At 40.2% G+C, this 60,948-nt stretch overlaps 1 protein-coding gene across 1 annotated transcript; it reads right to left on the bottom strand.

The window, feature by feature from the left end:
- Positions 1–5,900: 5,900 nt before the first annotated feature.
- Positions 5,901–23,720, bottom strand: LOC149120435 (nuclear receptor subfamily 2 group F member 6-like). Its single transcript, XM_089320793.1, has 3 exons — positions 23,660–23,720; positions 6,068–6,525; positions 5,901–5,990 (listed from the first exon to the last, which is right to left on the bottom strand). The coding sequence occupies exons 1-3, from the start codon at positions 23,718–23,720 to the stop codon at positions 5,901–5,903; spliced, it is 609 nt and encodes a 202-aa protein (XP_089176919.1).
- Between the last annotated feature and the right edge of the window lie 37,228 nt (positions 23,721–60,948).

The raw sequence follows: 60,948 nt of genomic DNA, 5'->3' as shown, positions 1-60,948 counted from the left end.
ACGACATTATAGCCCAAATGGATCTAACAGCTATATACAGAACTTTCAATCCTACAGCTAAAGATTTTACATTCTTCTCAGCAGTACATGGAACCTTCTCTAGGATTGACCACATACTAGGCCATAAGGCAAGTCTCAGCAAATTCAAAAGAATTAGAATCATACCATGCAGCTTCTCAGACCATAGGGGAATGAAGTTGGAAATTAGAAACTCAGGAATCCCTAGAGCATACGCAAACACATGGAGATTGAACAACAGGCTCCTGAATGAACAATGGGTCATAGAAGAAATTAAAAGAGAAATCAAAAATTTTCTGGAAGTCAATGAGGATAACAGCACAACATACCAAAACTTATGGGATGCAGCAAAAGCAGTGTTAAGAGGAAAGTTTATAGCAATAGGTGCCTACATCAAGAAATTGGAAAGGCACCAAATAGATGAGCTTTCAATTCACCTCAAGGATCTAGAAAACCTACAGCAAACCAGACACAAATTTAGTAGGAGAAGAGAAATAATTAAAATCAGAGACGAAAGCAACAGGATTGAATCCAAAAAATATTACAAAAATAAGCCAAATGAGGAGTTGGTTTTTTGAAAAAATAAACAAAATTGACACCACATTGGCCCAACTAATAAAAAAAGAAAAGACCCAAATCAATAAAATCAGAGATGAAAAAGGAAATGTAAAAACAGACACCACAGGAATAAAAAGAATCATCAGAAATTACTACAAGGACTTGTATGCCAGCAAACAGGGAAACCTATCAGAAATGGATAGATTCCTGGACACACGCAGCCTTCCTAAATTGAACCAGGAAGACATAGAAAACCTAAACAGACCCATAACTGACACAGAAATTGAAACAGTAATAAAGGCCCTCCCAACAAAGAAAAGCCCAGGACCAGATGGACTCCCTGCTGAATTCTACCAGACATTTAAAGAAGAACTAACTCCAATTCTTCTCAAACTATTCAGAACAATTGAAAAAAGAGGAAATCCTCTCAAATTCCTTCTATGAAGCCAGCATCACCTTAATTCCTAAGCCAAAAAAAGATGCAGCATTGAAAGAGAATTACAGACCAATATCCCTGATGAACATAGACGCAAAAATCCTCAAAAAAAATTCTGGCCAAGAGAATGCAACAACACATCAGAAAGATCATCCAACCAGGCCAAGTGGGATTTATCCCTGGTATGCAGGGATGGTTCAATGTTCACATTAACAGACTGAAGAAGAAAAACCATATGATTATCTCAATAGACGCCGAGAAAGCATTTGATAAAATACAACACCCTTTCATGATGAAAACTCTAAGCACACTGGGTTTGGAAGGAACATTCCTCAATACAATCAAAGCAATCTATGAAAAACCCACAGCCAACATCCTATTGAATGGGGAAAAGTTGGAAGCATTTCCACTGAGATCTGGTACCAGACAGGGATGCCCACTCTCACCACTGCTATTCAATATAGTTCTGGAAGTTCTAGCCAGAGCTATTAGGCAAGAAAAAGAAATTAAAGGAATACAAATTGGGAAGGAAGAACTCAAACTATCCCTCTTTGCAGATGCTATGATTCTTTATTTAGGGGACCAAAGAACTCTACTAAGAGACTTTTAGAACTCACAGAAGAGTTTGGCAAAATAGCAGGGTATAAAATCAATGCACAAAAATCAACAGCCTTTGTATACACAGACAATGCCATGGCTGAGAAAGAACAGCAAATATCAATCCCATTCACAATAGCTACAAAAACAATCAAATACCTTGGAATAAACTTAACCAAGGACGTAAAAGATCTCTACGATGAAAATTACAAAACCTTAAAGAAAGAAATAGAAGAGGATACCAAGAAATGGAAAAATCTTCCATGCTCATGGATTGGAAGAATCAATATCATCAAAATGTCCATTCTCCCAAAAGCAATTTATAGATTCAATGCAATACCAATCAAGATACCGAAGACCTTCTTCTCAGATCTAGAAAAAATAATGCTGAAATGCATATGGAGGCACAAGAGACCTCGAATAGCTAAAGCAGTCTTGTACAACAAAAACAAAGCCAGAGGCATCACAATACCAGATTTCAGGACATACTACAGGGCAGTTGTAATCAAAACAGCATGGTACTGGTACAGAAACAGATGGATAGACCAATGGAACAAAATTGAAACACCAGAAATCAACCCAAACATCTACAGCCAACTTATTTTTGATCAAGGATCCAAAACCAATTCCTGGAGCAAGGACAGTCTATTCAATAAATGGTGCTGGGAAAATTGGATTTCCACATGATGAATCATGAAGCAAGACCCCTACCTTACACCTTACACAAAAATCCACTCAACATGGATTAAAGACCTAAATCTATGACCTGACACCATCATGTTACTAGAGAACATTGGAGAAACCCTTCAAGATATTGGCACAGGCAAAGAATTTCTGGAAAAGACCCGGGAGGCACAGGCAGTCAAAGCCAAAATCTACTATTGGGATTGCATCAAATTCAGAAGTTTCTGTACTGCAAAAGAAACAGTCAGGAGAGTGAAGAGACAACTGACAGAATGGGAAAAATATTTGCAAAGTATGCAACAGATAAAGGGTTAATAACCAGAATCTACAAAGAGATCAAGAAACTCCACAAAAACAAAACAAACAACCCACTTAAGAGATGGGCCAAGGGCCTAAATGGACATTTTTCAAAAGAGGAAATCCAAATGGCCAACAGACACATGAAAAAATGTTCAAGATCACTAGCAGTCAGGGAAATGCAAATCAAAACCACAACGAGGTTTCACCTCACCCCGGTTAGAATGGCTCACATACAGAAATCTACCAACCATAGATGCTAGAGGGGATGTGGGGAAAAAGGGACACTAACCCACTGTTGGTGGGAATGCAAACTGGTCAAGCCACTATGGAAGTCAGTCTGGAGATTCCTCAGAAACCTGAATATGACCCTACCGTTCGACCCAGCCATCCCACTCCTTGGAATTTACCCAAAGGAATTTAAATTGGCAAACAAAAAAGAGGTCTGCACCCTAATGTTTATTGCAGCTCAATTCACAACAGCTAAGACCTGGAACCAACCTAAATGCCCATCAATAGTAGACTGGATAAAGAAATTATGGGATATGTACTCTTTAGAATACTATACCACAGTAAGAAACAACGAAATCCAGTCATTTGCAACAAAATGGAGGAATCTGGAACACATCATGCTGAGTGAAATAAGCCAGTCCCAAAGGGACAAATACCATATGTTCTCCCTGATTGGTGACAACTGACTGAACACCAAAAAGGAAACCTCCTGAAGTGAAATGGACACTATGGGAAACAGTGACTTGATCAGCATAGCCCTGACTGTTAATGAACAACTTAATACATTATCCCTCTTAGTAGTTTTTTTGTCTGTTCCACTTAATATGACTGGTTTAATTCTGTAATTATCACACAGTTATTCTTAAGTGTTGAAATTTAACTGAAATGTGATCCCTGTTAAACATAAGAGTAGGAATAAGAGAGGGAAGAGATGTACAATTTGGGACATGCTCAAGCTGACTTGCCCCAAATGGTAGAGTTAGAAACATACCAGGGGACTCCAATTTAATCCCATCAAGGTGGCATGTACCAATGCCATCTCACTAGTCCAAGTGATCAATTTCAGTTCACAATTGATCATAATGAAAGGACTAAGAGTCAAAGGGAGCACATAAACAAGTCTAGTACCTGCTAATACTAACTGATAGAATAAATAAAGGGGAGAGTGATCCAACACGGGAAGCGAGATACTCAGCAGACTCATAGAATGGTGGATGTCCCAAACAGCACTCTGGCCTCAGAATCAGCCCTAAAGGCATTCGGATCTGGCTGAAAAGCCCATGAGAGTATTTCATGCATGGAAAACCAAGACACTCTGGAAAAAAAAAATAAAAATAAAAAACCCTAAATGAAAGATCTCTGTGAGTGAGATGCCAGTGAAAGAACAGGTCTTCAAAGAAGGAGGTACCTTTCTCTGAAGGGAGGAGAGAACCTCCACTTTGAATATGACATTGTCTAAACAAGATAAGTGTCGGTGAACTCAAAAGGCTTCCATAGCCTTGGAAACTCATGACTGGTACATAGGGAGATTACTGATGCCATAAACAGGAGTGTCAATTTGTAAAGTCAACAACAGGAGTCACTGTGCACTTACTCCTCATGTAGGATCTCTGTTCTTAATGTGCTGTACATTGAGACTTAATGCTATAATGAGTACTCAAACAGTATATTTTGCTTTGTGTTTCTATGGGGGTGCAAACTGTTGAAATCTTTACTTAATGTATACTAAACTGATCTTCTGTAAAAAAAAATAAGAAGAAGAAATTATCAATTCCCAACTTGACTCTCACTGGGATTAAACATGACAATAGGTCTGATCTGATTTCATCATCATTTAAAAAATCATCTATTATTTTTCACTTTATGTTTGTGTGGAAGCAAACTGTTGAAATCTTTACTTAATGTATGCTAAACTGATCTTCTGTATATAAAGAGAATCAAAAATGAATCCTCATGTGAATGGAAGGGGAGAGGGAGTGGGAAAGGGGAGGGATGCGGGTGGGAGAGACAATATGGTGGGGAAGCCATTGTAATCCATAAGCCGTACTTTGGAAATTTATATTCATTAAATAAAAGTTAAAAAAAGCTAAAAAAAAAAGAATGTGAATTTGCAAAAGAAATCGGTGATGTGTACCAAAAGTCTTAGCATTACAGATTATATTTATTATATACTCTTGTCCCAAATAAGCACTTCCTAAAAAAATCTTTCTTTGGAAAAAATAGGTTTCAGAAGGGCCTATGGAAACTTTTTCTTAGGGAAACTTGAGGATAGAAAAGTAAATATCTAACAGTACAGTATTCATTAAATAGTATATGATAAATCCATATGAAGAAACATACTGTTTAGCAATAAAATATATTTACATTATTAAGCAAAAAAAAATCCTTGCAGAGCAGGATGTATGATATATATTTATATATCCACTATTTTTCAAAAACATGCTTATTTATTTTTTAAATATTGATTTATTTATTTGAAAAAGTTACACAGAGAGAGCAGAGGCAGAGAGAAAGGGGGAGAGAGAGACAGAGAGAGAGGTCTTCCACCCACTGGTTCACTCCCCCAATTGGCCGCAATGGCCGGAGCTGCGCCAATCCCAAGCCAGGAGCCAGGAGCTTCATCTGGGTCTCCCACACGGGTGCAGCACTTGGGCCATCTTCCACTGCTTTCCCAGGCCATAGCAGAGAGCTGGGTCGGAAGTGGAGCAGCCAGGTCTTGAACTGCTGGCCATATGGGATGCTAGCATTTCAGGCCAGAGCGTTAACCTGCTGCACCACAGCACCAGCCCCAAAAACATGTTTATACAGATATATTTCCTCAATCTTTGTGTTATGTGAGCGAAGCCATCTGTTTGACTCACATAAGCGTACCTTAAAAAGATTGTGGAAATGGAATTAAAAGTTAAATTTATTTTGGTTCAAAACATGTTGAAATTTATATATACATGGGTTATTTAAAAGTTCATGGAAAACATGTATTATGAGAAATACATATTTCAAATGTTATGCACCAACATAAACTTATCTTCTATTTCCCATGAAATTTTGAAATCCATCAGAAAAACATGGTGTTCCTGGGAAATATCTGGCCATTGTTTAATATACTGTAGAGATGCTAAATCTGTCTGAAGTTACTAAGAAAGAATGTGGTCGTGATTAGACACTTTTTCATTTAACCTCTCTGCGTTGTGACCGATCGTCACATTTAAAGAAACTATTTCCAGGTGTTGTGCAATCTCTGATACCGAAATCAGAGCAGAGAGCGTCTTCTTGACGCGGCGGCTCACCGGCCGGAGCCCTAGGGCCAGTTGAAGGGGCTGCCCGCCAGCAGCGAGTCCCGGGTGAGCGTCTGGGCGGGCGTCTTGCCCACCAGGCGCAGCAAGTGGAGCTGCGCAATGAGGGGCGCCTGGAGCTAGGGCAGGGCCAGGCGCGCTGCGGCTGGGACGGGTATTGGGTGCGCAATACTCCATGAGAGCCACCTGCGCCTGCTCCTGCAGCCTTCCCGCGCCCAGAAGCCGAGAGGGCCATGACCTTGAGGCAGTCGGACTCCACCCAGTTCCCCCGCAGGCGGCCCAGCTTGTCCACCTGCTCCTGGTCCAGGAAGGCCACGCACGCTCGGCCGGCGGTGGCGCCCTGTGCAGGCAGGGACAGCGCTAAGAGCAGCAGCGCCGCCAGCGCTCTCACCTGGTCCATGCGCAGCGCTGCTGCCGCCGCCCCCCGCACCTGCCACACCCGCAGCTGTGCCATCAGCTCCCACACCAGTTGCCCGGGAATGAGTCTCCGCCTCCGCACCTGCCGCGCCCGCAGCTGCACCGGGAACAAGCCTCTGTCCGCTGCCGCGCCAGCACCCAGCCAGGAGGGCTGCCAGAGGAGGTGGCCAGCGAGGCCGGGCAGCGACTGCGGGATGCGGCCGCGCTGCAGCGCTGCGGAGGGGCAGGAGGGAGAGAAAGAGAGAAGGGCAGGGAGAAGATGGCCAGGGCGAGGATCTCTCAGAGTCCCCCCCACCCCAGCTCCGGGAGAGCCCGGGTCGGGAGGGGGCCTGGGGTCTTCCCCAGGTGGGACTGGGAGCTGGGGCCTAGCCTGCAGCAAGCAGGTGAGGTGGGAGGAGGGAAACCGAGGCAGGGAGGGCTGGCTGCCAGGCAGGGCAAATTAAGGAGCCTTAATGAGCCCGCCCACCTGGCCTGATCGAATCCATGAGCTCCAGCCTTGGGCCAGCCTCATGCAGGGCGCATTACCAGCCCTGGAGGGGACTTGGGGCTGGAGGTGGGGCTGAGTTCTGGGGGGTGGGGGTTAGCTGTGCAGTAGGAGTGGCCAAATGGGGCCCAAAAGTGCTGCCCTGGTTATAAGCCCCGCCTGCACCACTCCTCCCCCCATCCTACCCCCAGGGCCTTTGCACCTGCTCACCCCCCCTTCTTCAAACCCCCACCCCCAACTCTTCCTCCTCCAGCCCAGGCTGGGGCGTGGGGTTCAAATCCCACCCACAACTCCCTCTTTAACACCAACCCCCGAATTAACAAATCTGCTTTAGAGCAGTATTGGCCATGGAGGAAGGGCTACCCTGGTGGCAACTGAAGCCATGGGCTATTTACTGAGGGCCAACTGTATGCAGGGACCCTGGGGCACAACAGTGCACAAGACAAAGAGAGTCCCTGGAGAATTCATTTGGTTCCAAAGCAAAGTAAGGGGTTGTGAGCTGTGATGGTGGGAGGCCGCGCATGGGGTGGGGGGTGCAGCATGTGGCTGTAGGCGCGCCCACCTGAGGGCCGGGCCAGCGGGATTTCAGATCAGCCACGTGAGAAGAGGGGGCACAGGTGAACCCCCCCAAACTGAAGGGAGTGGCTTTTCCAAGGGGCTCTGAGCCAACTTTATCAGCTTCCCTCACAGACGCAGTGAGGGGAGAGGACTTCTAAAGCGCAAGAGACTGGAGTCAGACCCTGGGAAGAACCGGCAGACAGAAAGCAGGTATGGGGTGCGCATTTATCCTGAGGCTGAAACGCCCTCTCCACCACTACCCCGAGACCACCGCCGCCCCCCCACCCCCGTGTGGAGCCTGGAGAAACTGCAGGGCATCAGGGCATCAGCGTTTAGGGCTGTGCTGCTTGGACTGTGTCTGCCCTGGGCCAGGCCGGGGCTTCTGGGGGAGGGAACAAGAGTGGGGTCCCCATGGGCTCAGGCTGCCTAGCTCCTGCCTTAAGCAAACAGAGGCAGGGGTGGGGGCAACGGAAACCAAATAAATGTGTGTATGTGCGTGTGTGTCCATGTATGTGTGTGTCCATGTATGTGTGTGTCTGTGTATGTGTGTGTGTATTTCTTCAGGACACAGTGGCCTGGCCTGGGCAGGGGGACCGGGCCCTGGCCACAGCTGTAATTGGATTCCTGCACCAGTACAGGGTACAATGGCCCTGGTCTTGTGGTTAGCAGGTGCCAAGCCTGGGCCCCACCGGCGAACTGCAGGGAGGATGGGGGCCGCTCACCCTCCTTCCGCAGGCAGCGGGGCTGGGGTGCCATTCACCCACCTACCGCACGCCCCCCCCAGGCTGCAGCGTGGCTGGGGGCCACTCACCCTCCTTCTGCACAACCCCCCCGGAAGCACTTCTTGAGCCGGCAGGACTGGCACTGGTCACGCTGATGTTGGTCCATCTGACAGTCCCAATTGGACCTGCAGGTGTAGCAGTGTTAGGAGCCGATTGTCTAATGAATATACAGGTGTGTGTTTTTAAAGCCTGATAATTTTAGACATAACTTTCTCCATGTTTTATATTTCTATATTTTAGTTTTCGTGTATCCATTTGAAAGGCAGAGAGTAATTCTGTGTGTGTGTGGCAGGAACCCTATTCCTTGAGCCTTCCTGTGCTGCCTCCCAGCATCTGCATTAACAGGAAGTTGAAGACAGAAATGGAATCAACACTCAGTCGCCCCCATTCCATTGTAGCAAGGTTGTCTCAAGGGGATTCTTAACCACTTGGCCAAATGCTCCCTCCTGCTTACTACTTTTTAAACACCACTCTCTTACATTACATAGGCCCAGGATCACAAAAATTACCAATTCCAATGTTGGCAAAGCCAATGAAAATGGAGCTCTTACAAAGTAAATGAAAGCCTAACGAATTATTTAATTAGAAGTATTAGCTTGAATAAAATAATACCTTGAGTTTCATGTTTCATCAGGTTAGATAAGTGATGGATTTTCAATATCAATATACACTGAACATAAAAAAGATGTACAAATATTTTCAACCATCAGTATTACACATTTGCAAAAGCAGTGGATGCTTGAATAGTTCTACAAAAATGTGTTCCAAAATCATGTGATTAGTCTTTAAATAAAGGAAATGAATGTTTATCTCAATGAACCATTTCCAAAAGGGCAGAAATACAAAATAAAGACCCTATTCATTAAATAAAACTTAATAAAAAGCAATTGGTATGTGATAAATGATTCTGGTATTATAGATGAGCATTGTGCTGTCATAATCAATTGTGATATCATAGTCCTACCATTGTGCCATCATAACCCATCATCATACTGTCATAAAACACACTATGATATCATAATAAATTTTCAAATGATGAACCACCATTCTGATAACATAAGAATTCCCTTTTGCCAATATAATCCATTCTGATGTAAAAGCCTGCTGTTGCTGTAATAAAGTACCATGATGCAATCAGCCAGAGCATTATGACATCAGAATTAATTTTGATGCTGTTAATCACAATTGTTATCATAAGAAATTTTCATGTTATAATCAATTGCTATGTGGTAAACCTTGATTCTGATATAAAATACCTGTGGGGAGCAACTGGGACTAGACTAAGTTACTGGAATTAAGACTTATTCTATGCATCTGCTCTCCCACAATATGGCGCTGAGAAGGGAGTAAACAACTTTTACACAGCTGCCTCCAGTTTGACCAGTAACCTGCAGGAGCTGATCCTGCTCCTGATTGGAGGAGAGCAGCGTACTCGGCGTGTGGGTAGCAGAGTTGGGATTGGTGGAAGAGGACTATAAAGGAGAGACAACATGCACCAGGAACATCTAAGGGGAACATCCGGATAACATCTGAGCAGCCCCCGAGAGAGCCAGCCGGCAGTGTGCTGCTCCCCCGCAGAAGAGGGGAAAGTGGCAGGGGGCACCGCCCTTCCATGGAGGTGGAAGGACCGCAGCCAACCTGGGAAGAACCAGCAGCAAACCCGGGAAGGGCCGAGCAGACAAAAGAACAACGCAGGGTCTAGTGTCGTTCCTCCATGAAGAGGGGGAGCGACAATACCATTGTGATGTCAATTGCTATGTCATTAACCTACCATTGTGCCATCATAAAAATTGTGATGTTATAAACCAATCATCTTGCTACATTTACCAATTTTGATGTCATAAACCACTGTTGTATTTTCATTTAACACATTGGAAGATTATAATGTTTGTTATGTTAAACCTCATTTCTGTTATCATGATCCTGTCATTGATGTCATAATCAATTGTGTTATAATGAAAACAATATGCCATCATAAGAAATTGCGATGTCATAGATCAACATTATATTTTCATAATAACATTGTAGTATAATCAAATGGTCTGAGTAAACAACCATTCTGATATCATAAACCTACATTTGTGATATCATCAAAAGTGATATAATCTTTTCTGCCTTCATACCAATTTTGATGTCATGTACCACCTTTATTGTCATAAAACATCATGATATAATCTATTGGTTTGTGATAAGCTATCATTCTGATACCATAATTTTACATTTGTGATTGTGATGTCAACAAATCTGTTGTCATATCTCATATATTGTGATGTCATAATTAATGAATTCATAAACCTACTGTGATATGATTCTGATATGGTTATGATATCATAATAAATTTTGATATTATAAACTTACCATTTTGGTGTCCTAAATGATTGTGATTTGATAATCCACATTGTGAAATCATAGTTAATTTTGATGTTATAATTGATTGGTTTCTGATAAACATTCATTCTGATATCATAAACCTTCTATTGTGAAGTCTTAATAATTTGTGATGTCATAATCCAAATTTTAGGACATCATAATGAGTTTTGAAATCATAAATTGCCATTGTATTATCAAAAAACATTATTTTGTCATAACCAGTTGATACATGATCAATTATAGTTCTGATAGTATAAACATACCAATGTGCTATTTTAACAAATTGTGATATCATAAATCTACCATTGTTCTTTCATAAACTTTGGTGTCATCATGATATTGTCATAAGACACATTGTGAAATTGTTATCAATTTTTATGTTATAATCTACCATTCTGATATCAACCTAACATTCTATCATAATCAATTCTGATATTTAAAATGTTTCTGATGCCATAATTAGTTGTGATGTCATAAACATTATACCATATAATCAATTTATATGTAATAAACCACTTTATATTGCCACAATAATATAGTATCATACATTCTGATATCAGAAACATACCCTTAATATGTCATTGTCATAACATCGTTTTGTCATAATCAATTTTGATGTAATAAAGCTACCATTTTTCTTTAATAAATGTTTTGTTAAATCATCACACATTGTGTCATAATAAAATTTGATGTCACAAATAACCTTGCTTTGCCAAAAAAATGTAATGTTGAAATAAAATGTTAAGTGATAAAACACCATTCTGGGGGCCGGCGCTATGACACAGTATGTTAATCATCTTCCTGTGGTGCCGGCATCCCATATGGGTGCCCATTGGAATCCTGGCTGCTCCTCTTCCAATCCAGCTCTCTGCTATGGCTTGCGAAGGCAGTGGAAGATGGCTCAAGTCCTTGGGCCCCTGCACCCACATGGGAGACTGGAAGAAGCTCCTGGCTTCTGGCTTCAGATCGGCTGGAGCTGCAGTCATTTGGGGAGTGAGCCAGTGATGGAAGACCTTTCTCTCTGTCTCTCCCTCTCACTATCTGTAACTCTACCTCTCAAATAATTAAAATCTTTAAAAAAAAACCACCATTCTTCTATCGTAAAACTGTCTTTGTGAATCAGTTGTGATTTTATAAACAGTGTTCCATAATAACTAATTTTGATGGCATATACTTTTTTTGCATTATCATAGAAAAAATTGTGGAGGCAGGCATTGTAGCATAATGGATTAAATTGCCATGTGGCAAGACAACGTTTCATATGGGCACTGGTTCAAATCCTGGCTGCCCCAGTTCCAATCTGTCTCCCTGCTAATGAGCTTGGGAAGGCAGCAGAGGACAGTCCAAGTCCTCGGTCCCTGTTCCCATGTGAGAGACCTGGATAAAGCTCCTGGCTCCTGTATTTGAACTGGTACAGCTTTGGTCATTTTAGCCACTTGGGGAAATGAATATCCTTCTCTACTTCTGCCTTTCAAAAAATTAAATAAATATTTTTTAAAATTGTGATATCAGTCTATTCGTTTGGATAAGCCACCCTTCTAATATCATAAACCTACCTTTTTGTTGCCATATTCAAATTGTGATGACATAAAGCTACCTCATTGTGGGGAGCAACTCAGACTAGACTAAGTTACTGGAATTAAGACTTATTCTATGCATCTGCTCTCCCACAATATGGCGCTGAGAAGGGAGTAACAACTTCTACGCAGCTGCCTCTCGCCAATTTGATTGACTGAGCTGCAGGAGCTGATCTTGCTCCTGATTGGAGGAGAGCAGCGTACTCGGCGTGTGGGTAGCAGAGTTGGGATTGGTGGAAGAGGACTATAAAGGAGGAGAGAGACAACATGCACCAGGAACATCTAAGAGGAACATCTATCTGAAGGAACACCTGTGCAGCCCCCAAGAGAGCCGGCCGGCGGTATGCTGCTCCCCCGTGGAAGTGGGGAAAGTGGCTAGGGGGAACCACCCTTCCACCGAGGTGGAAGGGATGGTAGCCAACCCGGGAAGAACCAGCAGCAAACCTGGGGAGGGCTGAGCAGATGAAAGAACAGCGCAGGGTCCTGTGTCGTTCCTCCACGAAGTGGGGAGCGACACCTCATGCCATCATAATCAATTTTGATGTCATAAATGACCATTATATTGTCATAAAACACTGTAATGTGATTCTTCCAACCTTACCCTCCCTCACACCCACATTCCCACACTTCTTCCTCCTCTCTCTCCTATTCTTATTCTTATTTTTTACAAAGATCTATTTTCAATTAACTTTGTTTTTAAAAAATTATATTTATTTGAGAGATAGAGTTACAAACAGTTTGTGGGAGAAACAGAGAGAAAGGTCTTCTGTCCACTGGTTCACTCCCCAAATGGCTGCAGTGATCAGAGCTGGACCAATCCGAAGCCCCAGGCCATAGCCATAGCAGAGACACTGGATTGGAAAAAGGAGCAGCTGGGACTAGAACTGGTGCCCACAGGGGATGCTTGTGCTGCAGGTGGAGGATTAGCATACTGCACCACAGCACCAGCCCCTCAACTTTATACTCATAAGATTAACCCTACAATATATAAGAGTTCTACAAATAGTATGAAAAAATTATCCCTTAACAATTGTGACAAGAGCTGTTTAAAACCATTGCATCTAAAAGTGGCAACTTCACTTCTATAGATTACCTTTCAGGTACTCTATTAGTTTCCACAGATCAGGGAGAAAATATGGTATTTGTCCTCTTGTGGCTGGCTTATTTCATTAAGTATAATGGTTTCCAGTTTCATCCATTTTGTTGCATTATTTTAAATCACTGTGTAGTATTCCATAGTGTATATAAAAAATAATTTATCTAGTCTTTAGTTGATGGACACCTGTGTTGATTCCATATCTTAGCTATTATGAACTGAGCTACAATGACCAAAAACTGCCATCACAATCAATGTGGTTGTCATAAACCATGATAGTCTGTGTAGCCATAATCAGTTGTTATGTGATAAAACAACATTATCATATCATAAATCATTGTGCCATCTTTGTCAATTGTGCTGCCATAAAAATAATATCATGCCCTATTGTGCCATCACAATATGTTGTGATGTCAAAAACCAAGGAACCATCGTGAAATCATCAATATTGATATCATTAAACACCATTGGATTATAATAAAAATTTTGATGTGAAAATCATTTTGTGATAAACCACCATTCTGATGACATAAAACTACCTCTATGATGTCATAATGTATTGTGTTGTTATAAAAACCATTTTGGCATCATAATCAATTTTGATACCATAACCATCATTGCAATACCAGTCAGTTGTGGTGCCATAATACCATTGTGATGTCCTATTCAATTGTGATGTCATAGTACATTGTTGTCATAAACTAATGTTGAGATGCCACAAATTATCATTGTCATAAACCAACCATTGTAATATCATAATCAAATTTGAAGTAAAAAATGTTGACATAATCAATTTTGATGTATTAACCATCATTGTGATATTTTAGCCAATTGTGATGATAGAAAACCATTGTGATACCATAATCAATGTGAAGTCATAAATTTTTGATGTCATACACTAATATTTAGATGCAATATGCAAAACTTTGTCATATAATAAACTGTTTATTGTGAACACACGAAAGAACTGACATCATAAACTTATCATTGACATAAACTGAGCACTGTGATGACCTAAACCTTAAACGACACTACACCCCAAATGGATCTAACAGATATCTACAGAGCTTTTCATCCTACACTTAAAGAATTTACATTCTTCTCAGCAGTACATGGAACCTTCTCTAGGATTGATCACATACTAGGCCATAGAGCAAGTCTCAGCAAATTCAAAAGAATTAGAATCATACCATGCAGCTTCTCAGACCATAGGGGAATGAAGTTGGAAATTAGCAACTCAGGAATCCCTAGGGCATATGCAAATATATGAAGATTTAACAACAGGCTCCTGAATGAACAATGGGTCATAGAAGAAATCAAAAGAGAAATCAAAAACTTTTTGGAAGTAAATGAGGATAACAGCACAACATACCAACTTATGGGATACAGCAAAAGCAGTGTTAAGAGGAAAGTTTATAGCAATAGGTGCCTACATCAAGAAATTGGAAAGGCACCAATTAGATGAGCTTTCAATGCATCTCAAGGATCTAGAAAAACTGCAGCAAACCAGACCCAAATCTAGTAGGAGAAGAGAAATAATTAAAATCAGAGAAGAAATCAACAGGATTGAATCCAAAAAATATTACAAAAATAAGCCAAATGAGGAGTTGGTTTTTTGAAAAAATAAACAAAATTGACACCACATTGGCCCAACTAATAAAAAAAGAAAAGACCCAAATCAATAAAATCAGAGATGAAAAAGGAAATGTAAAAACAGACACCACAGGAATAAAAAGAATCATCAGAAATTACTACAAGGACTTGTATGCCAGCAAACAGGGAAACCTATCAGAAATGGATAGATTCCTGGACACACGCAGCCTTCCTAAATTGAACCAGGAAGACATAGAAAACCTAAACAGACCCATAACTGACACAGAAATTGAAACAGTAATAAAGGCCCTCCCAACAAAGAAAAGCCCAGGACCAGATGGACTCCCTGCTAAATTCTACCAGACATTTAAAGAAGAACTAACTCCAATTCTTCTCAAACTATTCAGAACAATTGAAAAAAGAGGAAATCCTCTCAAATTCCTTCTATGAAGCCAGCATCACCTTAATTCCTAAGCCAAAAAAAGATGCAGCATTGAAAGAGAATTACAGACCAATATCCCTGATGAACATAGATGCAAAAATCCTCAATAAAATTCTGGCCAAGAGAATGCAAGAACACATCAGAAGGATCATCCAACCAGGCCAAGTGGGATTTATCCCTGGTATGCAGGGATGGTTCAATGTTCACATTAACAGACTGAAGAAGAAAAACCATATGATTATCTCAATAGATGCCGAGAAAGCATTCGATAAAATACAACACCCTTTCATGATGAAAACTCTAAGCAAACTGGGTTTGGAAGGAACATTCCTCAATACAATCAAAGCAATCTATGAAAAACCCACAGCCAACATCCTATTGAATGGGGAAAAGTTGGAAGCATTTCCACTGAGATCTGGTACCAGACAGGGATGCCCACTCTCACCACTGCTATTCAATATAGTTCTAGAAGTTTTAGCCAGAGCTATTAGGCAAGAAAAAGAAATTAAAGGAATACAAATTGGGAAGGAAGAACTCAAACTATCCCTCTTTGCAGATGCTATGATTCTTTATTTAGGGAATCCAAAGAACTCTACTAAGAGACTATTAGAACTCATAGAAGATTTTGGCAAAGTAGCAGGGTATAAAATCAATGCACAAAAATCAACAGCCTTTGTATACACAGACAATGCCATGGCTGAGAAAGAACAGCAAATATCAATCCCATTCACAATAGCTACAAAAACAATCAAATACCTTGGAATAAACTTAACAAGGATGTTAAAGATCTCTATGATGAAAATTATAAAACCTTAAAGAAAGAAATAGAAGAGTATACCAAGAAATGGAAAAACCTTCCATGCTCATGGATTGGAAGAATCAATATCATCAAAATGTCCATTCTCCTAAAAGCAATTTATAGATTCCATATGATACCAATCAAAATACCAAAGACATTCTTCTCAGATCTGGAAAAAATGATGCTGAAATTCATATGGAGTCACAGGAGACCTAGAATAGATAAAGCAATCTTGTACAACAAAAACAAAGCCAGAGGCATCACAATACCAGATTTCAGGACATACTACAGGGCAGTTGTAATCAAAACAGCATGGTACTGGTACAGAAACAGATGGATAGACCAATGGAACAGAATTGAAACACCAGAAATCAATCCAAACATCTACAGCCAACTTATTTTTGATCAAGGATCCAAAACCAATCCCTGGAGTAAGGACAGTCTATTCAATAAATGGTGCTGGAAAAATTGGATTTCCACGTGCAGAACCATGAAGCAAGACCCCTACCTTTCACCTTACACAAAAATCCACTCAACGTGGATTAAAGACCTAAATCTATGACCCGACACCATCAAATTATTAGAGAGCATTGGAGAAACTCTGCAAGATATAAGTACTGGCAAAGCCATCTTGGAAAAGACCCCAGAAGCACAGGCAAAGCCAAAATTAACATTTGGGATTGCATCAAATTGAGAAGTTTCTGTATTGCAAAAGAAACAGTCAGGAAACTGAAGAGGCAACCGACAGAATGGGGAAAATATTCACGAACTATGCAATAGATAAAGGGTTAATAACCAGAATCTACAAAGAAATCAAGAAACTCCACAACATCAAAACAAAAAACCCACTTAAGAGATGGGCCAAGGACCTCAATAGACATTTTTCAAAAGAGGAAATCCAAATGGCCAACAGACACATGAAAAAATTTTCAAGATCTCTAACAATCAGGGAAATGCAAATCAAAACCACAATGAGGTTTCACCTCACCCCGGTTAGAATGGCTCACATTCAGAAATCTACCAACCATAGATGCTAGAGGGGATGTGGGGAAAAAGGGACACTAACCCACTGTTGGTGGGAATGCAAACTGGTCAAGCCACTATGCAAGTCAGTCTGGAGATTCCTCATAAACCTGAATATAAGCCTACCATTCGACCCAGCCATCCCACTCCTTAGAATTTACCCAAAGGAATTTAAATTGGCAAACAAAAAAGAGGTCTGCACCCTAATGTTTATTGCAGCACAATTCACAATAGGCAAGACCTGGAACCAACCCAAATGCCCATCAAGAGTAGACTGGATAAAGAAATTATGGGACATGTACCCTATAGAATACTATACAGCAGTCAAAAACAATGAAACCCGGTCATTTGCAACAAGATGGAGGAATCTGGAAAACAATATGCTGAGTGAATTAAGCCAGTCCCAAAGGGACAAATATCATATGTTCTCTCTGATCGACGATAACTAAGTGAGCACCAAAGGGGAAACATGTTGAAGTGAAATGGACACTATGAGAAACAATGACTTTATCAGCTCTTGTACTGACTGTTGATGTACAATGTAATACTATATCCATTTTAGTATTTTCTCTTTGATTTGTTCTAGTACTATCGGTTGAACTCCATAATTAACACACAATTATTCTTAGGTGTTTAAATTTTAACTGAAAAGTGATCCCTGTTAAATGTAAGAGTGGAAATAAGAGAGGGAGGAGATGTACAATTTGGGACATGCTCAATCGGACTTGCCCCAAAGGGTGGAGTTAGAATCATGTCAGGGAATTCCAATATAATCCCATCAAGGTGGCATGTACCAATGACATCTCACTAGTCCAAGTGATCAATTTCAGTTCACTATTGATCACACTAATAGGTCTAAGAGTCAAAGGGATCATACAAACAAGTCTAGTGTTTGCTAATACTAGCTGATAGAATCAAAAAGGGAGAGAACGATCCATCATGGGAAGCAGGATACACAGTAGACTCATAGAATGGCAGGTGTCCTAAATAGCACTCTGGCCTCAGAATCAGCACTTAAGGCATTCAGATCTGGCTGAAGAGCCCATGAGAGTATTTTAGGCATGGAAAGTCAAGACAACCTGGAAAAAAAAAAAGAAGACCTAAATGGAAGATCTCTGCAAGTGAGATCTCAGTGGAAAGAGCAGGGCCATCAAAGAAGTAGGTACCTTTCTCTGAAGGGAGGAGAGAACTTCCACTTTGACTATGACCCTGTCAGAATAAGATTGAAGTCAGCGAACTCAAAAGGCTTCCATAGCCTTGGCAACTCATGACTAGAGCCTAGGGAGATTACTGACGCCAGAAACAAGAATGTCAAATTGTTAAGTCAACAACAGTAGTCACTGTGTACTTACTTTTCATGTGGGATCTGTCCTTAATGTGTTGTCCAATGTGAATTAATGCTATAACTAGTACTGAAACAGTATTTTACACTTTGTGTTTCTGTGTGGGTGCAAACTGATGAAATATTTCCTTAATATATACTGAATTGATCTTCTGTATATAAAGATAATTGAAAATGAATCTTGATGTGAATGGAATGGGAGAAGAAGTGGGAGATGGGAGGGGTGTGAGTGGGAGGGAAATTATTGGGGGAAGGCATTGTAGTCCATTAACTGTACTTTGAAAATTTATATTTACTAAATAAAAAAGAAAAAAAAATAACAAATATATATACTGAATTGATCTTCTGTATATAAAGATAATTGAAAATGAATCTTGATGGGAATGGAATGGGAGAGGGAGTGGGAGATGGGAGTGGTGTGAGTGGGAGGGAAATTATGGGGGGGAAGCCATTGTAATCCATTAACTGTACTTTGAAAATTTATATTTACTAAATAAAAAATAAAAAAGAGGGTAAAAAAGACTCCAGAAAACAGTTATGCTCCACTTCAAAAAATGAATAAGCGTTATTAAAAGAAGAAAGGGGTGTAAGTGTGTTCTTCTAAAGGAAACAGAATGGGCAAAAGCTCTGAGGTAGAAGAGTGCATGGCAAATCCATGGTATCATCCTATCAGATATTGCCAGCCAGGCTCTAGAGGTTGTTAGGATTCAAATTCTACCTCTACTGGCTGATGCTGTGGCTCAATTGGCTAATCCTCTGCCTGCGGTGCTGGCACCCCAGGTTCTAGTCCCAGTTGTGGTGCCAGATACTAGCCCCGGTTGCTCCTCTTCCAGTCCAGCTCTCTGCTATGGCCTGGGAGGGCATTGGAGGATGGCCCAAGTGCTTGGGTCCCTGCAACTGCATGGGAGACTGGGAGGAAGCACCCAGCTCCTGGCTTTGGATCAGCACAGGACCAGTCATAGTGGCCATTAGGGGAGTAAACCAACAGAAGGCAGACCTTTCTCTCTGTCTCTCTCTCTCACTGCCTAACACTGCCTGTCAAAAAAAATCAAATTGTACCTCTACCAACTACAATTTGTGTTACCTTAGGCAAAATATAAAACCATGATAAGTGCCCTTCTAATGTAAAATGAAGATGATTATTTTACTTCATAGGCAGGTTGGATCAAGCAAATTAACATATAGACAGCACATATCTAGTAGTAGTGTTAGGATTATTGTCAGATATTATTTATATATATTATATAATATGATTTGATATTTTATACTACTTGTCTAGATAGAATTAAAACACTGATTATTCTTTCTTCTGTTAAAGGTAAAAATACTGTGCATACATTTGTTTTAATTTTTAGATTGAAATTAAAATTTGTGTATATCACATACATAAAATAATCATACATTCTAACAATACTGTTCAATGACTTTTGGTAAATGTATACTGTCGCTCCCCCTCTTCGCGGAGGAACAACACAGGACCCTGCGCTGTTCTTTGGTCTGCTTGGCCCTCCCCGGGTTTGCTGCTAGTTCTTCCCGGGTTGGCTACCGTCCCTTCCACCTCTGTGGAAGGGCGGTTCCCCCTGCCACTTTCCCCACTTCCGCCGGGGAGCGGCACACCACCGGCCGGCTCTCTTGGGGGCTACTCAGGTGTTCCTCTTAGATGTTCCTGGTGCATGTTGTCTCTCTCCTCCTTTATAGTCCTCTTCCACCAATCCCAACTCTGCTACCCACATGCCGAGTACGCTGCTCTCCTCCAATCAGGAGCAGGTCCTGCTGTTTATTGGTTGAACTGGAGGCAGCTGTGTAGAAGCTATTTCCTCCTCTCCAAGCGCCATATTGTGGGAGAGCAGATACATAGAATAAGTCTTAATTCCAGTAACTTAGTCTAGTCTGAGTTGCTCCCCACAGTATACCGGTGGGAAACCATCACCACAATCCAGCTTTAGGGAAGTCCCATCACTCCAAAAGTTCTTTCAAGCATTTTTGAAGTCTTTCTCCAATTTTACCAATTTTACCCAGCAGACCCATGTAAGTCATAAACTGCTATCTCTCCATATATATTTGCCTCTTCTGTATAAATGGAATTATAGACTATGCAAAAAAAAGACTTTGGTAGAATGAGGTGTGTGGTTGAAGAAAGCTTGGAAGGGCAGTGGTTTTATGCTGTGCAGTGCTCCAGTGAAGAGCAAAATCAGTAGAATTTCAATTTATTCTTTCCTCCATTTTGGAATCTCCCAAACCCACAGTCAATAAAACCATGAGATTGCAACCATTCTATTATTTTCACAGCAACATGTTGTAAGCAATGACCAGAATCACAAAACCATCTTTGAGAATTGTGGTGTTTACTTTGAAATATGAAAGGAAAATATTCCATAATGCAGTTCCAAGGATACAAAATAACAGTTAATGTCAATTAACTGACATGAAAGATCTAGAACATATTTTAAGTACAAAGGCCATCATATATTTTAAATAGAAATCTATTATGCTCCTTGATTCATTCAATAATCCTATAAACTCCTAAAGTACAGGACTGAATTCATAGACTACACTTGTTACACTACAGGTATGGATAGACACACATATTTTCAATAAATTCTTTCTGAGTTTATGAGTGAACTTTACAAAGAAGCTAAGAAAACACAGTTTTCTGATTATATCAAGCATTGAGAAATCTGATTGGGATGATTTGCGTGATGCACCTGGCCTTACATGTCAGTATTACTCTTTCTTGAGAGGTATAGAAATTTTCCATAGCAGCTCTCTAATGAAAATTGCAAGTGAGGTGGAATCCAGTGTTAATTCTAAGAAACAGTAAAACAGCTTTGTAGGATCAACATTAGAATGGAGTCCTATTGCCACAACACGTGTGTCACATTATATTGTGATTACCAAGAAAAACATAGAGAGTATACTCATTCTAAAACTAGTTAGAAAATATGTAAATGAGCTATTTAGCCAGCAAACTTTCCAAAAATTCATTTTGCAAAAGTTTCTCCATTCCTTCTGGTTCCCCTCTGCCTCTGGGTTTCTGTTGCCCCATATTCAGTCCATCTCTATCTTGCTTTACATGTGAAAATAGAATGAGGATCTTTCTAATGTAATTGGACCTAGATATTTACATATTAAAATATATTATTCATTAAACACTTACTGTTTACCTAATTTAAAATAACCATTTGAGATGTGTAGGATAGATGAATAAAACTGATACAAATCAGTGGCTTTGTAAACCTTACATTGTATGAGAACCACAGTTTGTCAGACACTGAACTATTTTGTTTTTATTTATTTAAAAGGCAAAGTAAAAGATAAAGAAGGCGGTAAAGAGAGATGGGGAAGAGTGTGATGAGGGAGAATAGAGGGAGAAAGCATCCAACCACTGGATCAATCATCAAGTGCCCATCTTTAAGACTGAATCAGTCCAAAGTCAAGAGCCAGGAACTCCATCCAAACCTCCCAGAGGTGTGGCAGGACACAAGCCCTTGCACCATCCTCTACTGCTTTCCCAAGTACATCAATAGCTAGCTTAATGGTGGTTGCTAGCATTCAAAGCATCACCCCAATATGAGATGTGAGCATTCCAAGCTGTAGCTTAACATGCTGAGATGCAATGCCTACCACACACTGAATTATTTTACACAAGTTACACATCCCTCACAACAAGGAGGCAGATGCCTTTATTATCCACACTTTATAAGAAGTTGTAATAAATGTTTAAATGCAAGGCTACATGTCCAGTTTTACACACACAGGAATGATTCCAATCCATGCATCTAACTCCAAAGCATACAGACTTAATCATGACAAAACCCCACACTTTATGAAATGCTGGTAGCACACAAATATGTAGAAAGAGAGGCATACTATACAATTATTCCCTAGCATGCTAATTTGTAATTGTCCCAATTATGTTTACTTCCCACAAGAAAGGATGCTTTATGAGCCAAGCAGGCCTTAGAATACAGGAGTTAAGGGAACACCTTACTGTTTGTTGTCCAGCTACTTGGCCTTTTTTGGCCTCAGTTTCCTTATGGATAAAAAACCCACAATGTCCAACTCACAGAGTAACAGAGAGAATGAAAAACAAATGTGTGTAGAATGCTTGGCTCACAAGAAGCACAATAAATTGCTGCTGCTATCTGTATTCCTAGACACAGCACTGGCTCCCACAGCATGAAGCCAAAGCTGGGTATACAGTAAATCACTGAAAAAATATAGGTTTTTGGGTATTTCTCATATCTTCTAGGTTCCTTGGATATTTCTACCAATTCAACAAACATTTGAGCAGCTTCTATTCCATGTTAGGCTGTTCAAAGGGTTAAACCAAACAGAAAAGTTGTCTACTACTCACTACATAATGCTATGGTTGTCACCCCTAACTTGCCTTCCTTCCTAATACAAAATTATAAGGCAGGCACTCTCTCTAGACAAATTTACCAACATATTAAACATCTAACCCTAATTTCACTAGAATTATTTTACCATATTCTTGCAAATCAATGCAGTCTGAAAATGATTTATTTGTTTAACCTGTAAAAATAGGCTGGTTGGAATTATTATTGTGAGGCAGGATGTTAAGCTTCCACCTGCAATAAGTTACAAATACAAATTTCAAAACACATGCTTCCATTATGTGGTGATTAACTGAGGCAAATTCTACTATGGCCTTGCTTGAGTGTTGATGGTGCAAAGGTAATTGAGGAAATGCACAGGCTCTTCATCAGCATACCCCATCTGTACAAAGCATTAGGCATGGTGGAGAAGAGATATTCCAGACTGTCCATGCCAACCAAGGATGAGAAATGGTAAATGAGAAGTGGGGAGAAACAATACCAGCGTTCATGGTAAAAGGAAGAGTCCCGCCTTAATATGTTGACCATGCAGGTATACTAAGGACTTGTCCTCCTTTTCGTCAATGACCCAGCAGGCTGGTTCACCACACTGATGAAGTAATACCTGATTCAGTGCCCACAGGTCACAATTATCTAGGCTATGAGCCCAGTAAACAGATGAGTGTCTCCCACAGAGGTGCCGGTGGGGTGTATGAACTACTGTGCCAAGGGACCTACTATGGAGACTATCTGGGGGGATGAGCCACATCAGTGCTGAGGAGTGTCTGAGCAACACATGAAGTTTATCTGAAATGAGACAACTTGGGATCCCCCTTCAACACAGCATCTAATAGTGACCACTTTGATGTGGATGGCCAGATGTGGTATCAGCTTGTGGAAAGTGGATGAAGAGGTGTCAGGCAGAACAGCACCTGATGGCACACCTTTAGCTTCATAGTTCTGAGTGACAAGCACAGCAGGAAGCTGCTGCTGTGAACACTCCATTGCGTGGATGTACTTGGGTATTTTCTAGAGTGTTGAGGGTCTGCACAGCTTAAATTCAGGGGCTATGACCATCAGGGCAAGGAAAGTTGGTTTGGACTGTTGTAGGGCTCCTCTTAAAATAACAGAGGGGTGAGCATTGGGGAACAGCATGTAAGATGGCTCTTTCGAGACCCACATCCTATATTAGAGTAGGTTTGAGTCCCACTCCACTTCCAATCCAGCTTCCTACTAAAGTGCACCCTAGAAGGCAGCATATAATAGCTCAGGTACCTGGGTCTGTGCCACCCACACCGAGTTCTGGGATTTTCACTTCATAAAACCTGATGTTTTCACATCACAACCTGGCTGAATTCCAGCTATTGTGAATATCTGGAGAGAACAATGGATGAGAGATCACTGTGCCTTTAATGTGAATAAAATTAATTTTCAAAATTTAAATAAACCTCCTGCATCCATGTGGCCAGACTGGGACTATTCCAGTTGGGCCCCTTCCCTGTGGGGATGGCAATGGCATAGACTAATTGAAAAAATGCCTGAATACCTCAGTGGCCTCCTTTTCTCAGTTGTGCATCATTGTTTGACATACAAAGTTCATGATGGAGTGTTATTTTCCAGATCACCAACACACATTGCAGCAAAGGAACACCTTATGTTCATCCACTCTGCATGGAGGACCCCATCAGCTCTGCTTCCCAGATGATACGAGTCTCTCATGTGGGTTACAGGGACCCACATACTTCAGCCATCACTCCCTCCAAAAGTGCATATTAGCATAAAGCTGGAATTGAGAGTTGTGACTGTAACCTAGGCATGCCAATATAGGATGTGGACATACTAAGCAGGGTTGTAACACATGCCAAATGTCAATCCCTCAGGGAATTTTTGAAGTGCCTCTGTATATCCAAGGCTTTCAGAGAAAGGAGACAGAGCCTTCTGGGCCCTGCCCCTTTACTACATAGTTTCTGCTTCTCCCCAACATTGCACACTGCTTCATGTGTCTCTCTCTGTGCATGCTCACTTCTGAGGTCTCTTCAGGCAGACAGGGAAGAGCAGCAGAGCACAGAAGAGTGGGTCTGGGAGACAAGGCAGATTAGGGAAAAACTGGACTGTGACAGTTTCTGCCTGGATCCTGCCACTTAGTGTTTAGTGACCACATCTGAAGCAGAGGAAAATTGGACATCTACATGGCAAAAACTGAAATATAATATCTTTATATTACCCAGGCATGAAAGTCAAATCAAAATGAATTGAAGGCTTACATAAAAGGTCTGAGAATATAAAACCCCTTACAAATGGAAGCAAATTCATTGATATTCGTCTCAACAATGATTGTTTAGATATGACACTAAACGCATAGGTGACAAAAGCAAAGACTGAAAAAAATCTAAGAAATATTCTGCATGTGATAGGAAAAACAGAACAGATAAAGCAATAAATGAAGAAAACATTGGACAACCTGAGTTTGAACACAAACAACTCAAAAACAAATATTGTAATAAAAATTGCACAAAGGATTGATCAGTTTTCCATTGAATATATACAAGTAGCCAACAGGTAACTTAAAAGGGATTCAGAAACAGCTAATGAAGACTACAATGCTAATTAAGACCACAGTGATTATCATCTCATATATGTTAAAATAATTATCCAAAAGTAAAAAGATAACATTGGCCCAGGGTGGAAAAAAGGAATATAAAAATTGTTGCTGAGAAAGTAAATTGGTACATCCAATATAGAAAACATTATGTAGGTCTTCAATCAAAATTAAACATAGAACATATGACAAAGCAATCTCACAACTGCGTGTATATCCAAAGGAAACCAAATCAATATCTCAAATAGATACCTTTATCTCCACATTACTGGCAGCATTATCTACAAGAACAAAATATGGAGACAACCCCACTGTCAACATATGAATAAAGAAAATGTGATAAACACACATACACAGGAATCACAGACAACCTTAATAAGGAAATTCTTCCATTTTGTCAGGATGTGGATCCAAAAATATGAATGTGGACATTAGGCTATTTGAAATAAGGCACAGAAAGATAAATGCCACACAATATCACTCATATGTGTAAGCTAAGAAAGTCGCACTTAATCACAGAATAGAATGGTGGTTGTCATGGGCTGAGAGTGAAGGACATGGGAAAATGTTAGCTGAACACACATTTGCAGCTATGAGGTAAATCAACAAAATTAACACCTCAAGACCTTAATATTCAACACAGTAAACAGTTGGTTATGATATCACATACTCACAACTTGCTAATATCTTACATATTCTTTAATAACATAGGGATGTAATGTGATGGATATGTTAGATTGTCTTAATCATTTCACAATGTATATGTACAAGAGGACTCCAGAAAGTTTATGAAAAAATGTAATCAAAAGATAATGTGAATTGTCCATAACTTTTTAACGTCCCTCACATAGCAAAACATCAGTTTTTGATGATACACAAATTGTGTCAGTCATACTCTGAGAATCTTGAAAAAATTAAAACAAGCAAAACTAAACAGGCTCCTATATTAAAATATAAATCCAAAATAACTTAGTAAACTAGACATATCTACAGGATTTGGAAGACTTTCATGCAAGAGAAATCATTTTTAAAACACACATAAATTTGAGTGGTCAAAATTTCTATTTTGAAAGTGCAAATAGAGATGGCACCCTGTACAGAGAAAGTGTAAGTGCTAAGACGATGCCCAAATACCAAATTACAGGGTCTTTCTGCTTCTCTAAAACCTGGGTGAAGGACCCAAGCCAAATAAAACTTCTGTCTCTACCTTACTCAGTCTATGTTACTGTGATATTGGAAACATATGAAGGAGTGAGACATCCTAGAAACAGCTGTGTAAAGAGGTCAATGCCCTGGAAAATACCCTGCAGGCCACATATTGAGAAAACTCGGGGGAACCAGGTGCCTGTGGGGAGGGAAGGAGGAACCGACAGCGCCTGTCCCGCATGAACCGCATACACACAGCCCACATTCTCCCTAGAGACCACCCAGTCCCCACTGCACAATCGGGGGAGACGTGGAGCTACTGCCACACAGCTGGCCTGCTATGACTCTGGGCTGAGAAGTCTCACCCAAGCAGGGAAGGGGCAGGACCTCGGGGTTCCTGGGTGCCGGTAAAGCCCCCAACCCACGGGTCTGAGAGGACCGAGGGGAAGCCCTGTGCCAGCGCCAATATGGAGCCCACAGATGCCGGAGGCCTGTGTCCTCCTGGCCTTCGGCTCCGTTTTCCCCTCTCGGTACAACCAGGTCCACACACTCACCATGTCGCGGTTGTCAGCTTCCGAGGTGCCCAGCGTCCCCGGTGAGTGAAGGTGGAGAGCTGCAGAGGTCGACCTCGCTTGGGAGCCTCTGGCGGCGGAGCTGTCTCCCAGGAGTTCACTCTGCAGGTAAAACTCTGAGAAGATTGTGACGTCCAGGCCCCGCGTGCTGATGCACTGTGGACGTCACCTTGCCTGATTGGACAGTTTGCCAGCCTTGAGTGCACGGAACGTCACAAAGCACGGAGCCAATCAGCGTCCCCCATAGCAAGGACCCCTAACTTCAAGTTGTCCTTGATGGGAACTTTCGAGAGACAGACCTGGGTTCAGGTCTGAAATGGCCGCCCCTGGGCTCTGCCTCCCCGCGGCTGGAGGGCTCTCACCTCCGAGCTCCTGCTACCCACTGGCCTCGCCCTGGGTCCCCGTCCTCCCTGCGGATGCTGCCTGGAGCTGGCGGTAACCTGTTGCAGTGAGTTACAATTCTGTTTATCCGCTTCCGGCGCTTTCGTTTTCCTTGTATTTCTGCTCATTCTGTTGGGTCGTTTGCATTACTTATTGATTTGAATAACATTTAGATGTAACATAATTTACTCTTTTTTTTCTTTTCTTCTGTTTTCTACTCTGCCTATTGTTCTTTTATATTTTCTAGTTATTTCTTGCTGGCACTGGTAATCTAATGGATTTTTAAAACATTGATCTTTCCCACAACATTAAATTCATTTATCAGTTTATTTGTTTTCAGATTTTATGGATTCTCCCTAAATAAATATCTCCAATATATTGGCAATTTATTTTTAAGAAATTGATCTTTACATTTTATTTTATTTCTTTTTGCTCTCCCCCTCACCCCCAACTACTCCTCCAATAAGAAGTTGGCACTAGTGGAGACTTCCTGGTCTAGGTTTACTTCCAGGGTAAAAGCTGTCAATGATTCTGTATTAATCATGGTTTTTATTGTAGGATCCTTTTAAAAAATTTTGATCTGAATAAGAAAGCCATTGCTCTTTTTTACTATACTGCAAGCAGTTTTTAAAAATTACATGCTGATTTTTAAATGTTTTTGAACATTAAATTGTCATGTGATTTTCTCCTTGAATTTTTCACCTACCTGGAAAATTTACATGACTTGTTAAGAAATGTTAACCACCTCTTGTATTTTTTATTATATGTGATTTGTTATTCATTACATTTTCATATGCGATTTCATTTATTATACAAATACTAAGGATTTATACATCTGTATATGAAAGAGAGTTTATATTTAATTTATATTGAAAGTTCTGGTCAACTTTGCATCATTATCAATGTAATGCTGGCTTTCTAAAAGAAATCTGAAAATATGTTTTGCTTATTTATACTTTGATACATCTGAGAAATATAGGTTTTTTTATTTCTTAAATGTTTGAAATATTTTGTGTTTCTATAAATGAAGTTTTGTTTCTCTAACTGTTTTATTGGCTGATGGCCTTCAAACTGGGATTCAACTTCCTTGTTTTAATTTGGAGTTTTCCTATTTTATACTTCTTATATTGGATTTTAGGAATTTATATGTGTGTTTGTGTTTGGGAATTTGATTTTCAAAGTATAGTGGATTTTTATCTCTAGTCAAGTTTTTATCCCAAGAGTTTTTTTTTTTTTTTGACATGCAGAGTTAGATGGTGAGAGAGACAGAGAGAAAGGTCTTCCTTCCATTGGTTGACCCCCCAAATGGCCGCTATGGCCAGAGATACACCATTCCAAAGCCAGGAGCCAGGTGCTTCCTCTTGGTCTCCCATATGGGTGCAGGACCCAAGGACTTGGGCCATCCTCCCCTGCCTTCCTGGGCTACAGCAGAAAGCTGGACTGGAAGAGGAGCAACCAGGACAGAATCCGGTGCCCCAACCAGGGCTAGAACTCTGGGTACTGGTGCTGCAGGCAGAGGATTAGCCTAGTGGGCTGCAGCGCCGGCCTTACCCCTAAGAGTTTTACAATATTTTTTTCTGATCTTGACAAAGCTCTTTTCTCTGTAAACAATTGTTTTAATACATGAAAATGGACACTAGTGTTACTTTTCCCTGTGTTTCCTCAATTACTTTTATTCATAGTTTATTAATTTTGTTAAAATTAAAAAGTATATCCTGGGGCTGATGCTATGGCATAGTTGGTAAAGCCACCACCTGCAGTGCTGGCATCCCATATGGGCCCCAGTTCAAGTCCCAGGTACTCCCCTTCATATCTAGCTCTTTGCTATGGCCTGGGAAAGCAGTAGAAGATGGCCCAAGTCCTTGGGCCCCTGCACCCATGTGAGAGACCTAGAAGAAGCTCCTGAATTCAGATAAGGGCAGCTCTTGCTGTTGCAGCCCTCTGGAGAGTGAACCAGTAGATGGAAGACCTTTTTCTCTCTCTGCCCCTGCCTCTCTGTAACTCTGCCTTTCAAATATATAACTAAATCTTAAAAAAATATTTCCAGAAATGAATGAAAAATCTGTCCCGGTTGCTCCTCTTCCAGTCTAGCTCTCTGCTATGGCCCAGGAAGGCAGTGGAGGGCGGCCCAAGTGCTTGGGCCCTGCACGTGCATGGGAGACCAGGAGGAAGCACCAGGCTCCTGACTTCGAATTGGCTCAGCTTGCCAGCCATGGGGGCCATTTGGGGGTTGAACCAATGGAAGAAAGACCTTTCTCTCTGTCTCTCTCTCTCACTGTCTAACTCTGCCTGTCAAAAAAATAAATCTATGAGTGTGTGTGTGTATATATATATATACACACATATATACATATATTATTATATTATATATTATATAGTTATATAATATATAACAGTTATATAGTTACATAACATATATAATAATTATATAATTTATAATAACATAATTATATATTAGAATATATCACATTAGACTATTATATATCTTAACAATAATATATATAATATAATAACTATGTATAATATATATATAATTATCAGCAAACTCAGTAAGATGTTTAATTTATTTAAAAATTGAATAAATACAAATTCAAGTATGTGTTTTTCATCAGATTCAAAACAATTATTGCAACTGTTGACATTTTGACATATATGAGGCAATGGCCATTGAATAGAATGTGAATTTGCAAAAGAAATCGGTGATGTGTACCAAAAGTCTTAGCAATACAGATTATGTTATTATATACTCTTGTCCCAAATAAGCACTTCCTAAAAAAATCTTTCTTTGGAAAAATAGGTTTCAGAGGTGTCTGTGGAGACTTTTTCTTAGGGAAACTTGAGGATAGAAAAGTAAATATCTAACAGTACAGTATTCATTAAATAGTATATGATAAATCCATATGAAGAAACATAGTTTAGCTATAAAATATATTTACATTATTAAGCAAAAAAAACCTTGCAAAGCAGGATGTATTATATATATATATATCTCCACTATTTTTCAAAAACATGCTTATTTATTTTTTAAATATTGATTTATTTATTTGAAAGAGTTACACAGAGAGAGCAGAGGCAGAGAGAAAGAGAGCGAGAGAGAGAGGTCTTCCACCCACTGGTTCACTCCCCAATTGGCCGCAATGGCCAGAGCTGCGCTGATCCCAAGCCAGGAGCCAGGAGCTTCCCCTGGGTCTCCCACACGGGTGCAGCACTTGGACCATCTTCCACTGCTTTCCCAGGCCATAGCAGAGAGCTGGGTCAGAAGTGGAGCAGCCAGGTCTTGAACTGGTGGCCATATGGGATGCCAGCGTTTCAGGCCAGAGTGTTAACCTGCTGCACCACAGCACCAGCCCCAAAAACATGCTTATACAGATATATTTCCTCAAGCCTTGTGTTATGTGTACGAAGCCATCTGTTTGACTCACATAAGCATACCTTAAAAAGATTGTGGAAATGGAATTAAAAGTTAAATTTATTTTGGTTCAAAACATGTTGAAATTTATATATACATGGGTTATTTAAAAGTTCATGGAAAACATGTATTATGAGAAATACATATTTCAAATGTTATGCACCAACATAAACTTATCTTCTACTTCTATTTCCCATGAAATTTTGAAATCCATCAGAAAAACATGGTGTTCCTGGGAAATATCTGGCCATTATTTAATATATTGTAGAGATGCTAAATCTGCCTGAAGTTACTAAGAAAGAGTGTGGTCGTGATTAGACACCTTTTCATTTAACCTCTCTGCGTTGTAACCGATCGTCACATTTAAAGAAACTATTTCCAGGTGTTGTGCAATCTCTGATACCGAAATCAGAGCAGAGTGTCTTCTCACCGGCCGGAGCCCTAGGGCCAGTTGAAGGGGCTGCCCGCCAGCAGCGAGTCCCGGGTGAGCGTCTCGGTGGGCGTCTTGCCCAACAGGCGCAGCAAGTGGAGCTGCACAATGAGGGGCGCCTGGAGCGCGCACAGGGCCAGGTGCACTGGGGCTGGGACAGGTACTGGGCGCGCAATACTCCATGAGAGCCACCTGCGCCTGCTCCTGCAGCCTCTCAGCATGCGCAGAGGCCGAGAGCGCCATGACCTTGAGGCACGGGACTCCACCAAGTCGCTGTCTGAGGAGGCGGCCAGCGCTGCTGGGCAGCGATTGCGGGATGCGGCCACGCTGCAGTGCTGCGGGGCGGCAGGAGGGAGAGAGAGAGAGAAGGGCAGGGAGAAGACGGCCAGAGCTAGGCTCTCTGAGTCCCCCCACCCCAGCTCCGGGAGAGCCCGGGTCGGGAGGGGGCCTGGGGTCTTCCCCAGGTGGGACTGGGAGCTGGGGCCTCACCCATAGAAAGCAGGTGAGGTGGGAGGAGGGAAACTGAGGCAGGGAGGGCTGGCTGCCAGGCAGGGCAAATTAAGGAGCCTTAATGAGCCCGCCCACCTGGCCTGATGGAATCCATGAGCTCCAGCCTTGGGCCGGCCTCACACAGGGCGCATTACCAGCCCTGGAGGGGACTCGGGACTGGAAGTGGGGTTGAGTCCTGCAGGGGTGGGAGTCAGCTGTCCAGTAGGAGTGGCCAAATGGGGCCCAAAAGTGCTGCCCTGGTTATAAGCCCTGCCTACACCACTCCTCCCCCCCATCCTACCTCAGGGCCTTTGCACCTGCTCAACCCCCCTTCTTCAAACCCCCACCCCCAACTCTTCCTCCTCCAGCCCAGGCTGGGGTGTGGGGTTCAAATCCCACCCACAACTCCCTCTTTAACACCAACCCCCGAATTAACAAATCTGCTTTAGAGCAGTATTGGCCATGGAGGAAGGGCTACCCTGGTGGCAACTGAAGCCATGGGCTATTTACTGAGGGCCAACTGTGTGCAGGGACCCTGGGGCACAACAGTGCACAAGACAAAGAGAGTCCCTGGAGAAGTCATTGGGTTCCAAAGCAAAGTAAGGGGTTGTGAGCCGTGAGGGTGGGAGGCCGCGCATGGGGTGGGGGGTGCAGCATGTGGCTGTAGGCGCACCCACCTGAGGGCTGGGCCTGCGTGATTTCAGATAAGCCACGTGAGAAGAGGGGCACATGTGAACCCCCCCAAACTGAAGGGAGTGGCTTTTCCAAGGGGCTCTGAGCCGACTTTATCAGCTTCCCTCACAGACGCAGTGAGGGGGGAGGACTTTGAAAGCACGAGAGACTGGAGTCAGACGCTGGGAGGAACCGGCAGACAGAAAGCAGGTATGGGGTGCGCATTTATCCTGAGGCTGGAACCCCCACCCCCACCCCTACCCCAAGACCACCACCCCCCTCCCCCTTGTGGAGCCTGGAGAAACTGCAGGGCATTGGCGTTTAGGGCCACGCTGCTTGGACTCTGTCTGCCCTGGGCCAGGCTGGGGCTTCTGGGGAGGGAACAAGAGTGGGGTCCCCATGGGCTCAGGCTGCCCGGCTCCTGCCTTAAGCAAACAGAGGCAGGGGTGGGAGCAACAGAAACCAAATATGTGTATGTGCGTGTGTGTTTGTGCATGTGTGTGCATGTATGTGTGTGTGTCTGTGTGTGTCTGTGTATGTGTGTGTCTGTGTATTTCTTCAGGACGCAGTGGCCAGGCCTGGGCAGGGGACGGGGCCCTGGCCACAGCTGTAATTGGATTCCTGCGCCAGTGCAGGGTGCAATGGCCCTGGTCTTGTGGTTAGCAAGTGCAACGCTGGGCCCCACCAGCCAACTGCAGGGAGGAAGGGGGCTGCTCACCCTCCTTCTGCAGGCCTCCCCCCGGCTGCAGTGGGGCTGGGGGCCACTCACCTTCCTTCTGCACAACCCCCCCGGAAGCACTTCTTGAGCCGGCAGGACTGGCACTGGTCGTGCTGATGTTGGTCCATCTGACAGTCCCAATCGGACCTGCAGGTGTAGCAGTGTTAGGAGCCGATTGTCTAATGAATATACAGGTGTGTGTTTTTAAAGCCTGATAATTTTAGACATAACTTTCTCCACGTTTTATATTTCTATATTTTAGTTTTCGTGTATCCATTTGAAAGGCAGAGAGTAATTCTACTGTGTGCGTGGCAGGAACCCAATTCCTTGAGCCCTCCTGTGCTGCCTCCCAGCGTCTACATTAGCAGGAAGTTGAAGACAGAAATGGAAACAACGCTCAGAGGCCCTCATTCCATTGTAGCAAGGTTGTCTCAAGGGGATTCTTAACCACTTGGCCAAATGCTCCCTCCTGCTTACTACTTTTTAAACACCACTCTCTTACATTACATAGGCCCAGGATCACAAAAATTACCAATTCCAATGTTGGCAAAGCCAATGAAAATGGAGCTCTCACGAAGAAAATGAAAGCCGGCCGGTGCCGCAGCTCAATAGGCTAATCCTCCACCTTGCAGCGCCAGCACACCGGGTTCTAGTCCCAGTAGGGACACTGGATTCTGTCCCGGTTGCCCCTCTTCCAAGCCAGCTCTCTGCTGTGGCCCGGGAGTACAGTGGAGGATGGCCCAAGTGCTTGGGCCCTACACCTGCATGGGAGACCAGGGGAAGCACCTGCTCCTGGCTTCGGATCAGCGCGATGGCCTGCGGCGGGCATTGGAGGGTGAACCAACGGCAAAGGAAGACATTTCTCTCTCTCTCTCTCTCTCTCTCTCACTGTCCACTCTGCCTTTCAAAAAAATAAAAAGAAAAAAGAAAATGAAAGCCAAGCGAATTATTTAATTAGAAGTATTAGCTTGAATAAAATAATAGTTTGAGTTTCCTGTTTCATCAGTTTCGATAAGTGAATTTTCAATATCAATATGCACGGAACATAAAAAAGATGTACAAATATCTTCAACCATCAATATTACACATTTGCAAAAGCAGTGGATGCTTGAATAGTTCTACAAAAATGTGTTCTAAAATCATGTGATTAGTCTTTAAGTAAAGGAAATGAATGTTTATCTCAATGAACCATTTCCAAAAGGGCAGAAATACAAAATAAAGCCCCTAACAGGAACTGGATATGACAATAATTATCTTTGTAAATTCATTTTGTTTTAAGAACTGTTTCTGAAAACTGTATTTTTTAAAAAGTAAACAATATTCTAATGGGGAATTACTAACCATGATATAATAAAATATTTTATGGAATTCTTGATCACAGTTTGAAGCCAGATTTAATTTAAAAAGTTACCAAAGGTGGGAAATAGGCATACAAGAAAAACTATTTTTAATTTTTAAATTTATCTATATCTTTTTTTAAAAACTTTTATTTAATGAATATAAATTTCCAAAGTACGGCTTATGGATTACAATGGCTGCCCTCCCATAACGTCCCCCCCACCCGCAACCCTCCCCTTTCCCACTCCCTCTCCCCTTCCAAACACATCAAGATTCCTTTTTGATTCTCTTTATATACAGAAGATCAGTTTAGCATACATTAAGTAAAGATTTCAACAGCTTGCTCCCCACACAGAAACATAAAGTGAAAAATAATAGATGATTTTTTAAATGATGATGAAATTAGATCAGACCTATTGTCATGTTTAATCCCAGTGAGAGTCAAGTAGGGAATTGATAATTTCTTTTTTCTTTTTTTCTTTTTTTTTTTTTTACAGAAGATCAGTTTAGTATACATTAAGTAAAGATTTCAACAGTTTGCACCCCCATAGACACACAAAGTGAAATATACTGTTTGAGTACTCGTTATAGCATTAAATCTCAATGTACAGCACATTAAGGACAAAGATCCTACATGAGGAGTAAGTTCACAGTGACTCCTGTTGTTGACTTTACAAACTGACACTCCTGTTTATGGCATCAGTAATCTCCCTATGCACCAGTCATGAGTTTCCAAGGCTATGGAAGCCTTTGGAGTTCACTTATGGAAGCCTTTGGAGTTCACTGCCTCTTATCTTGTTTAGACAAGGTCAAAGTCAAAGTGGAGGTTCTCTCCTCCCTCCAGAGAAAGGTACCTCCTTCTTTGAAGACCTGTTCTTTCCACTGGGATCTCACTCACAGAGATCTTTCATTTAGTGTTTTTTTTTTTTTTTTTTTTTTTTTTTTTTTTTTTTTACCAGAGTGTCTTGGCTTTCCATGCCTGAAATACTCTCATGGGCTTTTCAGCCAGATCCGAATGCCTTTAGGGCTGATTCTGAGGCCAGAGTGCTGTTTAGGACATCTGCCATTCTATGAGTCTGCTGAGTATCTCGCTTCCCATGTTGGATCACTCTCCCCTTTATTTATTCTATTGGTTAGTGTTAGCAGGTACTAGACTTGTTTATGTGCTCCCTTTGACTCTTAGTCCTTTCATTATGATCAATTGTGAACTGAAATTGATCACTTGGACTAGTGAGATGGCATTGGTACATGCCACCTTGATGGGATTGAATTGGAATCCCCTGGTATGTTTCTAACTCTACCATTTGGGGCAAGTCAGCTTGAGCATGTCCCAAATTGTACATCTCTTCCCTCTCTTATTCCCACTCTTATGTTTATCAGGGATCACATTTCAGTTAATTTTCAACACTTAAGAATAACTGTGTATTAATTACAGAATTAAACCAGTCATATTAAGTAGAACAGACAAAAAAACTACTAAGATGGATAATGTATTAAGTTGTTCATTAACAGTCAGGGCTATGCTGATCAAGTCACCGTTTCTCATAGTGTCCATTTCACTTCAACAGGTTTCCTTTTTGGTGTTCAGTCAGTTGTCACTGATCAGGGAGAACATATGGTATTTGTCCCTTTGGGACTGGCTTATTTCACTCAGCATGATGTGTTCCAGATTCCTCCATTTTGTTGCAAATGACTGGATTTTGTTGTTTCTTACTGCAGTATAGTATTCTGAAGAGTGCATATCCCATAATATCTGTATCCAGTCTACCGTTGATGGGCATTTAGGTTGGTTCCAGGTCTTGGCTATTGTGAATTGTGCTGCAATAAACATTAGGGTGCAGGCCGCTTTTTTGTTTGCTAATTTAAATTCCTTTGCGTAAATTCCAAGGAGTGGGATGGCTGGGTCGAATGGTAGGGTTATTTTCAGGTTTCTGAGGAATCTCCAGACTGACTTCCATAGTGGCTTGACCAGTTTAAATTCCCACCAACAGTGGGTTAATGTCCCTTTTTCCCCACATCCTCGCCAGCATCTGTTGTTGGTAGATTTCTGTATGTGAGCATTCTAACCGGGGTGAGGTGAAACCTCATTGTGGTTTTGATTTGCATTTCCCTGATTGCTAGTGATCTTGAACATTTTTTCATGTGTCTGTTGGCCATTTGGATTTCCTCTTTTGAAAAATGTCTATTGAGGTCCCTGGCCCATCTCTTAAATGGGTTGTTTGTTTTGTTTTTGTGGAGTTTCTTGATCTGTTTGTAGATTCTGGTTATTAACCCTTTATCTGTTGCATAGTTTGCAAATATTTTTTCCCATTCTGTCAGTTGTCTCTTCACTCTCCTGACTGTTTCTTTTGCAGTACAGAAACTTCTCAATTTGATGCAATCCCAATAGTTGATTTTGGCTTTGACTGCCTGTGCCTCCCGGGTCTTTTCCAGAAATTCTTTGCCTGTGCCAATATCTTGAAGGGTTTCTCCAATGTTCTCTAATAACGTGATGGTGTCAGGACGTAGATTTAGGTCTTTAATCCATGTTGAGTGGATTTTTGTGTAAGGTGTATGGTAGGGGTCTTGCTTCATGCTTCTGCACGTGGAAATCCAGTTTTCCCAGCACCATTTATTGAATAGACTGTCCTTGCTCCAGGAATTGGTTTTAGATCCTTGATCAAATATAAGTTGGCTGTAGATGTTTGAGTTGATTTCTGGTGTTTCAATTCTGTTCCATTGGTCTATCCATCTGTTTCTGTACCAGTACCATGCTGTTTTGATTACAACTGCCCTTTAGTATATCCTGAAATCTGGTATTGAGATGCCTCTGGTTTTGTTTTTGTTGTACAAGATTGCTTTAGCTATTCGAGGTCTCCTGTGTCTCCACATGAATTTCAGCATCATTTTTTCCAGATCTGAGAAGAATGTCTTTGGTTTCCTGATTGGAATTACATTGAATCTACAAATTGCTTTTGGGAGAATGGACATTTTGATGATGTTGATTCTTCCAATCCATGAGCATGGATGGTTTTTCCATTTTTTGGTATCCTCTTCTATTTATTTCTTTAAGATTTTGTAATTCTCATCGTAGAGATCTTAAACGTCCTTGGTTAAGTTTATTCCAAGGTATTTGATTGTTTTTGTAGCTATTGTGAATGGTATTGATCTTAGCAGTTCTTTCTCAGCCGTGGCATTGCTTATGTATACTAAGGCTGTTGATTTTTGTGCATTGATTTTGTATCCTGCCACTTTGCCAAACTCCTCTATGAGTTCCAATATTCTCTTAGTAGAGTTCTTTGGATCCTCGAAGTAAAGAATCATATCATCTGCAAAGAGGGATAGTTTGACTTCTTCCTTCTCAGAATCCGGCACCCTGACCGGGACTAGAACCCCATGTGCCAGTGCTGCAGATGGAGGATTAGCCTAGTGAGCCGGGGCACCGGCTTGCATGGTATTATTCTAATTCTTTTAAATTTGCTGAGACTTGCTTTATGGGCTAGTATGTGATCAATCCTAGAGAAGGTTCCATGCACTGCTGAGAAGAATGTGAAGTCTTTAGATGTAGGATTGAAAGTTCTGTAGATATCTGTTAGATCCATTTGGGCAATAGTGTCAATTAAATCTGCTGTTTTCTTGTTGATCTTCTGTCCGGATGATCTGTCTATTTCTGAGAGTGCAGTATTGAAGTCCCCCAGTACTATTGTATTGGAATCTAAATCTCCCTTTAAGTCCCTTAACATATCTTTTAAATAGACCGGTGCCCTGTAATTAGGTGCATATACATTTATAATAGTTACATCTTCCTGTTGAATTGAACCCTTAATCATTATATAGTGCCCCTTTTTGTCTCTCTTAACAGTTTTTGTATTAAAGTTTATTTTGTCTGATATTAATATGGCTACACCTGCTTTTTTTGGTTTCTGTTGGCATGGAATATCTTTTTCCAGCCTTTCACTTTCAGTCTGCATGCCTCTTTGTTAGAGAGATGTGTTTCTTGTAGGCAACAAATAGTTGGGTTGTGTTCTTTGAGCCAATCAGCCAATCGGTGTCTTTTAACTGAAGAATTAAGACCATTAATGTTCAATGTGACTATTGATATGTAGTGACTTTGCCCTGCCATTTTCCCGGAGATATTTTCTAATATATGCTTTGAGCTTCCCATGCTCATTTTACTGGTAGGTTTTCTTCCTTTCCCTTCTTTCATATTGATGGCCGTGTTTCTGTGTTTCTGAGTGTAACACATCTTTAAGTATCTTTTGCAGGGCCGTACAAGTGGCCACAAAGTCTTTCAATTTCTGTTTGCTATGAAAGGTCTTTATTTCACCTTCATTCACAAATGATAGCTTTGCAGGATATAATATTCTGGGCTGGAAATTTTTCTCTCTCTTCGCACCTGTGCTATGTCTCGCCATTCCCTCCTAGCCTGTAGTGTTTCTGATGAGAAGTCTGCTGTGAGTCTGATTGGAGATCCTCTGAGAGTAATCTGACGTTTCTCTCTTGCACATTTTAGGATCTTTTCTTTATGTTTCACTGTGGTGAGTTTAATTGCCACATGTCGTAGTGAGGATCTCTTTTGGTCATGTTTATTGGGGGTTCTATGAACTTCCTGTACTAGGATGTCTCTGTCCTTCTCCAAACCTGGAAAGTTCTCTGCTAGTATCTCACTACAAAGGCCTTCTAATCCTTTCTCCCTCTCCATGCCTTCAGGAACTCCTAGAACTCGAATGTTGGTTTTTTTAATAGTATCCTGTAGATTCCCAACAATATTTTTTAGATTTCTAATTTCCTCTTCTTTTCTTTGGTTTGACTGTATGTTTTCCTGTGCTCTATCTTCTAAGTCTGATATTCTCTCTTCTGCTTCACCCATTCTGTTTTTAAGGCTTTCTAATGGGTTTGTCATTTGATCTATTGAGCTCTTCATTTCATTTTAATTTCTCTTCACTATCACACTTTCCTGCTCTCCTAGTTTCTGCGTTTCATTTTGATTCTTCCTTAAAATTTCATTTTCATGAGAGAGATTTTCAATCCTGTCCAATAAGGATTTCTGTAGTTCAAGGATTTGCTTTTGAAAACTCCTAAATGTTCTTATCATAAATTTTTTGAAATCCGTGTCTTGCATTTCTTCTATCTCATCATCTTCATGATCTTTGCTTGGGGTGTTTTGTTTATTTGGAGGCATCATAGTGTCATCGTTGGTCTTGTTCCCTTGATTTCTGTGTTTGTTGCTTGGCATAGTTAATTCTTCTTGCGTCACTGTGCGTTTTTTTTTTTAATTTTTTTTTATTTTATACTATGTCCATGTTAAGTGGACTGCCTGCTGTTGGAGGAGCCTTGGAGGCTTGAGATGGGTGTGGCCTGAGAGCTCTGCTTGGTTCTTCCAGGTTATGGGTGTGCAAACTTGACACCCTCATCTTATGCGTGGTAAATCTCTCTCTTATTATTTATTTATTTATTTATTTTATTTATTTTATTTATTCAATGGGTAAGTAATACAGCACCGCACGGCTGTGCAGAATTGATGGTATTTCGCTTCCAGTCTCTGGCTTCTACCCAAAGAGTCTGTGCAGGCTCTGTTTCTCCTCTGGACTCCCACTGTGTTGCCTAGGCTACTGAATTGTAATGACTCAGTTCCTTAGCTCTCCCCTGTTGTTATGTTTTTATTTTATCTTTTATTTAATGAATATAAATTTCCAAAGTACGACTTATAGATTACAATGGCTTCCCCCCCATTCGGTCCCTCCCACCCACAACCCTCCCCTTTCCCACTCCCTCTCCCCTTCCATTCACATCGATTCATTTTCGATTATCTTAATATACAGAAGATCAGCTTAGTATACATTAAGTAAGGATTTCAACAGTTTGCTCCCACACAGAAACATAAAGTGAAAAATAATAGATGGTTTTTTTAAATGATGATGAAATCAGATCGGACCTATTTTCATGTTTAATCCCAGTGAGAGTCAAGTTGGGAATTGATCATTTCTTTTTTTTTATTTTACAGAAGATCAGTTCAGTATACATTAAGTAAAGATTTCAACCGTTTGCACCCCCATAGAAACACAAAGTGAAATATACTGTTTGAGTACTTGTTATAGCATTAAGCCTCAATGTACAGCACATTAAGGACAGAGATCCTACATGAGGAGTAAGTGCACAGTGACTCCTGTTGTTGACTTTACCAATTGACACTCCTGTCTATGGCATCAGTAATCTCCCTATGCACCAGGCATGAGTTTCCAAGGCTATGGAAGCCCCTTGAGTTCTCCGACTCTTATCTTGTTTAGACAAGGTCATAGTCAAAGTGGAGGTTCTCTCCTCCCTTCAGAGAAAGGTACCTCCTTCTTTGAAGACCTGTTCTTTCCACTGGGATCTCACTCACAGAGATCTTTTTGCCAGAGTGTCTTGGCTTTCCATGCCTGAAATACTCTCATGGGCTTTTCAGCCAGATCCGAATGCCTTTAGGGCTGATTCTGAGGCCAGAGTGCTATTTAGGACATCCGCCATTCTATGAGTCTGCTGAGTATCTCACTTCCCATGTTGGATCACACTCCCCTTTATTTATTCTATTGGTTAGTGTTAGCAGATACTAGACTTGTTTATGTGCTCCCTTTGACTCTTAGTCCTTTCATTATGATCAATTGTGAACTGAAATTGATCACTTGGACTAGTGAGATGGCATTGGTACATGCCACCTTGATGGGATTGAATTGGAATCCCCTGGTATGTTTCTAACTCTACCTATTGGGGCAAGTCATCTTGAGCATGTCCCAAATTATACATCCCCTGTTGTTATGTAAATCGAGAGAGGGGGCCTGCTCTTTGTCTCTTGCAAACTCTTGCAAGCCTTGCAGAGAGAAACCCCCCACCTTTTTTTCTTTCTCTCGGGTAGTGCATCCGGTGCACTTTCCCACTCCCCTCTAGATTCTGACTGCCGTTTCCCCGCCAATGTCTCGGGTTATTGAGCTCACCTCCCCTTCCAGCGCCGATGTGTGGACTCAGAGACCTGGGTGTCCCAACTCTCCCCGCTGGTGTCTGTGTGACATGCACTCCCCTTTCTGCACTGGCACGCAGACCCTGCGGCTCCCATGGCTCGGCTTCCATACAGTGGGCGACCTTGTTCTCCCAGTAGGTCCTCCGAGTCTCAGCCACTAGATCCAGAAGAGTTTCCTCTGCAATTTTTTCTGGTCCTTTTTCTGAGGCTATCGTAACTCCACTTTTATTAAACTAAATTTTCCCGGACTATCGGTGTGCACCCTCACTATTCCGCCATCTTGGCTCCACCCTGATTCAATTTTTAAATGTATCTATATCTTTAAGCATATCAAATGTCAAAATGAGATTATTGAGAAAACACATGGTAATAGAGAATTATTAGATTTATTTCAAAAATTCTTATTGAAATTTTTATAGGCTCTCAAAACTTGATGTAGCAATATATTTTTTCTGGGACCACATTTGTTCCTTTGTCCACTCCTGTTAGCATTATTTGGCAAAAGTTGTACATTGAGGTACACGTGAGAGAATTATTACTCAATTTTCCTGGCCAGTTTTAGGTAAGAAATCAGGAAACAACCACAACCACCACAACAAACACCACTTTCTCAAGAGCATTTGCACATCAGTTCTGCAGACTTCAAACGTTTTCAGGTTTGGAATGTTTAGACTACCGCTCTCATGCTAAATTCTCAGTGGCTTTCTTTCTATTTCTGAATTGCTTTTTACAAACAGAATGCAGCATAAGGAACTGACAGCAAAATACACTGTTCCCCAGATGGTTCAAATAATAACTATGCCAATTGTTTGTATTTATATTGCAAACATCATATTTTCACCTAAGTATCACTTACCTCAAATGTTAACTGAATAGTTTTATAGAATTGTTTTTTAAGATTTATTTTCTTTGAGAGGCAGAGTTATTCTACAAAAAGAAATAGATATCTTCAATACAAGCATAATTTTTATTCCTTCAAGTGATAGAGAAGTATGTTTTGTACCTTCAATTTGAACAGGATTTCCCCAAAATTAAATTAGATATATTGTTTACCATTGTGATAAAATGTATTTCACAAAGAGAAAATATGATACAAAAATATAATTTACTTTATTTCTTGAATACTCATATATGTCTTGCTAGACTAAGAATAGAATCAATATATTTTGTCAATCTAATCATTCTGAAACAAAATCAAATAATGAGTAATTTGGAAATGTTTATGAATTATTTTTCTGTTTATTTCTATGGAGGAAGGAGGAATGATGGTAATGTTTCCAAATTCTTCTGGTTAAATGTGGAACAGTTAAAAAATAACATGATATAGCTGTAAGTAGGTCTTAGGCATCCAATGCATGTGCAACCATGCATGACACGAAATGAATTAAGTTAATACAATCCTTGACTTTTTTTTTAACAGGCAGAGTGGACAGTGAGAGAGAGAGAGAGACAGAGAGAAAGGTCTTTCTTTTTCCATTGGTTCACCCCCACAGTAGCCGGGATCCAGGTGCTTCTCCTGGTCTCCTGGGCGGGTGCAGGGCCCAAGCACTTGGACCATCCTCCACTGCCTTCCTGGGCCATAGCAGAGAGCTGAACAGGAAGAGGAGCAACCAGGACAGAGCTGGCACCCTGACTGGGACTAGAACCCTGTGTGCCGGCACTGCAGGTGGAGGATTAGCCTATTGAGCCACAGCGCCGGCCTATAATCATTGACTTCTGATACCTGTGGTGTCCATTCCAATGAAGATTCTGATTGGCTAGCTCATGGTAACATCAAGGACTCTGGTTGATGTGACTTTAAAACAACTATTGGATTGATTCACATATGTTAAACATAAATTTTAAAATATATGACTACTTTACTTATTAGTTGTGGCAGTTAGTGTTACCTGTTCCCTTTTATCTTTGCTTTGTAAAACACACAAAAACATTCATTTGCCATATTCTTCAAATTAAGAAAATGGTTTACTGTATGATGATGTTTAGATTCTCTCTGATCACCCAAGGATTGATTTTTTTCTTGCCATAATAAATCTACAAAGGAAAACCTGTGACTAATTAATGATCTTGATCTGAATTAGTACAGAGCAGATGAGTCTGGGGCACTCTTAGATATGAATATTAAAATCTATAGAAATTAAAGAAATTACAATGGGGAGACCAAAATTATTTATAAAGGATCATTTATTAAACATTTTTCACAAAATACAAAGATGGTTGTTCTGCAAGAATACATCACATATTAAAAAATAATGTGTTTTTACTGAATTTAATTTGAAGACATTCAGAATTGTTTTGTCTATCCCCTTGGGGAGCCCATTTGGCTTTGCTCCTTGTCTGACACCATTTCTAAGAAGGAAGAAACATTTTCTTGTTAATTAAGTCATATTCATAACAGCTTTAATTTTATAGAAATAAAATCACAGTGTCTGCCACAACAAAGCTCCTTCCACAAAGTAACTGATTTTCCTATGATAAATCAAGGAGGAGCTAGGTAAGTTGTATAATAACGTATTAGCAGCAGTGATAGTAAATGCAACATAACATTTGTTTTGTCTGTGGTACAAGAATATGTCGTATTAGACTACTGTATTTTTCTCTACTTGTACACAAGTAAGTGCATACGGATTGTCTCAGAATGACACATGCATAAAAAGGCAGGAAGCTGGCCTGGCTGGCATTATCAGTGCCTATTTTCATCAGCTAATATGAATGAATTGCTAAAATTAGTGAAGACAGGAAAATGACTTAAGGATAATATATACAGAGTTAAACTGCATCCTTTTTTAAAAATCTATTTGAGTGATCTCAGGCACTTTTGCTGTTCAGGATAAAAGGTTTTATGTTTTATTCTTGATGGCGATTTCTCAGTGCAAGCAAAAGCAAATACCTGCCCACTGTCATAAACATGAACTCGTACATCTGAGAGGGTAAAGTAAGTTCATCTTCAACGATTTCACTCTGGAGGCATCTCATGTAGAAATGTGTCATAATTTGTTCTTAGTACCCGTTTAATTTTTCAGTGCAAGCAAAGGCAAACATACCTGCTCACTGTCATACACACAACCAAGCATCTCTGGACTATTCAAAGCAAATTCACCTTCTGATTTTCATCATGGAAACATCTTTGATAAGTGGCACTTCCTTCCTCTATAAATCATGCAAAACAGACCCATGATGCCTGAATTTGATAATATTAAAAATCATGGCCATGGCCATCTCTCTGGGTAAACTCTGTTGGGTAAGGCTTGCCATCACGGTGCTTCTTTCCTGAGGATGGAGCTGGTCCTGTCTGTGTGGATAAGTGTGCATGCTCGGAGCTGTGGTCGCTGTTGTGGCTGTCTTCATTGTCCAGAGAGTCCCCTGTTTGCTGGAGCGTGGCCACACCAATCCCTGACAGCTCTGAAGGGAGCAGGGTTCCTTTCTTCATGTTCACCAGTTCCTTTTCTCAGGCAGCAGTGCCCAGCTGGCCCAATTTTACCCTCTTCCTCTTCATCCTCCTGTTCTGGAACCACACTTTCACCTTGGACAAAGAAAGGAAACACACGAAGCAAAACAGAACATTAGATTCAAGTGCTTTCTCCTTTTGGTCTGCCTAGGAGAACCAGATTCTCAAAGGTTTACACGAAGACACCATGGAAGAGGGTAAATATAAAAATAATCCCACCCTGAGTTTAATCAGGTTGCATGTTTGTGATAATAATTTATAAACATTCAGAAGATGCACACAAATGATTACCTTTCATATTTAACAACAAAGGGAATTCATTGTAGTATTACCTCCCAGTTTTTGCTTTGTGGATTTAAAAATTAAAAATCACAATAATAAAGAGAAGTAGACAAGAAAGGGCTTATCATTCAGGATGTCTCCAAGCTATTTGGTTCTGCTCTTGCATGATAAACCTGTGATGGAACCTATGTGGATACGTAGCCAGGAGCTTCAATAGGTTGAATGTTATGTAAATGTTCATCTTAACACACTAATGTGAAAAAAAAAATGTTTCCCAAGGTTGTATCAGTTTAGTTTTCTTATTCATTCCAGGGCATAAAGGTTCAAGTTCACCCAAATCTTTGCCGGCATTTGGATTTACCAGGTTCAACTTTTTTTTTTTTACAACACAATGACAATAAATGTTATCTTACTGTGCTTTTATTTTGCCTTTCCTGTTTTCTAATGGAGTCAAGTATCTTTGAAGAGTTTAGGATCCAGAGTTGGTGCCCATGTCCCATGTTGTAGCACCAGGAGTCCTGGCTGCTCTGTGTCCAATTCACTCCCTGTTGCTGCACCTGGAAAGTGCTGCCATTTGGGGAGTGAGCCAGTGTATGGAAGGCCTCTCTCTCTCATTTCTCATAGATAAATTAACGTTCTTTTTTTAAAAAATAATGGCTCACTGTAGTGCTTCTATGAAATACCTCCCTGTATCTGGTATGAATTCTTTTTAAAATTAATCTTGCTCTTTATGGACTTTAAAGTGTCTGAGTCCTAATTTAATACCTTCAGTTGTATGGAAGCTACTATCTTCTCTGTTTTGTGCCCTCCCCTTTTCTTGGAGTATTTGTTGATGATCAGAAGCTCTTAATGTATTTATATTTACACACTGTTTCTTTAATGGTTAGAGCTATTGAAGGATACTCTCTGCTGAGGCCACAAATGTATTCTACATTTTCAAAGAGTTTAAGGTTTGCATTTCAAATTGAACCTGTCAAACCAGGAAGTATTGATTTTAGTATACAGAGGAAAGCAAATGCTTCCATTTATTCTGTGTGAATAACAAGTTATTCTTGGGGCCAGTGCTGTGGTGCAGTGGGTTAACGCCCAGGCCTGAAGTACCAGCATCCCATATGGTGCCAGTTCAAGACCTGGCTGCTCCACTTCTGATCCATCTTTCTGCTGTGGCCTGCAAAAGCAGAAGATGGCCCAAGTCTTTGGGCCCCTGTACCCATGGAGAAGATTGGGAAGAAGCTCCTGGCTCCTGGCTCCTGGCTTTGAATCAGTGCAGCTCCAGCCATTGCAGCCAACTGGGAAGTGAACCAGTGGATGGAAGAGCTCGCTCTCTCTCTCTCTCTCTCTCTGCCTCCCCTCTCTCTGTGTAACTCTTTCAAATAAATAAATAAATATTTAAAAAGAACAAGTTGTTCTAGGTAGCTTTTTACAAAAGTCACCATTTTCTCAGTGATCACTGTTTCAATTCCATCATCAATAAAGCTTCCATGTAGAAAGTGGCTTCAAAAAGCTCACAGAAAATGGAATTAAATGATAACTTCTTGTGTTCCAAGAGGTTTCTGAGGGTTTTTTTTTCCAGATTTATTTTATTTATTTGAAAGTTATGCTAATGGAGACAGAGAGAGAAACAGAGAAAAAGAAAAATCTTCCATCTGTTGGTTCACTCCCACAAACAGTCAGATGAGCCCACAACCACGTCTGGGTCTCCCATGTGGGTGGCAGGGAGTAAGTACTCAGGGCATTGTCTGCTGCTCTCCCAGGTGCATTAGAAGGGAGTTGAATCTGAAGCAGAGCAGCCAGAACTCAGACTGGTGCTCCACATGGCATGCTGGTGTTATAAACAGAGGCTCAATGCCCTGCACAACAGCACTGGCCCCATCCATGAGCTTTTCAAGGCCCCTTCTATGCACAGCTTTCTGCTCTACTCTGTTCTGTCCCTAGGTCAGTTTTTACCTGTGAGAACATATTTTCATTCTTGCTGTAATTTTATACCAGATCTTTGTATCTGATAGGGACAGGTCTGTTTCACCACCAAATATATTTCATTCTTTACACCAAATATATTTTGAATGTTCTGCATTTTCATATTTGAAATAATCTCAATTTCTGTGAATACACAGTGACAATGGGAATGTGCTGAGAAATAACTCAAATTTCCAAAGACATATTTTTGTCTGTAACCTTCAAATCACATGATTCATAAAAGTATAAATTCCTTAGACATTTACACAATTAAATACTGAAATTGAGATGATTCTTAACTAGGGATTGTCACTGCTTTCACTGCTGGGTTCAATTAACATCATGTCTCATTTATTACCTATCTATACACTAGTCCATTTGATAAAAATAATACAATATAGTAAAAATTTGATTTAAAGTTCAGTGGTGAGGGGTCAGCACTATGGCATAGCATGTAAAGCTTCCACCTGAAGTGCCAATATCCCAAATGGGTGCCAGTTCAAGTCCTGGTCACTCCACTTACAATTCAGCTCTCTGCTATGACCTGAGAAAGCAGTGGAAGATGGCCCAAGTTGTTGGGCCCTGCACCCATGTGGGAGACCCAGAAGAAGATCCAGACTCCTGGCTTCAGATTGGCTCAGCTCTGGCCATTGCTGCTATTTGGGGAGTGAATTAGCGGATGGAAGACCTCTCTCTCTCTCTCTCTCTCTCTCCCTTTTTCTCTCTCTCTCCCTCTTTCTCTCTCTCTCTGCCTCTGCCTCTCTGTAACTCTCTGCCTTTCAAATAAATAAAGATTTAAAAATATTTGATGAGAACTGACATATTATTACTGCTTACTACTCATAAGGATCACTGCATGCATCATGTTACAGCATATGTGCTACCTGTGCTTTATTTCTAATACACTTTCCCCTCATGTTGTGAACATTATTTCTATGTTATAAATGAGACAATTGAGGTAAAGTTTACATGAATATGACACAGATGGAAACTCTAACCCCAGGATTTAATCTAACAGCACGATTTAAACACCTATGTCTTTATCTGGCTCCAGAATTGGGGTTTGGTTTTTTTTATTTGAATTCTATCTCAAACTCCTGTTTTTAGAGCATTCAGAATAAGAAGGTAAAGTACAGGATTGTGCAATGCGTGAGCACCATCCATATGGTGACTCCCATTCACGTAATTCCTCTACTTGCTGTGACTGGGTTGGTAAATGGGGTGCTATTTTCCTGCTCTGTACTTTAGGTAATTACACTACTCAGTCTAATCACCATGTGAGCTTGACAGTGCAGGTTGCATTAGATCTGTTGCACATGAGCTGGGTACTACTCTTGGCTTCACTTCTGAGTTTTTGTGTGAATTTGGGAAAACCACACTTGTCTCTGTCTCAATTTTCATATTTGTGATATTGGAATAATGAGGCTTTCAAGATTCTCCATAGGGATTTTTTCTCCATTGACCATTCCAGATGGAAACAAAAAACAACATGTAAGTCATCATCATAATCACTGTCACCAAGACTGAAACGTTCATGCAAAATAATCTTGACAGGAAACAAAAAACGGGAGGAATAGAGTTATTGAAATCCATGCTTATGTACTTCTCTAGGAGAGAAGGTACAGTAATTCTGTAATACCAGCATCCATCTGTCATATGCAATTTCACATGAGAAAATTCTAAGAAGAAGGTACAGATTTTAGGAATATGACTTTGTATTTAAAAGAAAGTATGACCATTGGTTTTCTTTCTCACCATATGACATTTTACCATTTAATTTTTAAAAATTATTTGTTTTTATTCATTTGAAAGGCAGAATGAGAGAGTGAGAATGAAAGAGATTATCTTCCATCTCTTGGTTCACTCCCCATAACCACAGGAACCAGGAGTGGGCCATACCATATTCAAGAGCCAAGAACTCCACCTGGGTCTCCCACCTGGGTGGTAGGGACCCAAGTAATTCAGCCATCAACTGATGCCTCCCAGGGTGAGCATTAGCAGGAAGTTGTATAGGAAGTGGAGGTGTTATTGGAATCCAGGCACTTTGCACATTTGCATTTAATGTGTATAATATCTGGTCTCCTAGGCTTTACATTAGAGAAGAAAACAAATTATATATGAATCTATAGTGTCTCATAATTTCCTAAGGTGGCCACAGTGAATTAGGTTAATGGGAAGCTGAATCTATATAATGTCATAATCCATATTTATATTGTACCATAAATGTATGACTTTTGTAGAAACAAACAACCATAACACCAAACATCTGGATGAAATCTGAAAATTTCAGTGACATATCCAGATATCTCTACACATCTGGAATTTTTAGATTTAATGTTCCAACTGCTTCCATTTTTGTCTGGGCACTTGAAACACTGTAGACACTGTCTAACAAATATTTATTCACATCATAAAGATGTGAAAACATGGAAAGAATCATTGTACAAATACAATTTTCAGATTTAATCATATTCCAGTGACTAAAGTGGCTCTGGCAGTTAATGTAGACAACCCAATGTCAACAGGCCCTGCAGACCTAACCAAGTAGTTCAGCGGCAAAGTGGGGAGTTGAAGTGAAGAATTCAAACCAAGAATGCTTTAAGGTAAGAATGAAAACGAAAGAAAAGAAAGCTTCTCCACTTCTCCTGCCTGCAAGGATAGACATATGTCTGCCTGCCAGTGGGGTCCCTCAGCTAGTTCCAAGCCACCAGTGAACTCTGCTCTGCAGCTGTGCGTTGAGGTTGGTGGTGCTTGATGGAAGGGGTATAGGGATAGAATACATTGCATGACTAACAATTGAAACCCTATTTATTGGGCTGCCTCTTGCCTTTATCATTTATTTTAGCACAAAGCTGGTGATAGATGAATCATTTTTCTGTCTCTATAGTTTTCAGTTCTGAAACTTGTTTTTCCCCTTTACAAATCAATCTTGTAAAACAGGCTCTTTGATGTAGTCATACAAGTTTTACTATCCCACTTTTTTTTTGCATCTTTATTTATTGCAAACACACACATATGGAGAGGGCAACAAAGAGGGATCTCCCACCCAGTGGATCATTCTCCAAATGCTAGCTACTGCCAAGGCTGGGACAGGTCGAACCAGGAACAAAGAATTCAGTCAGTATATCCCAAATGTGTGGCAGAGACTCAAAAACTTGAGATTTCACCTGCTGCCTCCCAGGATGTGCATTAACCAGGAAACTGGAATCAGGAATGGAGGTAGGACTTGAACCCAGTCACTCTAATTTGAGATTGCAGGTGTCCCAAGCAGAGTCTTAATCTCTACACCAAATGCCTCCCCCCAAATGTTTTTAAGAAAACTGAGTACTCAACAGCTATTGTGAGCCATGGATAAATAACATGTTGAACAATAAATAACTCTTGTTGTGACAAATAAAATTTGATGTAAGAAATGTTAATCTCTTGATATTATTAAAACTAATCTTATGAAATCTCATTCTTCTTTCCAAAAGTGAACCAAAGTAATAATTCATGTGATGAGCAAAGTTGTTAGAAGTTTCATTCCTTTTAACTTGATCTTTTTGAAATGTCACAGCCGTAATAAATGCTAATAATTTCTTCTTACCTGATGAAGTTCAATGAAAATTACTTATTTCATTAACATTTAATTACAATGGAAACACACTACTTCAAATAACCACATTTCCATACAAGGTGAAAAAATATATACTGCTTTTAGTTATTCAAAGTGAAATATCATTTACTTAGTACATCATATGGGACTTTAGCAAATTGAGTGAAAATATCAAAACTAAGTTACTTGTTTTTTTCCTTTACTTTGCTATAAAATTCCTAGCTGGTATTAACTGAAGATATGAATTTTTTGTATTCAAAGTAATTACTTTATTTCTTTTTCTTTTTTTAACTTTAACATAATAAATATAAATTTCCAAACTACAGCTTATGGATTACAATGGCTTTTTCCACTCATAACTTCCCTCCCACCCGCATCCCTCCCATCTCCCACTCCCTCTCCCATTCCATTCACATCAAGACTCATTTTCAATTATCTTTATATGCAGATCAATTTAGTATGTATTAAGTTAAGATTTCAACAGTTTGCACCCACACAGAAACACAAAGTAGAAAGTACTGTTTGAGTACTAGTTATAGCATTAATTCACATTTCTGTCTTTTTCAAACTAACAAGACCAACTAGAATGACAGCTTTTTTTTTCTCTTATCATCTTGCCTAATCTCTCAATGGTGTTTAAAAACAATTAGAAACATCACTATCAATATACATTATTATAATTAACAACTTCTGCTTTCCCCATCATCTCAGGCATATCTATCAAATGTATTCAGTTAAAACAGTGAATCTCACCAAATTTATGAGTAAAGAACCATAGGACATTATCAACTTATTATGTCTGAGTCTAATTGAATTAATACTGATATGTTCTGGTTGTTATCAGCATATATGTGAGCTCTCACTGATCATTCATTTACTAATTTAGAGACTACTCCCTTATATCTAAAATCATTATAAGAATTCACAAAGATTATCATTACTATTGTATGGGTACACATTGATTCCTTTCCCCAAAATAGTCAGTAATTTCAATAACTGGAAGAAAGCAAAAAACTAAAAAGTATATATTATGCATAAAAATTGGGAGTGATAAAATGATTTAAAGTATAACATTTACTTTAAATTGAATGTATCTCTGAGTTTTTCATAAGTTATGGGTATATGGAGATCAAATAGCACAGTCTTTTATAGACAAAGTCTCCAGAAATAGTTCTCTTTGGCCTGAGTTCATTACCTTTTAGAACAACTCTTGTTGAAATTAAAGATGTCAACACAAAAATTTCACTGGCTTTTCAAACTTTCTAGAATTTTCTCATGAAATAAAAAAATGCATGCAAGGCTAGTGTGAAAAGAAGTGCAGGAAGTGTCCTCTCACAGCCAAATCTCCTTCCGTAGCATCACACATAAACCATGACATTTGGCTGTGATCCACAATAGCCATCAGAATGTAACTGCTGACTTGTTGATTAAGTGCAAATTAATGTTTTAACTGCTTATTGAAGAAATTCAGGAGCCAAGTATGGAAAATTCTTAGACAATGCTGTCTTCGATGATGTTGTCCTTTCATTGTACTAAGTTGATGAATGCTCATGATAGCAAAAAGTACAACAAATTTCAATTGTTTAAAACTCATTTTTATGTATATGTACACATATATATGAACACATATACACAGATATGTAGGTCTGTGTGTGTGCTCAGAAATATTTCTTCAACTTTATAGCTGTGTGTCTATCATCTATCTATCTACCTCTCTATTATCTATGCAGGGAAAGAATAGCACTTTTAAAGAAAAAAGACCATTCTCAAGGGCAGTAGTTAGGATATGACCTTATTTTTCAGAGTTTTTGTCTTTGTCATTTCAACTTTGAATATTATGGTTATGAACCAGTTACTTATTTCTCAGTCTTCTACTTCATATAGGCAATATTTTTGAAAATCAGTGTATGGAAGGTTTGAAATATTGGTCACTGTATAGATCTGTCTTTTTTTTTAACAGGCAGAGTGGACAGTGAGAGAGAGACAGAGAGAAAGGTCTTCCTTTTGCCTTTGGTTCACCCTCCAATGGCCGCCATGGCCAGCGTACCGTGCTGATCCGAAGGCAGGAGCCAGGTGCTACTCCTGGTCTCCCATGGGGTGCAGGGCCCAACCACTTGGGCCATCCTCCACTGCCCTCCCAGGCCACAGCAGAGAGCTGGCTTGGAAGAGGGGCAACCGAGACAGAATCTGGTGCCCTGATCGGGACTAGAACCCGGTGTGCTGGCGCCGCTAGGTGGAGGATTAGCCTATTGAGCCATGGCGCCAGCCAGATCTGTCTTTAATGTTACTATTTCTTAAATGATTTTTTTACTTACCATAAGCTTTTTGTGTATGTGGAACCTACACAAAAGAAGCAACTGACTTTTACTCCAGGTAAGTGTTAAATACTGATCCAAAGAAAGAAGCACTATTATAAAATCATTGGTAAGAAACGCCATCTCAGAACAGTTGAACAGACAATATGGTGGCTCACAGAAACAAAATCGATTAAACTAAGTGTTTTCATAGTAATTTACATAAATAAATCTAGAATGGGAAAAATTCTGTTAAAAATGTGCAAAAGACAAACCCACTGTTTATGTGGTGTACAAAATTATTTCCTTTTTTATACTCATCCAAAAAAAAGTGGATGGCTATGTTGAAAATACTTGGCATTGAGCCACTGAATGATTTACGAGTAGCAAACAAAACATAATCCTTCTTATTACTGCTAATGGAGTATAATCCAACAAGGTGGGGATTTTCCATTTATCTTGGCAGAGGTATTGAGTTCTCAGTATGTTTATTCCACTCATTTTAGCTGCTTTAAAAATCCACAATATTGCACCTTTGATTAGCACTGTGGAAAAGATTTTGTGAAGTGGCAGGATCTCCCACTACTTCAACATTTGGCAGCCTTCACTCTGTAAAAATGTCCTTTTTACCACTCCCTGTTAAATTCCCATGCAGCTGTTTTCTCTTTCTTCCCCCTGTCAGATACCAGATATCTGGCAGGAGACTTCTCCAAGCTTATCTGGATGAAAAAAAAAAAAGCCAGAATAAGCTCATCAGACTTGAAAATACCTTGGCACAGGAGGATCTTTAGACAGACTGGCTCTTCAAAATATTCTAAGTGGCCCTGCCAATTGCAGATTATTAGCCGTGGCTCTTGGGGATGTGGGAGGATAGGTCATAAACTGGAAGCTTTGAGTTAGAAGCTGGAGAGTGACTGCAGTGATAACTGCTCCACAACACAGCTTTAGAATTAAAAGACTTGAATGTCATCTTTGCTCTAAGGTTAGCATTTTTAGTGGAGCTGGTTTTCAATACGAGCCACTTGTTTTCTTCCTGGTTGACCAGGTGGATTATGGAAGAAGACACCATTTAAGAGTCTGCCTTCTTTGAGAAATTTCACAACCACTATTTTTTTTTAAACTTTTATTTAATGAATATAAATTTCCAAAGTACAGCTTATGGATTACAATGGCTTCCCCCCCATAACGTCCCTCCCACCCGCAACCCTCCCCTTTCCCACTCCCTCTCCTTTCCATTCAAATGAGGATACATTTTTGATTCTCTTTATATACAGAAGATCAGTTTAGCATACATTAAGTAAAGATTTCAACAGTTTGCTCCCACACAGAAACATAAAGTGAAAAATAATAGATGATTTTTTTAAATGATGATTAAATCAGATCAGACCTATTGTCATGTTAAACACAGTGAGACTCAAGTTGGGAATTGATAATTTCTTTTTTCTTTTTTTCTTTTTTTTTTTTTTTTACAGAAGATCAGTTTAGTATACATTAAGTAAAGATTTCAACAGTTTGCACCCCCATAGAAACACAAAGTGAAATATACTGTTTGAGTACTCGTTATAGCATTAAGCCTCAATGTACAGCACATCCAGGACAGAGATCCTACATGAGGAGTAAGTGCACAGTGACTCCTGTTGTTGACTTTACAAACTGACACTCCTGTTTATGGCATCAGTAACCTCCCTATGCACCAGTCATGAGTTTCCAAGGCTATGGAAGCCCCTTGAGTTCTCCGACTCTTATCTTGTTTAGACAAGGTCATAGTCAAAGTGGAGGTTCTCTCCTCCCTTCAGAGAAAGGTACCTCCTTCTTTGAAGACCTGTTCTTTCCACTGGGATCTCACTCACAGAGATCTTTCATTTAGGTTTTTTTTTTTTTTTTCCAGAGTGTCTTGGCTTTCCATGCCTGAAATACTCTCATGGGCTTTTCAGCCAGATCTGAATGCCTTTAGGGCTGAATCTGGGCCAGAGTTCTGTTTAGGATATCCGCCATTCTATGAGTCTGCTGAGTATCTCGCTTCACATGTTGGATCACTCTCCCCTTTATTTATTCTATCGGTTAGTGTTAGCAGGTACTAGACTTGTTTATGTGCTCCCTTTGACTCTTAGTCCTTTCATTATGATCAATTGTGAACTGAAATTGATCACTTGAACTAGTGAGATGACATTGGTACATGCCACCTTGATGGGCTTAAATTGGAGTCCCCTGGTATGTATCTAACTCTACCATTTGGGGCAAGTCAGCTTGAGCATGTCCCAAATTGTACATCTTAGGTTTTTTTCTAAAATGAGACCCAAGGATTGCAAGCCTTCAGGATGACATGCATAAGGCTTATTATGAAATGCATTCAATAAATAAGGTAGAGGTAGCTAAAAATGACATCAGTTATAGAAATGGATGTTTCATAGGTAATCACAATAAAGTTACGTATGAAAACATGTCGAAGACTAGTTTTGATTTTTAAGTCAGTTGTCATTTAAGAGAAAATTATTTCTCTTAAACAATCCTACCATGGAGCTAGATGAGTTAACACTTATTGTTTTTCCCATTTGCAGGATAGAATTTCTTTGTACTTACATCTTGAAAAGCTTTGGCAAAGTCAAGACAAGCATTTGTTAGATTTAGAGGATCCTATTTAAGTGAAGGAAAACATTGATCAGTATGAGGTTTGATACAATATTCCTTTGTGAGTATGTGTAAGTTCCTGTACTAAATCACAGTATTTCAAAGTGTGCATTGAAGAATGCAAGTGAAAAGAATGCATATATGTAGTTAGATTTTTTAAAGATTTGTTAATTTATTTGAAAGTCAGAGTTATGGAGAAGGAAAGAGAGAGATCTTGCACCCTTTAGTTAGAGCATTTAATATGTGGAAATCCTGCAAAACAGTATCACTCAAGACCAAGATGAGGATTACATGATAAGCATGCATGGCATTAGTGAAAAATTAAAGTAATTGAATAGCTATACTGTAGTTTGAACATTTGTACCTTCCAAACTCCAAATGTTAGAATCCTGTCTGTGAAAGTGACCACATTAAAAGTGAGGTCTGAGACCCACACACTGGTGCAGTGGGCTAAGCATCTGCCTGCAACACTGTCACCCCATCTGAGCTCAAGTTCAAATCCCAGCTGCTCTACTTCCAATTCAGCTCCCTGCTGAAGGGCCTGGGAAAGCAGCAGAAGATGGCCCAAGTTCTTGGGCTCTGCCACCCACCCACACAGGAGACCTAAATGGAGTCCTGGACTCCTCGCTTCAGTCTGGACCAGCCTGAGGCAGCTGTGACCATTTGGAGAGTGAACCAGCAGATGGAAGATCACCCTATTTCTCTCTACTTCTCTCTCTCCTCTCTCTCTCTCTCTCTCTCTCTCTCTCTCTCTGCCTTTCAAAAAATTATTTTTGAAAAAATAAGGACTTTTGAGAGTGATTAGTTCATGTGGGCAGAGCGCTTGTGATTGGGCTGGGTGCCTTGTAGAACAGGCCCCAGAGAGCTCAGCCAAACCTCTCACCCATGTGAGACGGTTGCTGTCCAGGAAGAAGCAGGCCCTCATCAGACAGGAACTCTGCTGGTGTCTTAACCTTGATCCCAGTCTTCAGCTGTGAGCAACTAGTTCATGCTGTCTGTAAACCATCCAGTCTATGGGATTTTGCTCTGGCAACCCCAATGGACTAGGACAGGCAGCTTCCCAATTTAAGAAGGTAGAATTCTGTATATAACTCTATGTCTATAACTTTAAGAGCCCAATCTTCAGAAAATAAATTGAAAATATTTTACTGGATGAAAGCCCTGGCATTTTGGAGAAATACATCTTTGGGTCACTAATAATAGAAAAATTGATGGTTGAAATCTACAATAATTCTTCTGATAAGTTCAGCACAGTAAAATTCAGCCCAGAGAATAAAAGTAAAGCCTTTAGAATCTTAAGATGCTGTACAGGTGCAGAAGGATAAGAATAAATTTACATTTGATGAAACCAGGAACATATTCGTATATGATCCTGTCATTCTTCTCTTGTGACATCCAATGCTGACCACAGTGTTGTTACTAGTTCAGTTTTTGCCTCTTCTGTGTGTTCAGGAAGTTACTTTTCTAGCTTAATGTAACAATATTTTACATCTAACACCTGGCTCAATGTATATTTGTATTATAAAATAATTAGTTGACATGTATATCAAAGATTTTCCTCCTGTGGTTGATGGTTAGGTTTTTGTACTTTATGCTAAGAACTCTTTCATATGCATTATAATATAGAATTCTAAGGAAAAGAAAGAGCATGCAATTTTAATCTCCATGTTGTGTCTTGAAAAGATTGTTACTTACCTAACAAAGCACAATTCTGAATGGCAAATCTCAGAATTCTAATTAGTGTTTTGCATAACAATTGAATTCTTTCTGAGGAACCCTGAGGACTTACTTTTAATTGGGAATTTACATTCCACCCACATTCATCTCCTTTTCATATTATCTTGCAAAACTGCACCTAAATATTTGTGGAATAAATATAATCTGCATAATATCAACTGTTCAGTTCTTTGAAAACGTAATTATTACTCAAGTGTTTTGCTGTTTGTTTGTTTTTTCCACCAAGGCCATGCTTAGATTATTCTAAGAATGTCTGGCAATGACATAATCTCCTTCTCCTGTCCACACTGAGTTTGATTGTATGACTTTCTCTGGACAATGAAACTAAATTAGCAAATATGATCCAAGCAAAGACTTGAGAAACCTTCCATGTTGCAGCTTTCCCTCTCAGAGCTCCTGGAAATGCTTCTACAACCACCTGAAGGTTGGGATTCCAGCCTATCCTGGTAGAAGATGGAAACACACACAACAGAAATGCATTGTTTTAGTGGAGGCCCAGTCAGCTCATAGTCAACCCATCAGCCAAGTGCAGATTCATGAGGAAGGCAGGTACTGCTGGCAATAAAACTGGCCACGTAATTCCAGTCCAAATCTGATGCACAAGATTGTGAGTGAATTACAGCTCGGTATCCATTAAGCAATGTGTAGAGTGGTTTATTATACAGCATTGGCTTAAGATCATGGCATTGAAAAGGGACTTCAAAGAAGTGAATAAAGTTGTGTGTGCATGTATGTGTACATATGTAGATATATCATATTTACATATCATTATTTTTCAATAGTGTTAAGTCATTTAAGAAAAAAAAGAAAAAATATCCAAATACCTTCAAAACCTCTCAAACTAGGCTTATAGAATTACTTTTCAAAAGGAATTACACTCATACAAAAGTGAAACCTGTTGAATGCCTAGATAGCTGGGGAAAACCAAGATCCCCAGGTTAGTAAACATAGAGTTTCTACTTTGTTCTTCACTGAAGGCTCAGTATTACAGCCATCATTACGAACACTGGAAGCAAACTCCAATTTCCATCTTCCTTCATGTATTATATAAAACACAGTTAGCTTTCCTGGAGTTCACTGTCTCTCTATAATGACAGAAATTTGTGGTTCCCCCTGCCTATTGTCCTGTTCCCAGTTAAAGAAATAATTAAACAAGAGAAAAACACAGGATAGGTTTTGGTCTAGCAGTTATGATGTTGGTTGGTTGCATTCCATGCTGGGTTCAGCTCAGCTCCTGGCTCCAGCTTCCTGCTAACATAGATCCTGGGATGCCACTGTGGTAGCCTCAGTCAACGAGTTCCTTACTACTCACAAGGGAGACCTGGATTGGATTCTTGGCTCCCAGCTTCATCCCCGAGCCGAGGATCATCATGTGCACTTGGGGTATGAGCAAGCAATAGTTGTATCCCCTCTCTCTCTCACTCTCTGCTCTCAAATAAGTAAATAAATAATAATTTCTTAGAAATTAAAAAAACAATAAAACAAATGCCCCCTCTCTTTCTCTCTGCCTCTCAAATAAGTATATAAATTTTTAAGTAAACAATTTTTTAGAAATGAAAACATAGTGAAACTATTGTCTGATGATATAGATTTTGGAACAGGCTTTCTTGCATGCCATAAGCTGTACACTTATAGATGGAACTTTGTGAAGTTCAAGGGAAGGAAATGTTATGCTCCATAAGTTAGGTACTAGTCATGATTAATAAAACACAAACTGGCAATGTATAAAAACACATGAAAGTGTTCCTATATGCATTTTCCCCACCCAGAAGTAACCTAACAGGGTTGAGATGTAAAATTAACAGAGGAAAGAAGATGATTTAAGAAATTAGATGAACAGTTTGCTCGCCTAAGATATGCATTCATATGTCTGCACCCTGTTGATATTTCCTTGGTTCCAGTGGGATCCCAGAGGAGGTGTGTACAGTGAAAGAGGAAATAAGACTCCAGCCCTCCAAGTGCCAATAATAACTGCACTGTCCGTAAAGATCTTTGCATTTGACTTTCAGGAATGTGTATCTGAAGCTGAACAACTGGTAACCGTAAGTCAGCTAGATTCTCCCAGGGCAAGTCACAGCCCTTACAAAGAGTGTGCTGGGAGCATCATAAGAGGAGACCATTTGTCATCCAAATAAAATTCAAGAAGGGGATCAAGAAGTAATTAATACAAAATTAATGTAATAGTACTCTTTAGGTCTTACTATTTGAGATCCACAAATTTTTAATAATCCCAAAGTGTTCTCTGAGTTAGTAGCAGAATTTTGCATTACCAAGACCAGCATAATTTCAAAAATATTTGGAGTAATGGGACAAAAATATTCATGAGTGGTCTACGTGCCCTTGTATTCCATCATTTCCTTTACGTTGCACCATTTGATGATTTCTGAACCTGAAACATTAATGCGGGTCATGGCCATGCAAGCATTCAAGGGCCAGTGCATGAACTCGCAACGACTGCTCACCTTCCGTGGTTCCCAATGACATTGTGTGTGGAGATGCTAGAGAGCCACCATGCTGGGAGTGTTTATTTGGAAGCCTGGACTTAGGAGACTCAGTATGGAGAGTGAGCAAATGAGCATTTTTGTATCATGCCATTGAGGCTTGGAAGCTAATGTGTTAGCGCAACATAACATACCCTATTCTGACCAATACAGGAAACTACTCGGGGGTTGTCAACTTTCTAACATGCCAAATAGGAGATTTTGAAAGGATACAAAATTCCTCACCACATTCCATCATTATGTCAAATAAATATTTTCACACACACCTCCTCACCACCAACGAATACAGAAAGAACGTTATTGCAGAACACAGAATTCTTCTTTAAACTCAATAAATGTAGGGTTTTTTCCCCCATAAAATCACTCACTGATTTTTGATTTTTTCATTTTGCTGGGTAAAAATACTTAATCATTAAATAGCACACCTTTCTTCCTTTTGATAATTAAGAACAATGATTCCAGATATTTAAAAAATGGTACAAGAGGGTTATTGAACCAAAGCAATGAAAACAATCCCTGGCAATGCCCAGCTTTACCTGTCTTTTGGTGAGATCCAGATTCTCTGCTATCTTGTATCTCCTCAGTCTAGTCACATAGTTGTGATGGGCAAATTCTGCTTCTAGTCCTTGGATTTGCTCTTGGTAAATGTTGTCCTTTCCTTCCTGGGTTTGCTGTTGACTTCAGACTTGTAATTTCCTTCTTGGGATCTGAAAAAAATTAGTACCAACTCATTCATTCAAATATATGTAATCATGTGATTTACTGTATTCATCATGGCTGAGTTACTGCTTTCCCAAGTGCTGTGCTAGTCTTGGGACAAATGGAGAGTAGAAGCAGTAAAATACTCTCACCTCCATCATGCGCAACACATTCCTTGGTTTTCCAATCTGCCTTCAAACAACTGATGACCTAATTGGAGATGTGTCAAATTTTCTCCTTACAAAACATGAACTGTATATAACCACTCATCATATGATATTATAATAAGATGGACAAAATCCTCTCTAGAAAACAATTTTAGATATGAAATTTAGTAAGTTCTTAACACACAGGCTTGAGGTCTAA

Source organism: Oryctolagus cuniculus, chromosome 19 (assembly GCF_051225735.1).
Source record: "Oryctolagus cuniculus isolate XC-2025 breed Fujian yellow rabbit chromosome 19, ASM5122573v1, whole genome shotgun sequence".
Taxonomy (NCBI): domain Eukaryota; kingdom Metazoa; phylum Chordata; class Mammalia; order Lagomorpha; family Leporidae; genus Oryctolagus; species Oryctolagus cuniculus.
This window is presented reverse-complemented; position numbering and strand designations above follow the sequence as displayed.

Excerpts from the sequence above, each read along its gene's own strand:
- LOC149120435 (XM_089320793.1), bottom strand. The coding sequence starts at position 23,720 with ATGGAGTGTTCACAGCAGCAGCTTCCTGCTGTGCTTGTCACTCAGAAC. Across the intron at positions 6,526-23,659 it reads TCAGAACTATGAAGCTAAAG|CGCTGCAGCGCGGCCGCATC; the intron begins GTGTGCCATCAG and ends GCCCCTCCGCAG. Across the intron at positions 5,991-6,067 it reads GCGCAGGTGGCTCTCATGGA|CTCCACTTGCTGCGCCTGGT; the intron begins GTATTGCGCACC and ends CTCATTGCGCAG.